Source organism: Pseudonaja textilis, chromosome 5 (assembly GCF_049901715.1).
Source record: "Pseudonaja textilis isolate UNSWEBS1 chromosome 5, rPseTex1.2, whole genome shotgun sequence".
Taxonomy (NCBI): Eukaryota; Metazoa; Chordata; class Lepidosauria; order Squamata; family Elapidae; genus Pseudonaja; species Pseudonaja textilis.
Window position 1 is genome coordinate 73,935,530 of NC_141994.1, and position 68,863 is coordinate 74,004,392.

Genomic DNA, 68,863 nt, shown 5'->3' on the forward strand with positions numbered 1-68,863 from the left:
AACTCTGGCATCCTAGTTGCTTTCTGAACTTGGGTTTTTTTTTGCAGACATTTCATGACTCAACTAGGGAACATCATCAGTGTTAGGAGTGGGATTTGAGGAGGAGGAGGAGGAGGAGGAGATGAGAATGACAATTGTGGGTCCTTGGTGTTCCCTCTGCTGGATTATTTTCATGCAGACATTTCATGACCCAACTAAGTAACATCATCAGCTGTAAAAAGGAGTGGATATATTTCATATAACAAGCTCCTGCTCACACTGATGATGTTCCCTAGCTGGGTAACGAAACGTCTGCAAGCAAACAACCCAAGGAACTCACCATTTGGGAAGAGCATCTGATAACCACCCTTGCCACATACACACACACACACACCCCTCAACCGGGTGCCTAAAAGACAGAAGCAAACCATGGTGCCAGCCTGGTTAATTTTGTAACCAGCTAGCAAAAGAGAGTAGAACAGCAATTTGGAATCTCTCCGGGATGAAGAAATAAACGGAGATAACACCTTGATATGGGATAAATTGTATACTAAATCCGCCCTCCCGCTGTTCCCTTCCCACGAACAGTGTCTTCCAACTCCTCTTCGCAGCTTATGAAATGTCAAGGAAAGCTGGAGAATAAATTTGAGTCCCAGGAATGAAATGGGTTTAAAAAATAAAATAAAATCAACCCATCTCTTGCTTTTTAAAAGAATGATACACTCCTGCATATCCTCCCCAAAATAATACAGAATCCCCCCAACAGCAATCTTCAGCCAGACAAGAGGTGAAAAAAGACCGTCCAAATGGACCCCTGAATTTTTGATCTTTTCCAGGGTCTCTTCCAAGAGACAAATAATCATCAAAATAAACGTGGGACCACCCTTTCCATGGAATTTTAATCTCCTTTTTTCTTTCCATGGAGAAAATGGGGTCAAAAAGACCCCTGCCCCCTTGGTACACCCCGAATCTTACTTAAGATTCCTTTGGTGAGAATATTTTCCGCAGGAAAGGGGGGGGGCGCCTGGGAACCCCCTTTTCTGACCATACACCCCCATACACACACCAATTCCCATTGAAAAGCCTCAACTTTGCCTTCAGGCAGCTGAATGCCTGCATTCCCCCCAACGGTGCCAGCTTTCGGCAGCCAAGGCTCTCCTGGTCAGAGGAAGCCCCTCCCTCCCATTTCCAGGCATGGGACGAGGAGACCTGTGGCTCCCGGAAGCCGGCGCCCTTGGGGAGAAATTGGAGGTGGGGGGGGGCAAAAAAAGAGGGGGATTAAAACGCATTATTCTTCTTTTCTTTTCTTTTCTTTTGCAAGTCATGTGGGGACAGGGGGTGTTTCGGCTCGGCGTCTCCCGGGACCGAAGAGCCGCTTCCGGGCGTCTCCCGGCTCGGGTAACTCGAGCGAGGCTCCCCCGCGTTTAGGCCGGGCCGCGGGCCTCGGATGATGGGCGATGGAGTGCGGGCCTGAGGCCTAGCGCGGCCTGGTCTGGTCTTGGCCTGGCCTGGCCGGGCGGGCGGCCCAGGCGGGAGGGCGGGGTGGGGGGGGTTGAGGGGGGGGTTGCGCGCGCGGCGGGCGAGCGGGGGCGGGCGGGCGAGGCGGCGCGGGGGCCCCCGCCTTGCTGCGGCTGCGCCGGGTCTGGCGCGCGGCGAGTGAGGAGCTGCTGGGAGATTGCGCGGTAGGACACTCACCTCAGAGCGGCTGCGCTGCAGCGGGCCTGCGCCGTGGAGCCGCCGCCAGCCAGCTAGCTAGGCGAGGCAGGCAGGCAGGAAGACGAGGCAAGCGGGGGCGGCCGAAGAGGAAGACGGGGGGCGGCGGCGGCGACGACGACGACGACGGCCGCGAAGGAGTGAGCGGGCGGGCGGGCGGGCAGGAGGAGGAGGAGGCAGCGCGGGCGCGCGCCCGCTGGCCGGCTCGCTCGAGATGGAGTGTCGGCCGCGCGCGCGAGGCCGGGCCTGCCTCGATGCGTCGCTGAGGAGAAAACCACACACACAAACGCACACACCACTACCACCACGGCTACTCGAGGCGAGGCTCGGGCCTAACCGCGGGCGGGAGACGACTCCTGCGGTGGCGGGAACGGCATAGCAGGCCTGAGGGGAGGGGAAGGGAGGGAGGAGGAGGAGGAGGAGGACGGTGGTGGGGGGCCGCAGGGCGTGAGCGGAGGCCTAGCGCCGCCATGATGGGAAGGTCGTGAAGGGAGGGATAAGGGGGAGGGGAAGACGTCGCGCTCGTCCGGTATGGGCCCGGAGGGGGAGGAGGCCGCGGGGTTTTTAAGGGAGGGGAAACGAAGATGGGGGGTTTTTTAGGGGGGTGGCGACCCGTGGAACGGCCTCGTAAGGCGAGAGGTAGTGGGTGGCCATCTTGGGAAGGTGAGAGGCGGGCTTCCTGTGGCGACGGCCATCTTGGGAGTGTCAGTAGCGGGCTGCGTATGTCTGGTGGCGGCCATCTTTGAGCCAATGGCGGACTGCGTATACCTGTGGCGGCGGCCATATTGGGAGGCTTAGTGGCGGGCTATATCTTCCTGTGGCGGAGGCCGCCATATTGGGAGGGTCGGCTGGCGGAAGCGTCGCCATGTTGGGGAGGGCTTGGGCGGAAATCGCCGGTCCTTCCCGGGCAGCCATATACGGAAGGTCCGCTCTGGCCTTAAGGTTGGGAGGAAGAAGAGGGGAGGGGAAAAGAGGCGCGAAGGATGACGAGCCATCATCCTGAGCCACCCTGGAACTAAAACCGCATTAGTTCTTAGGGGAGGGAGATTCGGTACTGCTCCCCTGCAGACGGGTCTTCCGCAATATAGGTAGACCTCGACTTACAACAGTTCGTTTAGTGACCGGAGTGAACGGCGCTGAAAGAAGTGACTTTAGACCGTTTTTCCACCCTTAACGACCGTTGCAGCATCCCTGCGGTCACGTGATCAAAATCCAGATGCTTGACAGCCGACTCACATTTATGACGGTCACTGACTCGTCTTTATGACCTCCAATAAGCAAAAGTTGATGGGAAAACGATATTCGCTTAACCATGTGACTGATTTAACAACTGCAGTGATTCACTCAACAAATGTGGGCAAGAAAGGTTGTAAAATGGGGCAAGATTCACTTAGCAATGGAAATTCTGGGCTCAGTTGCGGTTGTAAGTCGAGGACTGCCCTCAGGTGAAAGCTGTTGGGTTCACACAAGGTGCTAATCCACCAAAGCCAACCCAGGTTAAAGTGCTGTGTGAATGCAGCCCTCCCAACCCACCTGGAGTTGAGTCAGTACCCAGAATCCGCCCAAAGCTTCCTCCGTTGCTGGGTTTTTATGTAGAGAACCGTTTGATGTCTTAATAAATACCTGTTGATGCGTTTATTCTCACCGTGTTCTTTTGTCGCTGTTTAATTGGTTATTGTATTATTTTACTTCCGTTTACATATTTTTCATCTTTCATTTTTGTCGTGGTAAACCCATCTAGAGCAGGGGTCCCCAAACTTGGCCACTTTTAAGATTTCTGGACTTCAATTCCCAGAATTCTCCAGCCAGCTAGGCTGGGAGTTGAAATCCACAAGTCTTAAACGTGGCCAAGTTTGGAGAGCTCTGATCTAGAGTAACCCCAGAGGCAGCAAATATATTTAATAAACGCAGTCAGTAAATAAACCTACCCAAAGTTCTTCACTATCTTCTGCAGACTCTCAACTCCTTAAAACATCTTAATGGTCTTTGCAGTGACCTGATTTGAGTCATGAGAAAGATGCTTTTATTTTTCCACCATGGCTTTTCATTTCACCAAAACCGGCCACATTTTGTGCTAAACATTTCAGTAAATCTGACCGGATATTTTCACCTTGAAAAATGATCTTCCCTGGTCCCACCATCCCCAGCCAAAATCCCAACTGGAATTTGTGAAAACAACTTTGAGGCTGTGGGAATCAAGCAAGTCACAGCTTCCCTTACAGAAACGTTGAGGCAGGCATTATGGCCAGCAAACATCAGCAATTCTGATTTCTGGAGGTGCCTAAACAGCAGATTAAGCAGCCCAACCAAAATACTTGTCTGTTGGCCGTAGCCCAGTCAAGCTAATGGCTGGGGGGACCATTATTAGTGGTTTCCTCAAAGTACAGGTAGTCCTTGACTTACAACAGTTCATTTAGAGGCTGGAAAAAAATGACTTGTGACTGTTTTTCACGCTTAATGACCATTGTAGCATCCCCTTGGTTGCGTGATCAAAATCCAGATGCTTGTCAACTGGCTCACGTTTATGACGGCCCCAGGGTCATGTGGTCCCCTTTTGCAACCTTCTGACAAGCAAAAGCAATGGGGGAAGCCAGATTCACTTAACAACTGTGTTACTAATTTAACAATTGCAGTGATTCATTTAACAACTGTGTTGAGGTAAAATGGCAAAACTCGCTTCACCGTCTTGCTTGGCAACAATTGTTGTAAGTCGAGGACTACTGAATAAATACAAATTCTTGTTTACCAAAACAAGTCGATATTTTTATAGGTAAGGATCACCTTCTAACATGCTGTGCTTACAAATACATCTGGTGTAAGGTTCCTTTTTTCTTTAAAAAATAAAGCCAATCGGGTCGTCAGAAGTACAGTTCCTAATTGTTGGGTTTCTGTCTTGAAGCATCAAATGATCTAATAAAATGTTAATAGTGCACTTCCACTTTCTGTTATGTGTGTGTGTCTCTTGTGTATTAATCAGAGCCCAGGTTTATGGTTACTAGGATAGGCTAGTGCAGAGATCTCCAAACTTGGCAACTTTAAGAGTTGTGGACTTCAACTCCCAGAATTCTCCAGCCAATTATGCTTTGCTGGCTGGAGAATTTTGGGAGTTGAAGTCGACAAGTCTTCAAGTTGCCAAGTTTGAGGACCCCTGTGCTAGTTACAGGACAGCCCTTGACCAGAAATAACTTCTGGTGCCCGTCCACCCCTGTCTCCATTAGCTGGACACATAAGACGCTGCCGTAGTCTGCCCCAAAAGCCTTGAAAAGCATTCAAACTCCTGTATTAACGAATCAACACTGGCTGAAGTTTTATTACCTCCAAACATTTTTTACATGTAAAAAAAATACAATTAGGAAATTAAATTAACAATGAATAATACCTTAAATATTTTGCTATCAACTTCTGTATTTTATACTTCTTAAAAGTTAGCCTGTTCCCAGTTCAGGAATAGCACCACACCCTTATAGGAGAAATCTCAAAGCAAAAACACTTCGCACCGGGGCCAATGCAGAATAAATAAACCACCTGCAACTGGTGGCCCTTAACAATAAAAAACAATTTTTTATGTGTGTCTTAGAGAAACCCTGCAAAAGTCTGGTTCTGGGGTTTAAAGCAGGCAAAAGGGCAACAACCACGTCGGCACCGGAAGCCTCTTGATCCAAAATAGCGAGTTTGGGGTTGTGGTTACCTTGATAACATCTGCAAAGAAGGCCCTGCCAAATAAAAGTTTCTTCAGAGCGTGGGAAAACCTGTCTATTTTCCATTTTAGCTGCTGAATAAAGAAAGCAACAGGGCTGCCAGAGTATCCAGGAATGGTGTCAATCAACTCGTTTAAGTTCAGTCTCCCTGGGTTAGTTTTCAGAGACGCCCAACACTTCAGGACAGTGCAAGTCAGATACTTGACTGGCCCTTAAAAGGCCACCTGTTTCCTGACCTTTTTAGACCACTGGGATAATCTTGTCTATCTCCAAGTCACCATTTTTTGTCCCAATCTGCTAGCTTCCACTTTCTTCTCCAGGGTCTTTCGTGGGGCATCTTCTTAAACTCCCCCCCGCCCCCCCACCCAAACTCCAGCCTCACTTGCTCCGAAATGCTTGCAAAAAATGGTACTGATCAAACAGACAAGAAATTCTATAGTTTTTTCATATTAACGTTTGGGGATTCTGTGCAGTAATAGCTTATCTTTTTACTGGAAGCAATTATGATACAGAATCCCCGAACATGAATACGAAAATGAGAAAAAAAATTCTTTTTAAAAACTTTGGGATAACCCACAACACAAAACAAAATACGCCGTTCGGCTTTTGAACGAAGACAGAACAATCAGAAATAAGCGCGGATGGGGGCGCCATAGTGATAACACGGACACAAACCAGCAGATATTGGCTTCAACCATATCTCACTGCATTGTGTGTAGAAGGAACGCAATACAAGTAATATGACACAGGTCAAAAGCAGATCCGGGGAAGTAGTTACACAGGCCTCTCAACGCCACATTTTTCTCGCTAGGAAAGCACAAATCGAACTGCAAAATTAGCAGGCGATGCACCAGCCCAAAATGGAGGACTGTGAGCAAGGCAGGGGCCTTAAAGCGTGTGAAGTTGGGCACTGCAACCATCGCCCTTGGATGCCTCAGCAGTTGCGCTGACATTGTGACACCCCGCACCCTTTTGTGGTTCCCCAGGGAGCCTGTCTCTGAACCGGCCAAGGCTCACCTGGTCTTGTCAACCCATCTGCTCACCAACCGGTTGGGAGAATGAGGCTCTTACGCACCAGCTGGACTTTGCAAGAGTGGGGAAACATCTGGACTGGACAATCCCCCCACATGACACCCACTGATGGAGTTGCGCACACAACATCATTTCTTTCTTCTGTCCCAGTAATAAATGGAGGCCAGGCCTTTCACGTGGCCACTGAGCAACAGCCTAAGATGGGAGGAGGATGTGACTTCTACTTAAGCCAAGATCTAGCCAGGACCGGTGCCAAAGGACAGAGATCCCTGCTGCAGAACCCTCTTGACAATTTTGCAGAGGGTTCAGGAACCTTCTCTGCAACGGACCACACCTCTTCTGGCTACCTGAGAAGAGAGGGGGGCTAGGGACTCCTCAGCAGCCAGGATGCTCGATGGAAACTTGCTGACAAGCCTCCACGTGGAATCGTGGCTTACGGAGGAACCCCGGTTGAAAAGAACGGTATCCCAGCAGCCCTGCAGCTCCCACGGGCGACCAGTGGGAAACCCCACCCGGCCCGGGATGCGTGCCCTGAGTCACAACCGCCAAGCGATGACAACGTGGAAGGAAGACGTCTCCAAGCCTCTGCAGGAAGGCGTCGCGCGATGTCTTGGGCGCCGGTGCTTGGCGCAGAGACGGCCCCTCGCACACAGGATTCAGACCCGGTGGCAGTGGGGGCCGTGGGGAAGGTTTTCCGCGGGAAACACCACGCCGGGTGCCACGGCGGTAGCTCAAAGTGAGGTTTACTTTGTCAGGACCGCAAGCGCCACGGCAAACCCGAGACAATCCGCTTAAGGTCCTCCTGCCCCTGACGGGACCTCTGCCGCGTGACCCCCGGTGGGGGTCTTCCATCTTGCCCCCGCGGGGCTGCTACTTCTTCTTCTTGCCTTTCTTCTTCAGAGAGCCCGGCCACGGGAAGCCACGGAACTCCAGGCAGGCGGCGGCATTGTGGGCGATGTAGTAGAGGTTCAGCATGGCCGCTGGGCTCAGAATATCCACCTCCATGACGGCCTTCTTGGATTTCTTGCCACCCTTGCCTTTGCCTTTCCCTGAGCCCTTCCCTTTGCTCTTGCCTCCCTGTGGGGCACAAAAACACACAACCACACAAAAAACCCATTTTGTAGGGCAGGACGAAGGGGCCTGATAATTGAGAGCCAGTTTTCTGAAGGGGTCAAGGAGCTGGCTTAGAAACTAGGAGACAAGGAGTTCTAGTCCCGCCTCAGGCAGGAAAGCTGACTGGGTGACTTTGGGGCAATCACCAGGAGACAAGGAGTTCTAGTTCTGCCTCAGGCAGGAAAGCTGACTGGGTAACTTTGGGCCAGTCACCAGGAGACAGTGAGTTCTAGTTCCGCCTCAGGCAGGAAAGCTGACTGGGTAACTTTGGGCCAATCACCAGGAGACAGTGAGTTCTAGTTCCGTCTTAGGCAGGAAAGCTGACTGGGTGACTTTGGGCCAATCACCAGGAGACAAGGAGTTCTAGTTCCGCCTCAGGCAGGAAAGCTGACTGGGTAACTTTGGGCCAGTCACCAGGAGACAGTGAGTTCTAGTTCCGCCTCAGGCAGGAAAGCTGACTGGGTAACTTTGGGCCAATCACCAGGAGACAAGGAGTTCTAGTTCTGCCTTAGGCAGGAAAGCTGACTGGGTGACTTTGGGCCAGTCACCAGGAGACAGTGAGTTCTAGTTCCGCCTCAGGCAGGAAAGCTGACTGGGTAACTTTGGGCCAATCACCAGGAGACAAGGAGTTCTAGTTCTGCCTCAGGCAGGAAAGCTGACTGGGTAACTTTGGGCCAATCACCAGGAGACAAGGAGTTCTAGTTCCGCCTTAGGCAGGAAAGCTGACTGGGTGACTTTGGGCCAGTCACCAGGAGACAGTGAGTTCTAGTTCCGCCTCAGGCAGGAAAGCTGGCTGGGTGACTTTGGGCCAATCACCAGGAGGCTGTGAGTTCTAGTTCCGCCTTAGGCATGAGAGCCAATGAGAAACTTTCAGCCAATCATCAGGAGACAATGAGTTCTAGTCCTGCCGTAGCTATGGAATTTGGCTGGGTGACTTTGGGCCAATCACCAGGAGACGGTGAATTCTAGTTCTGCCTTAGGCATGAGAGCCAATGGGGGAACTTTGGGCCAATCAGGAGATGACGAGTTCTAGATCTGCCTTAGAGATGAAAGCTGGTGGGTTTACTTTGGGCCAGTCCCTCTCAACCCAGCCCACCTCACAGGGTTGTTGTGGGTTAAATAGGAAGGAGGAGGACTCTTCTGTATGCTCGCTGCCTCAAGTTCTAAAGTAATGAAGGCCGGATCACAATCAAATAAATAAAAGTACATAACCCCTTTTGCGACCTTCCAGCAAGCCAGATTCACTTAACAACTGTGTGACTCACTTAACAACGGCAGTCATTCCCTTAACTGTGGCAAGGAAGGTCGTAAACATGGGACAAAACTCACTTAACGATTGTCTCGCTTAGGCACAGAAATTTCGGGCCTCAGCTGTGGTCTTAAGTTAAGGACTACCTGCAGGCTGGGCTCTCCCTCCCTCTGTGGCCAGAAAGGGCAAATCTGATCTACCTGTTCCACAGGTGAAGCTCGGGGAGGTATACGTTACCATGGTGTCATCCTTTTATGCAGGTGACCTGAGGAGCATCGTGTCCCCTTTCAAACCAAGATCCCTGGAGCGGATTCCAAACTCAAGTTTATCTCTCTTATTCTGTTAAGGAAAACACATACACACAAAAGAAAGCCGGTTAAGGCTCTTTACACGGTAGAAAATTAAAGTATAGAGAATTAAAGTATTAAATTTCTGATAAAGAGATAAACTGCAGGCTGCATCCGGCACAACATCATTTGTTTTCTGCAGAATAATGGGCCGTCAATCAAATCTTTATTATAAGGCCAGGAGTGTAACAAGGGAAACACACAAACAATCATTTCAAAAGCTAAAATGCACAAAAGTAAAAAACAAACAAACCACCATTTGAAAAGCCTAAACCAGGGCTCCCCAAAAACTTGGCTGCTTTAAGACTGGTGGACTTCAACTGCCAGAATTCCTCATATGGTCTAACTTGGTCGCTTTTAAGATTGGTGGACTTCAACTCCCAGAATTCCTCAGATGGTCTAACTTGGTCGCTTTTAAGACTGGTGGACTTCAACTCCCAGAATTCCTCAGATGGTCTAACTTGGTCGCTTTTAAGACTGGTGGACTTCAACTCCCAGAATTCCTCAGATGGTCTAACTTGGTCCTTTTAAGACTGGTGGACTTCAACTCCCAGAATTCCTCAGATGGTCTAACTTGGTCACTTTAAGACTGGTGGACTTCAACTCCCAGAATTCCTCAGATGGTCTAACTTGGCCGCTTTAAGACTGGTGGACTCCAACTCCCAGAATTCCTCAGATGGTCTAACTTGGTTGCTTTTAAGACTGGTGGACTTCAACTCCCACTGGGAATTCTGGGAGTTGAAGTCCACAAGTCTTAAAACAGCCAAATTTGGGGACCCCTGGACTAAATTGTACAGATAGGGGCAATCCTCCACTTACGACCACAACTGAGCCTCAACATTTTCATCGCTAAGTGAAACAGTTGAAGTTTGTCTCATTTTACAACCTCGCTGGCCACCATCGTTAAGCAGAGCTCTGCGATTATTCCGTAAGCAACATGGTCATTAAGTGACTCTGCCTTTCCCCACCCCCTGTTGCCAGGTCGCCAAAGGGGGATCACGTGACCCCAGGGACGCTGCAATGGTCATGGGTGCGAAAAACACTCCTAGCTCACTATTTTCAATGCTGTTGTAACTTTGGTCACTAAACAGACTGTTGTAAGTCGAGGACTACTGTATGCAAATGGGACAGCTTCAAGCAATTAGAGAGCAATGTAAAGCCCTATGTAAGTCTAAAGGTGATCCCAAAGGATCCCGGAAGTGGGGGGCGGGGGGGATAGATCCAGTCCCAGACATAAAACAGCTGCAGGGAGGAAGCAGTAATAATTACTGTTCAATTGGAGTTTTGTCCCTTGGTAGAATTTTACCGTATTGTTTCTAATTTAAACTCCCACCACCACCACCACCAAAGTTTAAAGAGGAGGCCCAGTTGGACTTACTGCTTAAGGCAGAAAACCTGGGAGATGGTGAGCAAGTCCCGCCTTAGGCATGAAAGTCAACTGGGTGGCCAATCACTCTTTTTCAGCCAAATCTACCTCACAGGGTTGTTGTGGAGGGGGAAGGAGTAGTTAAAGGCAGAGGGAAGGAGGGAGGGAATGCAACAAAAGGAAGGAAGGAAGGAAAGAAGAGAGGAAAGGACAGAGGAGAGGAGGGAGGGAGGAAAGGAAGGAAAGAAAATTGGAAAGGAAGGGAGAAAAAGAAAGGAAATAGGGAGTGAAGAAAGGAAACAAGGGAAAGGAAAAAAGGAGGAAAGGAAGGAAATAGGGAGTGAAGGAAGGAAATAGGGAGTGAAGGAAGAAATGAGGAAGAAAGGAAGGAGGGAAAGGAAGAGAGGAAATAGGAAGCAAAGGAAGGAAACGAGGGAAAGAAGGAAAAGGAAGGAAACATAGGGAAGGAAGGAAAAGGAAGGAAGGAGGTAGTGAGTGAAGGAAGGAAACGAGGGAAAAGGAGAAGGAAGGAAATAGGGAGTGAAGAAAGCAAACAAGAAGGAAAGAAAGGAAAGAAATAGGGAAGGGAGAAAGGAAAGAAAAGGGGAAGGAACGAAATGAGAAACTGAAGGAAAGATAATTGGAAAGGAGGGGAGGAAAAGATGAAAGGAAGGAAAAATAGGGAAGGAAAGAAGGAAAAGAGGAAAGGAAGGAAGGAAATAGGGAATGAAGGAAGGAAAAATGAGGGAAAGAAGGAAAAAATGGACGAAATGAGGGTAGGAAGGAAAAAGAACGAAGGAAACGAGGAAAGGAAGGAAGGAAATAGGGAGTGAAGGAAGGAAAGAAAAGGGGAAGGAAGGAAACGAGGGACGGAAGGAAGGATAATTGGAAAGGAGGGGAGGAAAAGATGGAAGGAAGGAAGGAAATAAGGAGTGAAGGAAGGAAATGAGGGAAAGAAGGAATGAAACAAGGAAGGAAGGGACGAGGGAGTGAAGGAAATGAGGGAAAAGGAAGGAAACGAAAGGAAGGAAATAGGGAGTGAAGGGAGGAAACGAGGAAAGAAGGAAAAGAGAAACGAAAGAGGAAAGGAAGGAAACAGGGAAGGAAGGAAAAGCGGGAGGGAAGGAGAACCCCCGAAATCAAATTCTCCGCGTTCAGACAACACGCCAAACCCAGTGCCTGAATTCAGCCAGGCCAAACACCCCGGCTGAGCCGCGTTTGGTGGGAAGAGCACCGGGGCGACTGGCCTCTCTCCCCTGGACCCCTCCCGCTCGGCCCCCTAACCTGCTCGGGGCGACCGCCAACCCGCAGCCCGCCCGTCCCCACGTGCTGCGCCGGACACGCGTCTCGCCCGCCGCCTCCCAAAGCGCCGCAACTGCCGCAACGACCGCCCTCCGTGGGCGGGGTTTCTGTTTGTCCCGCGGCTGCTCCGGTTGCCATGGGGAAGGGGAGGGACCGACTGCCGGTGGCTAGGCAACGGGCCTCCCTACTCGGGAGGGAGTGGGGAAAAGACAAGGCCTGCGCCTGCGTCGTCAACATAATTGTGGGACGATTTCTTGGCGGTCTTTTTTTTTAAACCAAATGGGCCCAATCTTAGTCACGTGAAGATTTGTGGACTTCAGCTCCCAGAATTCCTCTTCCAGTCATGGCACCTGGGGAATTCTGGGAGTTGAAGTCCCCAAGTCTTAACGCTGTCACATTTGAAGACTCTTGGTTTATATCAAGGTTTACATACCACCATCCATACAGAACATTCCTATGAACACTGACAGGGCAAGTTGTGTGTGCACACACCACCCACCCACACATATACACACAAGCACACATGCTCTTGTGTTTAAAACAGCAAACCCTACCTCCCTGTAACACTGATGATGTTAGCTAGTTTGGTAATGAAACGTCCTGCAAGAAAACAACCAAGCTCAGAGAGCACCCAGGACCCCACAGTTCAACCCTCAGCTACAAACACAATAACGACCACAACTGAGCCCGAAATTTCTGTTGTGAAGTGAATTTTACCCCATTTTACGACCTTTCTCACCACAGCTCTGAGGTGAATGACTGCCGTTGTTAAGCCAGTAACACAGTGGTGAAGTGAATCAGGCATCCCCGTTGACCTTGCTTGTCCGAAGGTCGCAAAAGAAGATCACGTAACCCAGGGACACAGTGACCGTCATAAATATGAGTCAGTTGCCAAGCGGTGGAATTTTGGTCTCATGACCCTGGAGATGCTGGAATGATCATAAGTGTGAAACACAGTCATAAATCACTTTTTTCAGTGATCACTTGAGACTTTCAAGAAGAGATTGGACTCCCATTTGTCAGAAATGGTGTAGGGTCTCCTGCTTGGGCGGGGAGGAGTTGGACTAGATGACCTACAAGGTCCCTTCCAACTCTAATTATCTGTGATGTAACTTTGAACAGCCACTAAATGAACTTTAAATGAAGTAGAGGATTACCTGTATTCTCATTTTCCTTCCTTTCTGTGTGATATTCCAGAAACTCACATGCTGGCTTATGATGGGGCGGTCAGAACTGGACATATTGCATGCATAGAGATGAAGGCTAAATCTTTTCTTAGCCTTTTCTTCTGAAAAGTTTTTTACAAATTCCTAGTACTCCTCAGGAGTAATTTAAAAATAACATTTTTTAAAAATGCGGCTTGTTATACACATGATCCTATCTCCTAAACATAATAATTTTCCTGAAGGTTAATGGCTTTTTAAAGATAACGTGGTCCTTATTTCATTAAAAACCACATTTACACAGGCTGGGCAAAGGAAGGAGGTTTGGATGATCTGATAATCCGAATTTCAACATGGTTTAGCTGCCTTATGCTGAGAGAGTTGCCATCTGGCACATTAATTTTATAGCTTTTTAAAAACCTATGTTAAGGCAGAAGGGAAAAGAAGAATTTGAGAAAGGAAGGAAGAGAGGGAAGGAAGGAAGAGAAGGAAGGAAGGAAGGAAGGAAGGAAGGAAGGAAGGAAGGAAGGAAGGAAGGAAGGAAGGAAGGAAGGAAGGAAGGAAGAAAAAATGAATTTCTTCATTTATTTTTTACTAAAAAATGCACTTGCGCTGCAAGTAGTAGTAACTCTTGAGGTTAATGCTTTACAGTATAATACATCCCTGTTTTAGATCCATTTAATTTCACAGTACATTAAATCAACATTTCAAACTTGTCCAGAAAGCTTTTCCTGTAGTTTATAAAGTGCTCTCCCATTTTTACAGTGAAAATACTGGTTCTCTAGGTGTGCATAGCAAATATTTAAATATCATTAAATAATCTAAAGAAGAAAACTGTTTTAAGAATTAAATTTTTATTCTGACTTACAACCTCGTGCTTAGGATAATACACACGCTTCCTTAAAAAATAATTTGTGAATGCAATTAGGGAATCAACATTTTCACTCTGCAGGAATAACAGAGAACCGAGGAATTTGAACGCGTTCCCATTAAGCCACTATCAACACAATTATTGCGCGGTGCCACACAGCAAATATTTCGCATGCCGCTACAATTTTTAAAATCACATATTTTTCATTTCCGAAACAAGGTAAGGGCAATTCCTTAAATGTTTGTTCTGGACTAGGATTGCAAACAAAATGATGTGTGATTTTTTTTGTTTTTTGGGGGACTTTATGCAAACCCTTTAACAGAATGAATAAAGTGCCACATCAAGTCATTTTGGTGAACTGGGAAATTTTAAGGCCACATATTTACCCGGTTGCCAAATATACGCATCACTGCATTTGCCCGCTTCTTTAAATAGGATGTTGCATATATGATGGTCTTTCTTTCTTTTTTTTGTGCCTGGAAAATGCAGTCTGGAAAATACGTCCAGCTTTTGGACAAAATGCACTTTCTGATGAGCCAGAATGAAAAAAAAAAAAACCTAAAATCCTCTTAGTTGTATTTCAGAGAGAAATCTGTGCCATATTACTAACGCTGCCGATAAAAGTCTCACACACATATAACTACACGTAGCCATACAATCAAGCATGTCAGAATACAAGCGTGTTTAACTCTCGTCTTGTGCTCATCAACCAAGCTTTGCTTAGTGCAATACCCTTCTGCTCCTTGTTGCTACCCGTGTTCATGGCAGAAACACACACACACACACACACACACACACACACACACACAAAGCATAAAGCTGTTCATGGGGAACCCGTGTTATTGCCGCTGGCAAAAGAGGTTTTAGGACATGCAAAATAGCCTTGATGCGTGAACAAGCAAGCAACAGAGCCAGCATGCTTCAAATATTGTCAGTAAAAGAGAGAACATCTGTATGGAAGGATCTGAATGCATTCCTGATAAGCCACTATCAACACAATGATCGTGTGGTGCCCTATAGTAAATATTTTGCATGCCGCTACAATTTTCAACGCCATGGGCGCTTTCATTTCCAAACCAGGTAAGAGTAGTTCCTGAACGCCTGATGCATTTTTCATTCAAAAATTGCAGCAAACCTTCTGCAAACGTCAGTTTAAAATAAATACTGCATTGCAACACTTGGGAAAAATTCTTTAAAATATATGCACCATGAATAAAAGAGGGAAGAAAATTGCACAGTGCTTTTACATATTTTTGGTATATGATTTGCATCTGTCCAATATATTTTTATTTATCGGAGACAGGCAAATGCCCCCTAATTCATCCTTACATCCTGAAAAATTATTCTACAAATACCGCTTGCTAGTTAGAGATTATCCTCATAGGTTGGTTATGAAATATAATTGGATGATATTTTGCTGATGTTTGATGGAATCAGCAATAGATTGTCTGTAGTGAGAGAAATGATTTAGGATGTCACCTGGCTTACAGGTATCTGTTTGCCCAGGTATCTATTCACAGAAAATATTGATAATAGCAACCAAAATCTTGGAGATATATATGATGTACAGCAGGGGTGTCCAATCTTGGTCCCTTTAAGACTTGTGGACTTCAAATCTCAGAATTCTCCCCCTCCCAGGATTCTCCAGCTGAACTGGGAATCTTGGAAATTGAAGTCCACAGATCTCAAAGTGGCCAAAGCTGCACATTGCTGATGTACAGAATCCCCTTCATTCAAAGCCACCATTACAGGATCTTTAAATATAGATCATGTCACCTGGATCAGGCAAAACCATGGGGAATAATAACAATCATAAAATTTCTCTTTGCTTACAGGCCCGTAACATTGAGGGGAAAGGAGAAAACGCTTGGAAAAGTCAGAATTCCTTTTTTTACAACCTCTAGCAGTTAATTCCCTGCAGAAAGACATCCACAGACCCCAAACCTCCCCCTTCCTCTCCCCTCCACCCCAAATGTAGCACTTTTCGGTTGAAGCGCCGAGTTCGAATCCCATTCCCCATCACTGATAGCACAGCAGTTCTTCCCAGTGAATGGGCTGGGAAAATACTTCTCTCTCGAGCCAGAGTTCGTACGAGTAGCAGAAATCTTCGGGCAGTTCTAATTGTTGCCCCAGCACGCTTTGAAGGCAGTTGTCGACCGGAGAAAATTCAGCGTCCCGGATCTTGTCGTACCTCCGGCTATTAAAGGACTCGATGTGGGCTCGTAAACTGCATTCTTCGGCTTGGAAGTCCCAAGGGCGAGCGTCGATATCTAGGTGCCCAAAACACACAGGGGGAAAGTGAGGCAGGATTTTGTGGATTAAACAGTGACCACAGAGCCTGAAACCCTGGGCATCACAGAAGCTGAAGGATAGCAGGTTGGGCCTAGTGGTTAAGGTGCCAGGCTGAAGAGCAGGAGACAGTGAGTTCTAGTACAGGCATTAAAGCCAGCTGGGAGACTTTGGGCCAATCACCAGGAGATGGTGAAATGTAGTTTTTCTTTAGGTATTAAAGCCAGCTGGGTGACTTTGAGCCAATCACCAGGAGAAGGTGAGTTCTAGTTTTTCTTTAGGTATTAAAGCCGGCTGGGTGACTTTGAGCCAATCACCAGGAGAAGGTGAGTTCTAGTTTTTCTTTAGGTATTAAAGCTGGCTGGGCGACTTTGGGCCAATCACCAGGAGAAGGTGAGTTCTAGTTTTTCTTTAGGTATTAAAGCCAGCTGGGTGACTATCAGCCAATCACCAGGAAAAGGTGAGTTCTAGTTTTCTTTAGGTATTAAAGCCAATTGGGTGACTTTGGGCCAATCACCAGGAGAAGGTGAGTTCTAGTTCTAGTTTTCCTTATTTCCACCTACAGACTCTCCAAAACCAAATGTTTAGAAAGTACACCGTTCCAAATTTCAGAGTACTACAGGTAGTCCTCAAGTTATGACCACAAGGAGACCATCTACCGTTCCAAACAAATAGTTGTCCAGTCTCTTCTTAAAAACCTCCAGTGTTGAAGCACTCACAACTTCCGGAGGAAAGTCTTTTCCACTGGTTAATCGTTCTCACGGTCAGGAAATTTCCTCCTCCTATCCAGGTTGCTTCTCTCCTGGCTTAAGTTTCCGTCCGTTGTTTCTTGTCTTGTCCCCTCTGGGGCTTTGGGAAAGAAATTGACCCCGTCTTCTTTGGGGCAGCCCCTCAAACACTGGAAGATTGCTAACATGCCCCCCAACCTAGTCCTCATTTAAACTGGGCCTTCCCAATTCCTGCAACCGTTCTTCGTATGTGCAAGTTAACCGCAGTGGAGCCTCAGTCAAGATTTACCCTTTGAGGGGTGTGATGACCCCACGGGGCGTGGCACAAAGGCAACACAGTCACATAAGTAAGAAAAGTCCCTTTAATACCTCCAACTTTGACCCCAATGTCCAGGTTACCTTCAGCTGGAGAAAAAACTCTCCCAAGAACAGGCTTTAAGTGGAGGATATTCAGTCCGAAAACAAAATACATACAAACTGTAAATAAAAATCCACACAAACCATGCTGCAGCAATTAGCTGGACAGTGCAGAAGAAGAATTTCAGACTTGAAAGGCCGGCAAAACACACACGGTTGAGAAGACGCCAGGTACCCAGATAAGCCTCGATAATACCAGATAATTCACAATTTGCTCCCAACAACTTGCTGCGTGCAACCTCTCTTTTTAAACAGGGTTCCCAGCTGCAGCTAATGAAGGGAATCAGGGCCCTTTCCTCCCCCGTAAGCCAGACAACCCACGTTGCTCCCTTTTCCGTTCCTCCCTGCGTGCCCTAGGATGAAGAGGGGGCGAACTCCCTCTGCCTCGCTCTACCTCTCCCCTCCTCTGCCCGGTCGGGACTTTGCCCTTCCCCATTTTTTTCCACCACCAACAGACTCCCACTCCCTGTCAGCTGCTCAGCCTCCCCCTCAGAATCAGATTCCAACAGGGGCATGAGAAGGACTCTGGGAGGGGGCACTTGTGTGTAACACTCACCGTTGCCGTAAGCCCAGTCATCGTTCATGCGGTGACGGACCTTCTGATAGATGGCCGACATGGTTTTCATGTTGCTCTTCCTCCACTGGCGTCCGAGGTACTTGGTCTGGATCTTCAGTAGCTTCAGAACATAGAGCTGCATCATGGCTTGTTTGACCTTCAGGGCCCGCTTCAGGATCGGAGCGGACTTGAAGACCACGAGCATCTATCCAGAGGACCAGGAGGGAAGAAATAAGATCAAGCTTGTTTCAATGAAAAAGGACATTTGTAGCTCGGGAGCTTTGATTGGAGGGGTCCATGGCGCTCTCTGAGCCAGGTGGTTTGCTTGTAGACGTTTCACGACCCAACTAGGGAACACCATCAGTGCTAGAAGGGAGTTGGGTTTGCAGGGAGGAGGAGGAGGAGGAGGAAGGAGGACTGTGGGGTCCTTGGTGCTCTCTGAGCTTGGGGGTTTCCTTGTGGACGTTTCACGACCCAACTAGGGAACATCATCTGTGCTAGAAGGGAGGGGCAGTTTGTGGAAAGGAGGGAGGAAGGAAGGAGAGGAAGGGAAGGAAAAAGAGGAAGTGGAGGAGGAGAAAAGGAGAAGGAGGCAGAGGAGCAGAAGGAGGACATTGGGGTCCCTGGTGCTCTCTGAGCTTGGTGGTTTCTTTGCAGACGTTTCATGACCCAACTAGGGAACATCGTCAGTGCTGGAAGGGAGGGGCGGTTTGTGAAAAGGAGGAGGAGGGGAAGAGGAAGAAGGAATGAAAGGGAGGAAGAGGAAGGACGAGGAGGGCTGTGGGGGTTCTGGGTGCTCTCTGAGCTGGGTGGTTTCCTTGTGGATGTTTCACGACCCAACTAGGGAACATCATCTGTGCTAGAAGGGAGTGGGATTCAGAGAGAGGAGGAGGAAGACATTGGGGTTCCTTGGTGCTCTCTGAGCTTGGCTTTCTTGAAGACATTTCACAATCTAGCTAAACTAGGTAACATCTACTCCCTTCTAGCACTGATGATGTTACCTAGCTGGGTCATGAAATGTCTGCAAGAAAACCATCAAGCTCGGAGAGCATCAAGGACCCCACAGCTCCTCCTCCTCCTCCTCCTCCTCTTCTTCTTCTTCTTCTTCTTCTTCTTCCCCTCCTCCTCCCCCTTCTTTTCCTCCTCCTCCTCCTTCTTCCTCCTCTTCTCCCTTCCACTTCTTCTCCTCCTCCTCCCCCCTCCCCTCCTCCTCCTCCTCCCCCCTTCCTGCTCTTCCTCCTCCTTAAAAATAAAATGCACTCATGCCGACATCTCCTGTCAAAACTGGGAAGGACAGACGACCCACCATTGTCCTCGAATGCTTCCACTTGGTTAGTTTGTTGAGCACCCTCAGGAGGTTGATGCAAGAGAAGAGATTCCTCCAGCAAAACGGATGGTTGTCTCCCGCCTCCTTCGCCCAAGGGGGGAAAAAAAATGACAAATTGCAGCCTTCCACCGGAACGGATGCCCCCCGCTTCCCCCAACCAATAAACAACTGCCTGAGAAGTGGGTTGGACTAGAAGACCTCCCAGGCCCCATCCAACTCTGTTATGCTGTTATTAACCAATCCCACCAATGTGATAAATAAGGAGGAGGTGATAAATAAACGGTGACTTACAAGACTTTCAGCATTGAGTTCCGGCAACTCCTGGATGGTGCTGGACGGATAATCCAAGGCAGAAACACTACAGGGAAATTAAAGGGAAGAGCGAGAAAGTGAGGAGAGAAAAAGAGAAGAGGAAGAGGAAGAAGGAGGGAGAAGAAGAGGAAGAAGAGGAGGAGAAGAGGAGGAAAAGGAAGAGGAAGAAAAAGAGGAGGAAGGAGACACAAGAAGAAGGGGAGGAAGAAGAAGAAGAAGAGGAAGGAGAGGAAGAAAAGGAAGAGGAAGAAGGAGGGACAAGAAGAGGAAGAGGAAGGAGGAGAAGAGGAGGAAAAGGAAGAGGAAGAAAAAGAGGACGAAGGAGACACAAGAAGAAGGGGAGGAAGAGGAAGAAGAGGAAAAGGAAGAAGAGGAAGGAGAGGAAGAAAAGGAAGAGGAAGAAGGAGGGAGAAGAAGAGGAAGAAGAGGAGGAGAAGAGGAGGAAAAGGAAGAGGAAGAAAAAGAGGAGGAAGGAGACACAAGAAGAGGGAGAGGAAGAGGAAAAAGAGGAAGAGGAAGGAGGAGGAGGAAGAAGAGGAGGAGGAGGAAGAGGAAGAAGAAGAGGAAGAAGGAGGGACAGGAAGAGGAGGAGGAGGAGGAGGAGGAGGAGGAGAGGAAGAGGAAGAAGAAGAAGAAGAAGAAGAAGAAGAAGAAGAAGAAGAAGAAGAAGAAGAAGAAGAGAAGAAGAAGAAGAAGAAGAAGAAGAAGAAATAATACTAATAAAAAGATGCTTCATTGAAATGGCCTCCTGGGTTTGGGGTGGGGGGTGCAGACACAGGAAGAGAGGGGTGGCCGCAGCCGGCACCTGTTTTTGGCGGTGATGTAGGAGAGGATATTCTGATTGAAGAACTTCAGAATCAACGGGATGCAGTTGGCGAAGACGAGGTGCTGGGCGACATACTCAAACTGGAGGAGAAGGAAAGGGGAAACGTTAACGGGGAGAAGGGATTTCAAAGAGGAGAATTTTGTGCTGCTCAGGGTTGAATTGTGGGGTCCTCGCTGCTCTCTGAGCTGGGTGGTTTCCTTGCAGACGTTTCATGACCCAACTAGCTAACATCATCAGTGTTGGAAGGGAGTGGGGACTGTGGAGTGGAGGAGGAAACGGAGGAGGAGGAGAGGAGGATGACAAGTATTGTAGGGTTCCTGGTGCTCTGTGAGATTTTTCTTGCAGACGTTTCATGACCCAACTAGGTAACATCATCAGTGTTGAAAGAGGGGTGAGCTTAAAAAAAATATTATTTTATTTTATTTATTAAGCTTATTGGCTGCCTAGCTTAAAATGCTAACTCTGGGCAGCTTACAACATTAAAAGGATAAAACTACCGTGGTACCTTGGTACTCCACTGCTTTGATACCCACTGAATTTTGTATTTAATGCATTTGCACGTGAAAATTTTGTTCCAATACTCCTCATTGGTTTGGTACTCAATGCAGCACTCAATATCAGCTGCCTTGTGACTCACTAGAGTACAGATAATCCTCAACTTACGACCACAACTGAGTCCAAAATTGATGTTGCTAAGTGAGACATTTGTTAAGTGAGTTTTGCTCTGTTTTACAACTTTCCTGCCCCAGGCATGAGTGATTTGGATCCCAGTTAAGAGGCAGATATTTCTCTTTCTGGGCACAATGAGAACCTATCTCCTGGGGAAAAAAAACTCCACAGTGGTGACAATAAAGGCATCCGGCCAGTAAACACTCAGCTGCATTCAGTTGCCCAGACTCCATCCACAAGGAATGGGGTCATTAAAAGAAAATGTTCAGGTATAAGATTTAACGCTTCCAGATGCTATAAGGCTGATGCAATGTAAGGCTGATGCAATGAGAATAAATCAGCACTGGTATTGCCCTTTTAAGATAAAGATTGGGTCCACAGAAGTCTTTACCTCTTTAAGAGGTATCTATATAAATGCAGCCATTAGAGGAGGGTGTTCTCTCTCCTTGTGTCCTATATCCATTGCAGAGTTCTCCATGTAGAGTTAAGAAGATTGATTGCTGGTCAGGTATTTGTATATTTCTCTATATGTCTTGCATATAAACCACGGTTAAACGTCAAAGTCTCTGTGTGCTGTGTTTTGCTCCTGGGTTGCCTCATAATAGTAATAGTCATGCTGCAAATGCTCCGACAGAAGGTGACTAAATGAACTGTTGTAAGTTGAGGACTCCCTGTATTTCTTCTGGGGAAAAAATGTGTTTGATACTTGTCAATGTTGGCACCTTTTGTGCATCCCAGAGCTAATCAATGATAAGTACCAAAGTACCGCTATATATAAAACCTATACACAAGGTGTGATTTGTAAAATTATACCTGTGAAAATATAAAGCAATGGTAACACCATCTTGAACCTTTGTGTTAACCTAAGATAATTTACTGGAATATTATGTAAGAATTCTCTGTTGTTTTGTATAAAGCTGATATATTTAGCAGGTCAAGCTGTCAAGTGTCATGTGAATGATGGAGACTATTGGAAATGGAAACGGGCAAACAGGACGAGGAAACAGATGTTACACCACAATAATAATAGGGGTGTTGCGTAGCTAGATACGTAGCTGGATAGATTGTGAACCTGGAAAGGGGCAGAGACTGTATATTTGAGCCTGTATATAAACCCCAGCCTTCCTAGGAAACTGGTCTTTTGCCCATGAGCCGAATTCCCTTTTGCAAAAAAGCTTCATAAGAAAGATCTTATCTATCGTTCACGCGTCTCCAGTTGTCTGAATACCTGAACGGTTGATTTTTTTAATCATACAATGTGAACAAAATACTCTTTAATTCGCACCTGATAAACATGGTTCAGCTTAAAATGTTTCAGGAGCAACAGCAACAAAGTGGAGATGCTCTTGACGATGATCTCTTTGTGTCGGTTCACGTCGATCCCCAACTTCATGCTCTGGAGGACGGTCACCCTGAAAAAACGGTGAAGATTTAAACCAGGGGTCTCCCCATCCCCCCAAAAAAAGGCCATTTAAAGACTTGTGGACTTCAACTCCCAGAATTTCCCCAGCCAGTATGGGGTTCTGGGAGTTAAAGGCCCCAAGTCTTAAAATGGCCAAGGTTGGACATTCCAACCCAATATTATCACCCTGGACAAAATGGCTGCCCTGTCTCTTCTTAAAAACCTCCAGTGTTGGAGCATTCACAACTTCTAGTGGCAAGCTGTTCCACTGGTTAATTGTCCTCCCTGTCAGGAAATTTCCATTGTCACTTAAAACAGTCACTAAATGAACTGTTGTAAGTCGAGGACCGCCTGTATTTAGATTATTTGTGAAGATTTTCAGGAAACCCAGGTGTGGCCTCCCGTGGAAGTAACAGGACTACAACTCCCAGGGTTCACGTAGATGCATAATGTCTTCCCCAGTTCTCCTGCCACATCAGAGCAGTTCCGTAGCTTTTTGTGGGCTGCCATCCACTTACGGCATTTCCTCCGGCAACACGTCTGCCAAGATGTTGATTGAGTCGGTTTTGGCTTTTGAAGTTGGGGCTGCAGCTAGCAGGATCTTCAACAGGGCTATCTGAAGCAGGGAAGGAGAACATCAGTGCAGAACTAGACTCTCGAAACATGGCCGCTTTAAGACTAGTGGACTTCAACTCCCAGAATTCCTCAGCTGGCCTAACTTGGCCGCTTTAAGACTTGTGGACTTCAACTCCCAGAATTCCTCAGCCGGCCTAACTTGTCCACTTTTAAGGCTGGTGGACTTCAACTCCCAGAATTCCTCAGAATTCATATATATATATTCATCGCTCACACTGTGTGTTTTTAAAATAATTTGTTGCTCCAGCGTGCATAAGCGCACCAACGTGCCTCCCACCCTTGTCCTATTGTTTCTTTTTCTTTTTCTCATATGCATCTATTTCATGTATTCATAACTATGTTTATACTTACACCTATTATCTTGTAATAACAACAAATCAAATCAATCAATCAATCAATAACGTTTTGGCACACGTTTTCTAGATTGCTTCTGTGAAGTTTATGCCCTAAGGCCGCATTTTGCTCCGTGACGCGAAATGAAATGAAATAAAATAAATAAAACAGGCGGAGGTCCAACACTCACCATGTACTGAGGCAGGTTGTACAGCATGGCCCGATAAAGGATCTCACATGGCGTCTCCTGCACTTCCTCTTCCCCCTGAAGAGATGCAAAACGATCAGGATAGGGCTGGAAGGAACTTTAGAGGTCTTCTAGTCCAACCCCCTGCTCAAGTAGGAGACCCTATGCCGTTCCAGACAGCTGTCCAATCTAAAAAATCCTCCATTGGTGAAACGACTGCAACCTTTGAAGGCAAATTCTGTTCCACTGGTTGATCGTTCTCAGTGTTAGGAAGTTTCCCCTTAATTCCAGCTTGCTTCTCTGCTTGGTTAGTTTCTACCCATTGCTTCTTCTCCTGCCTTCGGGGGCTTTGGAAAATAATTTTGTAACGAATAAGTAAATTCAAAAATAAAATGGTAGATAATATGCTTAAAAAGATTTCACAGAGGAGGGTTGGACTGGATGACCTCGCGGGATCCCTTCCAATGCTGTGAATCTGTTATCAAATGAAATATACCTCCCTGTGTCTACATGCTTTGCTTTTATACTTTTGACATGCTCCATTAAGCCTTTTCGTATTTTTATCTCATGCCTTTTATATTATTATTACATTTGGGGGGTTGTTGTTGTTATAATCTCTTTGGAAAAATGGTAGTCTGTGATGAGCTTTGAAAATTGTATCTTCAGAAGTTAGAAGGAGACCCTGATGAGGGGATGCTACGTTCCTTAACGCTAAGAAAAGATGCCACATGGGCAGCCAAACTAAGAGGTAGGTAGGGGTACAGGTGAGAACCTAGAGAGAATTTTCCCTGGAGACACCCTAGGATTAGCTGCAACACCTGACAGCAAATCCAATGAGTTTGAACGCGGGAGGGAATGAGTCTCAAAGAAAGAGGGAACTTGGGGCGACGGGATAAAACTGTACATAAAGTATGATTTGGAATTCAAAGGTGTGGCTTTGGATTTGGACCTGTTTGCTGTGGGTTTTTAAAGACCACCGGCGCTTTGCAAACCGCCTGTTATTCCTTTTTCATAAATCCTCTTCGTTTTCAACGATCCAGACTTTTGTTTTGGGTTGGCTTTGGGCTATTTCCAACAATTTGAACCCCCATCTCCTTTGTGGCAGCTCCTCAAATATCGGGAGACGGCTATCGCGTCCCCCGCTGGTCCTTCTTTTCACATTAAACTCTCATTAAAGTCGCCAAGGAGAAGACAGAACCAATTATCGTAGCAGAGCAAACGAGAAGATAAGGTAGTTTCCGGAGAGTGAAGAAGGTGCACCTTCACGGGAACATCCCAGGGAAATAACTTACCAAAGAGATGGGACACTTTTCCATTTCTTCCTCATTCTTCATCTGCACTTCGGCGACGGAGATATACTTGTGCTGAGGAAGGAGATGGGAACAACGGGATGGCTGTGGAAATTCTGGGAGCTGAAGTCCACCCAGCTGAGGAATGCTGGTTTGTTTGCAAAATGTCTGCCTTACCTCTTTCAGAGTCTTCACGCTTTCATGGATCGGGCACGGTAAGCCGACTAAGGTCTCCGTGTCTCTGGAAGGGTGATCAGAAGAGGCAGGAAGGGAGGAGAAGAAAAAAGACAAATTGAGGACGGAAGGCATCCTTTCTTCTTCTGGGTTTTGGGTGACATTTTTTTCGCAAGGCGTTTGTTTTTTTTTTGCAGGAACGATTTATCCAGCAATCTTTCCTTTCTGCTTTGACCGTCCTGCGTTTGACAAACAGACGCTGGAAAACCAGGAATCAGGAAAAGGGAACTGAGACCGTATTGTACATATAATAATAATAATAATAATAATAATAATAATAATAATAATAAATCTATATATATATAAAAGCAAAATATCACTCACACATCATCACAAAATCTCCAGAATCGTAGTCTACAAACTTGAAATTTGGCACCTATTTTCCTCTTGGCTTCTAGGGGCTCACTAAGAAAGGATTTTTCAAAATGACTATCAGAGCATTTAGAGTAATTCTTATATTATTATTATTATTATTATTATTATTATTATTATTATTATTAACACGCTGTGATGGTAAGGAGTTCTACTCCCCCTCCCCACCTGAAAAAGAGAAATCTCTTCCAAATGCAAAACAGAAGCAGAAGAGTTTTAGTTTCAGTCTCCATTTCAGAGCACCAGGCAGCTTTAGTACAGAACAGTTGAGCTAAGCCACGCCCAGGCTCCTTGCTGTCTCCTTCTTGCTCACACAGCAAATACTCTTTCAGTTTCCAAACAGCCCTCAACTCTCTCACACACTGACAGGACGCTAGCCAGGTGAATACCCGATGGGTGCTGGTACGCACAGGCAGAATTTCCCCTCCACTATTTTCCTCCCCCAAAACTAACCCCAATCACATAGTTTCGGAGCGAAGCACAGGGGTACAGAGCTAGTAGTTCATACGTGCTTAATGTGGGCTGTTCAATCATGCAATTTGAGTGCCCCGGATGGAGTTCTCTAGAAAACTTCCCCAATCTGGAGTTAGAGAAGGGTGTCAGAATTACAATATCTAGAACCGGAAGAGACCGCTGAGGTCAGTCCAAAAAGCGGAAAGAAGGACTGCAAGATATGAATACAGTCCGTGGCAGAAAGAGAAAGAGAGAGAAAGTGGGGAGGGGCTGATGTATCTTTGCAGAATTATTACTATAATGTGGTGGGGGGGCTCCCTGGGGCTCTCTGAGCTTGGTGGTTTTCTTGCAGACGTTTCATGACCCAACTAGGTAACATCATCAGTGCTGGAAGGGAGTGGGGTGTGTGGAGAGAGGAAGAGGAAGAAGAGGAGGAGGGACTGTGGGATCCTTGGTGACTAGGTAACTTCATCACCCCATACTCCTCCTCCTCCTCCTCTTCCATTCCACAACCCCACTCTCTCCCTTCTAGCACTGATGATGTTACCCAGTTGGGTCATGAGACTGTAAGAAAACCAACAAGCTCAGAGACCACCAAGGACCCCATGGTCCTCCTCCTCCTCCTCCTCCTCCTGCTGTTTCACTTCACAAACCCACTCACTCCCTTCTAGCACTGATGATGTTACCGAGCTGGGTGGATCAAACGTCTGGAAGAAAACCATCAAGCTCAGAGAGCACCAAGGACCCCTTCAAGACTCAGATTTTGCCATTTAGCCAGCCGTGCAATCAACACCCAGCACGTAAATTAAAGTTTGTGCTTAGAAGGTAAACATTAGCCTCCAAGGGCCACCCTCTACTCACTGCCCAAGTGTGAATCCAATGTATTTGTTCCTGCTGGTCTCCAGGAAATGTTCGATGTCTTTCTGTCTGGAAGACACAAAGTGGTTGCGTCACAGACAACGAGGCAGAGAGAGACAGAAGAAAACACACACAGAGAGATAAGTACAAATGTTGAGGAAAAACTTTGCAGTGCTTTTTTGGGCAGCTGCTGCACACGGCTGGCTCATATTTAAATGGTTTCCACTAGGACTCCGACTTCGCTCCCACGGTTACTACTATTGAGCAAGGAACAACCTAGCCACTGAATTTCATTTTGTGACATGGCATCCCGCGTTCAAGTCTGTCCAGATCCTTTTGGATTCTGTATATGAGCCAGCCGTGCGCGGCAGCAGCCAAAAACAAACCTAATACAAAACTTATATAAACAGAGGCATAGAATCAAAATCTCGGGAAGTATTAGCACCGCTTTACAAAGCTTTTAGGAACGCCACACCTGGAGTCCTGTGTCCAGTTCTGGTCTCGTTCCACTGCAAAAAAGAGGTTGAGTCTTTGGAAAAAGTTCAGAGGAGAGCAACTAAGATGATTCAAGGCCTGGAGGCTAAAACATACGAAGAACGGCTGCAGGAATTGGGTATGTCTAGTTTGATGAAGAGAAGGTCGAGGGGTGACATGACAGCAGTCTCCCAATATTTAAGGGGCTGTCCCAAAGAATAGAAAAGAAAAGAGGATAGAAAAGAGAATAGAACAGAAAATAGACTAGAATATAGACTAGAAAAGAGAATAGAATATAGAATAGAAAAGAGAATAGAATAGACTAGATAAGAGAACAGACTAGAAAATAGAATAGAATAGACAACAGAATAGAAAATAGACTAGAACAGAAATAGACTAGACTAGACTAGAATAGACTAGAATAGAGATAGACTAGAATAGAAATAGACTAGACTAGACTAGAATAAAACAGAACAGAACAGAATAAAAAAGAGAATAGAATAGAAAAAGAATAGAGAATAGAATATAGACTAGAAAAGAGAATAGAGAATAGAATAGAAAATAGACTAGAATAGAAAATAAAATAGACTAAAATAGACTAGAAAATAAAATAGAACTAGACTAGAATAGAATAGAACAGAACAGAATAGAATAGAAAAGAGAATAGAATAGAATAGAAATAGAATATAGAAAATAGAACAGACTAGAAAAAAGAATAGAATAGACAATAGAATAGAAAATAGACTAGAATAGAAAAGAAAATAGACTAGAATAGACTAGAAAATAAAATAGAAAATAGAATAGAAAAGAAAACAGACTTGAATAGACTAGAAAATAAAATAGAAAATAGACTAGACTAGAACAGAACAGAACAGAAACTAGAATAGGAATAACAGAGTTGGAAGGGGCCTTGGAGGTCTTCTAGTCCAACCCCCTGCCCAGCCAGGAAACCCTACAGCATTTCAGACAAATGGTTATCCAAAGCACCAGAAGGCAGAGCCAGAGACAACGGATGGGAACCCATCAAGGAGAGAAGCAACCTGGAATTAAGGAGAAACAGGGAGGACAATTCACCAGTGGAACAGCTGCCCACCAGAAGCTGTGGTTGCTCCATCCCTGGATGTTTTTGAGAAGAGGTTGGACAGCCCTTTGGGGTGGCAGAGGGTCTCCCGTTCGAGCAGGGGGCTGGACTAGATGAACCTCCGAGGTCCCTTCCAACTGCACTCTGATTCTGAAATCGCCACCATCTCATCCTCCACGGGAAGGTTCTTCAAGGCTAGGCGGGGACCGAAGGGGACACGCGATACCTGACTTTGGGGGCCCACGGAAGGCCCTTTGGGAAGGAGACCTTCTCCGCAGGCAGGCCCGGAACCGGCTCGGCTTGGACGACGGTGCCCCTTTCCAAGAGGTCCAGCTCGCTTTCCAGGCCACCCTCCAGGTCGTCAGGTTCCTCTTCCTCCCCCGCGGCCTCCTCGTTCTTGAAGGGGTCCCTCTCGTTGTAGATATCCAGGCTGTCCTGCTTCATCAGCGGCTGCAGCGAGGGAAGCAAGAGAAGGATGAACGCGGGAGCCACCTTCTCCTCTGCTCCAGGACTCCGGGCAACCGAAGGACCCACGGAGGCTTCCGGGGGAGAAGACGACCCGCCTAGAATACCGGAAAGTCGAGGGACGGAGGTCAGGCGATGTCGGAAGGGGGAGGAGGAGGAGGAACCACCTCACCCCAATGGGATGGGCCCACCCCATCTAGACCAGCAGAAGATGGAAGGGGGTTGGACTAGAAGACCTCTGAGGTCCCTTCCAGCCCTGTGAAGTGGGTTGGGCTGACAGAAAGGGACAGGCCCAAAGTCACCCAGCTGGCTTTCCTGCCTAAGGCGGGACTGGAACTCACTGTTTCCTGGTGATCGGCTCAAAGTCACCCAGCCATCTTTCACACCTAAGGCAGGACTAGAACTCACAGTCTCCTGGTGATTGGTCCAAAGTCACCCAGCAGGCTTTCTTGCCTATGGCAGAACTAGAACTCACTGTTTCCTGGTGATTGGCTCAAAGTCACCCAGCTGGCTTTCACACCTAAGGCAGGACTAGAACTCACCGTCTCCTGGTGATTGGCTCAAAGTCACTCAGCTGGCTTTCATACCTAAGGCGGAACTAGAACTCACCGTCTCCTGGTGATTGGCCCAAAGTCACCCAGCTGGCTTTCACACCTAAGGCAGGACTAGAACTCACCGTCTCCTGGTGATTGGCTCAAAGTCACCCAGCTGGCTTTCATACCTAAGGCAGGACTAGAACTCACCGTCTCCTGGTGATTGGCTCAAAGTCACCCAGACACTTTCATATCTAAGGCGGGACTAGAACTCACCGTCTCCTGGTGATTGGCTCAAAGTCAGCCAGACAACTTTCATACCTAAGGCAGGACTAGAACTCACTGTCTCCTGGTGATTGGCCCAAAGTCACCCAGACAACTTTCATACCTAAGGCGGGACTAGAACTCACTGTCTCCTGGTGATTGGCCCAAAGTCACCCAGACAACTTTCATACCTAAGGCAGGACTAGAACTCACTGTCTCCTAGTGATTGGCCCAAAGTCACCCAGACAACTTTCATACCTAAGGCGGGACTAGAACTCACTGTCTCCTGGTGATTGGCTCAACGTCACCCAGCCGGCTTTCTTGCCTATCGCAGGACTAGAACTCACCGTCTCCTGGTGATTGACCCAAAGTCATCTAGTTGGCTCTCATTGCTAAGGCGGGACTAGAACTCACCATCTCCTGCTTTCTAACCTGGTGCTTTAACCACCAGGCCAAACTGCACCTTGTGTACATGGAAAGAACGGGACAGACAAGATTGTCTTGACAGCATAAAACTCCCAGGCCCTGCAAGGGGAGACCCTTGGAGACATACCCTTGCAATCTTCACGGCGGCTAAAAACCACACCCATCTCAGCCCTCGTCTAAAATTGACCCCGAATTTACTGATAGCCAATCATGATTGTCCCACGCCTGCAAAACAAGGTGGACCGGGAAGTCGACTTATCAATCAAAACAGGAAGGGAAGGAAAATGTAGGATTCCCTGCATTTCTGACTCCGGAGAAAGCAAAAATTTCTCCTACCCTTCGACTCCGATGTCCACGTTTCTGCACCGGCGGCTGCAGCTGCTCCCCCAACTCGGCGGTGTAGGTGGGAGGGGAGGCTGCCCGCATGTTACGCATGACCTGGATGCTGTCTTCGGGCAGTGGGGGCAGACCCAAATCCTCGCGCTTCTTCACCTTCGTCGCTTGGAGGGTATCGAAGCCACCCAGCGTGAACTGCAAAAGGGAAGAGATGTAGACACCAGCGACTCTCTTTAGCTCAGGGGTCCTCGGCGCTCTCTGAATTTGACTATCTTCTTGCAGATGTTTCATGATCCAACTAGGGAACATCATCAGTGCCGGAAGGGAGTGTTCCGACCTAGGCCTTCTCCCAAAACACGAAGCCGACTCCTCGTCTCGATAAAATCCCCTTTTATTTAGGTTCAAGGGAATTCCTCTCCAGCAAAGTCCCGGCCAACAAGTCTTTCAAGAGATTGCACAACGACGGACCTCTATCAGACCGGGAGAGATGCCAGATCAATAGCTTCCAAACGCCACACTGTAGTAGCAATGACTTGGCAAGAAGTCAGAAACAGATCTTCATACTAATTAAACGAACTAATGGTCTCCTGCAAACCCCACTTCCCTTTTGCTCCTCTTTTAATCCCTATCAGAGAGGCCATTCCCCCCGTCCACCTGCGCTTTCACTCCCAAGTCAACCCTTGTTCCTTAGCTGTTCCCTTCTTCTGGCAGCTCTGTGCATGTGCACACTGGGAACAGGCTCCAGCTGTTTTTCTTCCCTACTGATGTCCGACTCTGAAGGCAGTTGATAACTGTCGGACGGCCCTGGCCCCATCTCTGCCTCCGATGCGCTCTGTTAAACTACTGACAAGAAAATCCACACTGACAGGGCACGGCACACTGGCAGGGCACGGCACTTGTACATAAACCGAGAGCAAACCCCGACCTCCTTTTGGCACTGATGTTCCCTAGTTGGATCATAAAACGGCTGCAAGAAACCCAAGCTCATAGAGGACCCTACAGTCCTCCTCCTCCTCCTCTTCCTCCTCCTCCTCAGCCTACTCCTCATCCACCACTGATGATGTTCCCTCGCTGGGTCCTGAAACGTCGGCTCTGCGGTCCCCTCTTTCCCACCGTAGCCTCCCCGGGGAAAGAGAGAGAGAGAGAAGCTCACACACCACAAGGACCTTCCAGAGGAGGAGCAGGACTTTCTTCATGGGGAAATGTGGAGAATGCTCGCTGCAGAATTTGGTCACCATCGTAAACAGCAGGAGCCCAAAGGGTTCTTCGCTGTGGATCGGATAACCTGTGGATCGGATAAGTCGGGAAGGGTGGGGGAATAGGAAGAGAAGCTGAGCCGGGAGGCGGGCGGGTGGGACATCCTCAGCCTGGCTAATCCCAGCTCTGGGTCTACCTAAGAGCAACCCAGAGGTTGTTTTTTTTTTTAAAAAAATGAAACAGAATTATTTGGCGGGGGGTGTCCATCAAAAGAGAGCGATTCCCAATTATTGCATGTGCCAGCGGACTTTGCAAAGGGCTAAGAACAAAGAGGGAATGTGTGCGTGTGTGTGAGAGAGACAGAGAAAAAAAGAGAGAAGAGAAAGAGAAGAGAGAGAGGAGAGAAAGATAGAAAGTGGGAGAAGAGAGAGAGAAGATAGAAGAAAGAGAGAAAGAGAAAATGAAAGAGAGGAGAAAGAGAAAGAGAGAAGACAAAGAAGAGAAAGAAAGAAGAGAGAGAGAAAAGAGAGGAGAGAGAGAAGAGAGAGGAGAGAAAGAGAAAGAAAGAGAAGAGAGAGGAGAGAGAAGAAAGAGAGAGAGAGAGAAGATAGAATAAAGAGAGAGAGAAAGAAGAGAGAGAGAAAAGAGAGGAGAGAAAGAGAGGAGAAAGAGAAGAGAAAGAGAGGAGAGAAGATAGAGGAAAGAGAGAAGAAAGAGAAAAAGAAAGAGAAAGAGAGGAGAAAGAGAAAGAAGAGAGAGAGAAAGAGAGGAGAGAGGAGAAAGAAGAGAGGAGAGAGAGAGGAGAGAGGAGAAAGACAGAAGAGAAAGAGAGAAAAGAGAAAGAAGAGAGAGATAGAAGATAGAGGAGAGAGAGAAGAAAGAGAAAAAGAGAAAGAGAGAGGAGAAAGAAGAGAGCGAAAGATAGAAGAGAAAGAGAGAGGAGAGAGAGAGAGAGAAGAGAGAGAGAAGAAAAAGAGAAAGAGAAGACAGTGAAGAGTGAAGAGTCAAACTCAAGACCTGTGGGCTGATCCGGCCCTCAAAGAAATCCAGTTTGACACCCTGATCTAGCTGCTCATTGTAGCACATAAATACCAAGTTTCCCCCAAAATAAGACCGTTTTATTTAATTATCTTTTGCCACCAAAAAAGGCACCAGGTCTTTATTTTCGTGGGACATCCTCCACCGACTAACCTCACTTGAGCGCATCGTCCCCAGCCTTCTTTTCACTGTCCGAGGCCTTCAGGAACTTCTTCTGCGGCCGGCAAGGCTTTCCTGAAGGCCTCTGCAGCCAATAACAGAACTCAGGATCGATCCAGAGCTTTGTTATCCGCTCCAGAGGCCTTCAGGAAAACCTGGCCAGCCTTGCTGGCTGCAGAAGAAATGGGCCGGCCAGGCAGGTGTCAGGGTGTGCGAGGCCTGGCTGCACCTGCCCAAAGGTAAGTAGTAGGGCAGTTCCACCCCACCACCACCACCTGAGCTTAATTTGTACCTGTCCACTCTGGAGTGGGTGGGATCTGAATTAGGGCTTATTTTGGGGGGTAGGGCTTATATTGGGCGCACGTATAAAAACCAAGCTAGGACTTACTTTCAGGGTAGGTCGTATTTTCAGGGAAACGGGGTATCATTTGAAAATAAATTCTATGCTGGACCAGACCAGGCATCTTTTCCTTGTAATTCCCAGAACTTTTTAAAAAAGCAAAAATTGATTCTAAACAGAGCAAGGACACCACCTTTGCCATGTTAGAGACATAGTGTGTGTTTGTGTGTGTGTGTGTATTTGTTTTTTTTGTGTTGCCGTGACCTACTCAGCTCAGCCCTGAACATCTCTCGGGACGCCGTCCATTTTGGAGGGTCAGTCTCCATTTCCAGCCGGACGTTTTCCACCATCAGGTACATGACGCTCAAAATCACCCTGGAAACAGATTCACCCCCAAAAGGTGCGGTTAGTTCCTGACTTATAACTGTTCCGTCTCAAGTTACAACGGTGCTGAAAAAAAAAAGGGGACTTAAGGCTGTGTTTCACCCTTACGACCATTGTAACATCCCCCGGGGGTCCCGTGATCGAAATTCAGCCGCTTGGCAACTGACTCGCAGTTATGACGGTTTCAGTGCCCCTCCGGGAAAATGTGATCCCCTTTAGGCACCTTCTGACAAGCAAAGTCTATGGGGAAGCTGGATTCGCTTAACAACCTTGTTGCTAACTGATTCACTTTACAACAGTGGCCAGAAAGTTTGTAAAATACGGCCAAACTCGCTTAACAACTAGCCTCGCTTAGCAATGGAAATTTTAGCCTCCACTGTCGTCATATGTCAAAGGACTACTTGTATTTTTATTGCAGAACTCGTTTAACAACTGCCTTGCTCAGCAATGGAAAAAAATTTTTTGGGGGGGGGCCTCCACCGTGGTCATAAATCGAAGACTACCAGTGAAGGAAAGAATCATGCTCGGACTAACTCACCTGAGTTCGGTGCTGTCTGCTAAAGAGATCGCCGGCTTTCTTAAGGCGCTGCTACGTGCCTCGGTGTTCCTAAAATAAAACGCAGGGCAAAACAGTCAGAAGTTGTGGGTCTCTTTATTTTGGAAATATCAGATGGGGGGGAAAAAGTTCAGTCAGAGCTGAGGAAGCTTCTTGGATGAGAAGCGAAACATTTTCTGGGGAATGGAAGGATTGATACTCCTTGCAGACAGCTGGTCATTTGCATCCTTTCAGAGAGCTGTTGAGGCCACTTGGAGGTTTGTCTGCGTCTTCAGGGTCACCTGAGAGGTGCAAATGGGTGTGGAATAAAAGGACTGTGCAATTCAAAAAAGGCTCCACACCTATTTGCACTACTCAGATGGACTTGAGGACACAGACAAACCTCCAAGTGGCCTCAACGACCCTCTAAAAGGGTGCAAATGACCAGCTGTCTGCAAGGAGTATCAATCCTTCCATTCCCCACCATCCAGTCAGAAGGCTCCACACCCATTTGCACCACTCAGGTGACCCCGAGGACACAGAGAAACCTCCAAGTGGCCTCAACAACCCTCTAAAAGGGTGCAAATGACCAGCTGTCTGCAAGGAGTATCAATCCCTTCATTCCCCACCATCCAGTCAGAAGGCTCCACACCCATTTGCACCACTCAGGTGTGACTGAGGACACAGGTAAACCTCCAAGTGGCCTCAACAACCCTCTAAAAGGGTGCAAATGACCAGCTGTCTGCAAGGAGTATCAATCCTTCCATTCCCCACCATCCAGTCAGAAGGCTCCACACCCATTTGCACTACTCAGATGGACTTGAGGACACAAACCTCCAAGTGGCCTCAACGACCCTCTAAAAGGGTGCAAATGACCAGCTGAATTAGGAATGAAAGCAATTCCCAGCCTTGCAATAAAATAGGTTTTCTTTTTAAAACAAATGTGTAAATAATGATGGTTTACCAAGCCTGGGTCAGAACAATGTAGAGGTTAGAAAAACAGTGTGTTTCTATTATTTGAGCCTCTCCCTAAATCAATCCATTCACCCAAACGAGATTGGCGATACGTTCTCCAGATCAGCGTTGATGTTTTTAAGAAATACAAGCTTTTTTAAAAAAATAAAATAAAATCTTGTTGTGTGTCGGAGTAAATTCAGCAGCAGGCCACGCCAGAAGACAAACGGGGCCAAAATGTCACTTACGCCACTTCCATGTTGAGCAGTTCCAGAAACGCCGTGAACGTCCCCATTTGGTACAGCAAAAAACTGTTGTGTCGCGCCCAGTACAGGACTTCCGCTTCCGTGTCACACTCTCCAAAGACACCTAAAAAAAAAAAAGCCATGCAAGGTGAGAGAAGAAAAAAGGAGAAAATTGAAAATCCTGACTAGCTTTTTCTTTTTTTTGCAGCGTTTCCCGTCCTTGGCTTAAGAGGTTTGGACTTCGACTCCCAGAAATCTCCCAGCCAATTCTGAGAGTCGAAGTCCAGGCACCTTAAAGTAGCCAAACGTGGGAAAATGGTTGAACAGCGAACAACAAAAAGAAAGCAAAACGAAATCACTGAGTTTTTCTAAGACTTGCAAGACTGTTAAAATAGGTAAAGGTGCCCCTTTGCACACACACACGCTCACTGTTTCCGGCTCTAGGGGATGGTGCTCCTCTCCACTGCAAAGCCGAAGAAGAGCCAGCGCTGTCCGGAGACGTCTCCGTGGTCATGTGGCCGGCATGACTCAACGCCGAAGGTGCACAGAACGCTGTAACCTTCCCGCCAAAGGGGGTCCCTATTTTTCTACTCGCATTTTTACGTGCTTTCGAACTGCTAGGTTGGTGGAAGCTGGGACAAGGAACGAAAGCTCACTCCGTTACGTCGCGCTGGGGATTCGAACCGCCGAACTGCTGACCTTTCTGATCGACAAGCTCAGCGTCTTAGCCACTCAGCCACAGCATCCCATTATCTGTTAACGTAGCCTTACAATAAGGTGGAATTAACTCATCTGGTTATGTTTGGTCTTGTCTACCTGGGAGGGCTGATCTATCAATCTTGGAGGTCTGAAAATACAAACCTCCCACCGTCTCTTTTGCAGACGGAGAATTAGAGAATTTCCTTTCTTTTTCCATCCATTTCCATCTCTCGGTTGCCTTTCTTGGCCTGCCTTTCAAGGTGTTGCTCGCAGGCCATTGTAGTTGCTTAAGTGTGCCCTTCCCATCCCATGTTCCGCTTAGCGTAGGATTTTGTAACCCTCCATAATTTCACGTTAAAAAAAAAAAAATGTTCGCAATATTAGCTGCTCCTTGCTCTAAATCATCTTTTTCATTCTCTACTTTAATAAGATATTGGCCAAAAATACGTATAAGATGGATAACTTCAGCCACATAAAATAAGGATTTCTAGTAACGTTGGTGTGTGTGTGTGTGTGTGTGAAAAAACACACTTCACACTAAAGGTTGGTCTCTTGGTTCCAGGCACCAAGCTAGAAAGCTGGAGATGGTGAGTTCTAGTACCATCCTAGGTGTGAAACAGGTGGCTAGGTGACTTTGGGCCAATCACTAGAAAACTGCGAGTTCTAATCCCGCCTTAAGTATGAAAGCCAGCTGAGTGACTTTGGGCCAATCACAGGGAGACGATGAGTTCTAGTCCCGCCTTAAGCATGAAAGCCAGCTGAGTGACTTTGGGCCAATCACAGGGAGACGATGAGTTCTAGTCCCGCCTTAGGCATGAAGGCCAGCTGGGTGAGTGGGCCAATCACAGGGAGACGGTGAGTTCTAGTCCCGCCTTAAGCATGTAAGCCAGCTGGGTGATTGGGCCAATCACAGGGAGATGGTGAGTTCTAGTCCCGCCTTAAGCATGAAAGCCAGCTGGGGTGACTTTGCAAAATAGTTTGGGCCGGTGGTGTGGGCCAATCACAGGGAGACGATGAGTTCTAGTCCCGCCTTAGGCATGAAGGCCAGCTGGGTGAGTGGGCCAATCACAGGGAGACGGTGAGTTCTAGTCCCGCCAACTGGGTAACTGGGCCAATCGCTCTGTCTCCCTCAGCCCAACCCACCTCACAGGGTTGTTGTTGTGTCGAAAATAGAAGGAGGAAGCAGGATTTGTCGGTCACCTTGCGTTATTTGTGAGAATAATAAAGGCAGGATGCAAATCAATTAATCGATTGACCGGGAACTCCCGCAAGGAGCCTGTTTGGGCCTCGCCTGGTGCCGTTACCTTGTGCCAAATAGAGAACGGCCCGAGCGACTTTCAGCCTTTGGTCCCTGCTGACCACCTCCAGCCCATCCAGGAGCCGCATCACGTAGGTCTTCTGCTGGGTCAGGTCCAGCTCTGACCACCGCTGGCCCTTTGCTGCAGGAAAGGAGAGACCGGCTGAGTTTAAAGGGTTCTTTAAAGAAATAGGATTCCAGACCACGCAAGGACAAAAAAGAAAGAGAAGGTCGAGAGACAGAAAGCAGAGAAGGATGGAGGGACGACATCAAAGGACAAAGAACGAAGGTTGAGGCCTAAAGAAGCGCAAGAAGCAGGCGTTTCTATCTCCCTCAACACACGACGTAGTAAAAGAGGGAGAGAGTTGGAGGAGGAAGGAAGGAAAGAAGGAAGGAAGGAAGGAAGGAAGGAAGGAAGGAAGGAAGGAAGGAAGGAAGGAAGGAAGGAAGGAAGGAAGGAAAGATTATAAGTCAAAGACTACAAGTGGAGGAGGATTGGGGGAGGTGATGGAGGAGGAAGAGGAAGGAAGAAAGAAAAAAAGAAAGAGAAGAAAAGAAGAGGAGGAAGAAGGGAAGAGTTCATAAGTCAAGGACTACAAGTAGAGGAGAAGGAGGAGGAGAAAGAAGAGGAAGGAAGGAAGGAAGGAGGAAGGAAGGAAGGAAGGAAGGAAGGGAGGAAGGAAGGAAGGAAGGAAGGAAGGAAGGAAGGAAGGAAGGAAGGCAGAAAGAAAGAAAGAAAGAAAGAAAGAAAGAAAGAAAGAAAGAAAGAAAGAAAGAAAGAAAGAGAAGGAAAGGAAGGAAGGAAGGAAGGAAGGAAGGAAGGAAGGAAGGAAGGAAGGAAGGAAGGAAGGAAAGATTGTAAGTCAAAGACTACAAGTGGAGGAGGACTGGGGGAGGTGATGGAGGAGGAAGAGGAAGGAAGAAAAAAAAAGGAAAGAGAAGAAAAGAAGAAGAGGAAGAAGGGAAGAGGTCATAAGTCAAGGACTACAAGTGGAGGAGGAGGAGGAGAAAGAAGAGGAAGGAAGGAAGGAAGGAAGGAAGGAAGGAAGGAAGGAAGGAAGGAAGGAAGGAAGGGAGGAAGGAAGGAAGGAAGGAAGGAGGAAGAAAGAAAGAAAGAAAGAAAGAAAGAAAGAAAGAAAGAAAGAAAGGGAAAGATAGAAAGAAAAAGAAGGGAAGGAAGGAAGGAAGGAAGGAAGGAAGGAAGGAAAGATTGTAAGTCAAAGACTACAAGTGGAGGAGGATAGGGGGAGGTGATGGAGGAGGAAGAGGAAGGAAGAAAGAAAAAAGGAAAGAGAAGAAAAGAAGAAGAGGTAGAAGAAGGGAAGAGGTCATAAGTCAAGGACTATAAGTAGAGAAGGAGGAGAAGAAAGAAGAGGAAGGAAGGAAGGAAGGCAGAAAGAAAGAAAGATAGAAAGAAAAAGAAGGAAAGGAAAGGAAAGGAAAGGGAAGGGAAGGGAAGGGAAGGGAAGGAAGGGAAGGAAGGAAGGAAGGAAGGAAGGAAGGAAGGAAGGAAGGAAGGAAGGAAGGAAGGAAAGATTGTAAGTCAAAGACTACAAGTGGAAGAGGATAGGGGAGGTGATGGAGGAGGAAGAGGAAGGAAGAAAGAAAAAGGAAAGAGAAGAAAAGAAGAAGAGGAAGAAGGGAAGAGGTCATAAGTCAAGGACTACAAGTGGAGGAGGAGGAGGAGAAAGAAGAGGAAGGAAGGAAGGAAGGAAGGAAGGAAGGAAGGAAGGAAGGAAGGAAGGCAGAAAGAAAGAAAGAAAGAAAGAAAGAAAGAAAGGGAAAGATAGAAAGAAAAAGAAGGGAAGGAAGGAAGGAAAGAAGGAAGGAAGGAAGAAAAGATTGTAAGTCAAAGACTACAAGTGGAGGAGGATTGGGGGAGGTGATGGAGGAGGAAGAGGAAGGAAGAAAAAAAAAAAAGAAAGAGAAGAAAAGAAGAAGAAGAGGAAGAAGGGAAGAGTTCATAAGTCAAGGACTACAAGTAGAGGAGGAGGAGGAGGAGAAAGAAGAAAGGAAGGAAGGAAGGAAGGAAGGAAGGAAGGAAGGAAGGAAGGCAGAAAGAAAGAAAAAAGAAAGAAAGAAAGGGAAAAGATAGAAAGAAAAAGAAGGAGGAAGGAAGGAAGGAAGGAAGGAAGGAAGAAAAGATTGTAAGTCAAAGACTACAAGTGGAGGAGGATTGGGGGAGGTGATGGAGGAGGAAGAGGAAGGAAGGAAGAAAAAAGGAAAGAGAAGAAAAGAAGAAGAGGAGGAAGGGAAGAGGTCATAAGTCAAGGACTACAAGTGGAGGAGGAGGAGGAGAAAGAAGAGGAAGGAAGGAAAGAAAGAAAGAAAGAAAGAAAGAAAGAAAGAAAGAAAGAAAGATAGAAAAAGAAGGAAAGGAAGGAAGAGGAAGGAAAAATAAAAAAAGGAAAGGAAAAAGAAAGAAGGAAGAGAAGGGAAGAAAGGAAAGAAAAAGAAAGGAAAGAAAGAAAGAAAGAAGGAAAGAAAAAGAAAGATAGAAAAGGAAAAGAAAGAAAGGAAGGAAGGAAAGGAAAGAAACGAAGGAAGGAAAGAAAGGAAGAACCAACCTGCAGGGTGTCCCAATCTGATCAGCGTGACTCTGGGCCCCTCAGAGATATAAACAACAACCCACCCACCCCCGAAAGAAAGAAAGAAAGAAAGAGAGAGAGAGAGAGAGAGGGAGGGAACTGGATGGATTGCACGGATGGGAACCTCAGGAGGAGGAGGAGGAAGAACGTCCCACCTTGCACCTGGAAGTCTTCCTCAAAGCATTTCCTGTTGAGGGCAAATTCGGCTCCTTCCGTGTAGCTGTAGAGTTCTGTCCAAAGAAAGAATATTCCCGCCACCCCCCCAAGCAGAGAGAACGAATCAGCTGCCCTCCAAGGGTGCCACCCCACAGCGGCCACCTCCCCAGGCCTGGCCTGAGGTAGCAGCAGCAGCAGCAGCCAAGCTTAGGCCCCGGGTTCAAATCCCTCCCGCTTCCCAATCCCCCCCTCCTTTTGCTCAAGCAAACTCCTCTCGCAGGTGCTAAAGCGTACAGGGAAGTCCTCGACCTACGACCACAATGGGGGAAACCAGGGGTGGGATTCAAAAAATTTTTTTGACAACCGGTTCTGTGGGCGTGGCTTAGTTGGTGGGTGTGGCTTGGTGGTCGTGTTATTGGCTGGGCGTGGCCAACTCAACATCACTCACATTGTGGCATGCATCTCCTCGCCTGGCCTCTCGTGACTGTGGGGATGCTGCAACAGTCGTAAGTGTGAAAAAGGGTCATAAGTCACTTTTTTCAGTGCCACTGTAACTTTGAATAGTCACTCCACACAAGCAAAGTACCAGCAAAGGGAAAAAAAACTCCAGAGAGGTTCCTGAGACAGGAAGTCTAGTCCTGCCAAGAATGTAATAAGGGTTAAGGGAGAGGCAGTTTCTGTAAGCAACACCAGAATGTTTCCTTCCTGCCTTCCTTACAGGATTAGCCCTGTAATTTCTTCTGACAACCGGCTCTCCAAACTGCTTAGAATGTTAACAACCGGTTCTGGCAAATAGGTGAGAACTGGTAGAATCTCACCCCTGGGGGAAACAAAATATCTGTGGTTCAGCAGGGTGGACGTTAAGTGAGTTGTCCCCTGCCTGCACTTGATTTCGCAACCTATTTTTTTTGGTAATGGGCGTTAAATGAATCCGGCTTGCCCCTCCATTGACTTTGCTTGCCTGAAGCAAGCTGGGAAAATTGTGGAGACAGTGTGACCTTGAGATCGTAAACACAAACCCCCAAATTGCAAATGCAGATAGTCTTATGACCACCGAGGCCAAAATTGGTTGCTAAGCAAGACATTTCGCCCCATGTTAGGACCTTTCTTGCCACCGTTGTTAAGTGAATCCCTTCAATGGCTAAGGTAGCCACACGGTCGTTAAGTGAATCTGGTTTCCCCTGTTGACTTTGCTTGTCAAAAGGTCGCAAAAGGGAATCATCTGGGAGACGCTGCGACCGTCATAAATGTGAGTCAGTTGCCAAGCAATTCTGATCACGTGACCACTTGGAATGCCGAAATGGTCATGTGAAAATTGGTCATAAAGTCACTTTTTATGGTGCAGTTGTCCCTTCAAACTTTATAAATGAGCCATCGTAAGTCAAGGACTTCCTATACCTGACTGTGGGGAACCTGTGGCAGTTGTAAATGTAAGTCCCTTTTTCCAACTCTGTTGTAATTTTGGATGGTCACTAAACAAATGGTGGTTTAGTCGAGAACTATCTGTGTAGACTGAAAGTCTCATGAAAAGCAGGCAAGGATTTCCAGTGGAATTTGAAGTTTTGCTAAATAAAGACATTGATTGATTGACTGACTGATTGACTGGACTTCTATAGCAGCCCAGAATTAGTTGTTCACTGAGATAGGTGGTTATAGAAATCAAGTCAAGTCAAGGAATGAATGAATGAATAAAGTCAAGTCAAGGAATGAATGAATGAATTCAAGTCAAGTCAAGTCAAGTCAAGTCAAGTCAAATCAAATCAAATCAAGTCAAGTCAAGGAATGAATGAATGAATGAATGAATGAATGAATGAAGTCAAGTCAAACCAAATAAAGTCAAGTCAAGGAATGAATGAATGAATGATCAAGTCAAATCAAATCAAGTCAAGTCAAGGAATGAATGGATGAATGAAGTCAAGCCAAGAAGTCAAGGAATGAATGAATGAATGAATTCAAGTCAAATCAAATCAAATCAAGTCAAGGAATGAATGAATGAATGAAATCAAGTCAAGTCAAGGAATGAATGAATGAATGAAGTCAAGTCAAATCAAATCAAGTCAAGTCAAGTCAAGGAATGAATGAATGAATGAATGAAATCAAGTCAAGTCAAGGAATGAATGAATGAATGAATGAAGTCAAGTCAAATCAAATCAAGGAATGAATGAATGGATGAATGAATGAGTGAAGTCAAGTCAAGGAATGAATTAATGAATGAAGTCAAGTCAAATCAAGTCAAGTCAAGTCAAGTCAAGTCAAGTCAAGGAATGAATGAATGAATGAATGAAATCAAGTAAAATCAAATCAAGTCAAAGAATGAATGAATGAATGAATGAGTGAAATCAAGTCACGTCAAGGAATGAATGAATGAATGAATGAATGAAGTCAAGTCAAATCAAATCAAGGAATGAATGAATGGATGAATGAATGAGTGAAATCAAGTCAAGTCAAGGAATGAATTAATGAATGAAGTCAAGTCAAGTCAAGTCAAGTCAAGTCAAGTCAAGGAATGAATGAATGAATGAATGAAATCAAGTCAAATCAAATCAAGTCAAAGAATGAATGAATGAATGAATGAGTGAAATCAAGTCAAGTCAAGGAATGAATTAATGAATGAAGTCAAGTCAAGTCAAGTCAATGAATGAATGAATGAATGAAATCAAGTCAAATCAAATCAAGTCAAAGAATGAATGAATGAATGAATGAGTGAAATCAAGTCACGTCAAGGAATGAATGAATGAATGAATTCAAGTCAAGTCAAATCAAATCAAGTCAAGGAATGAATGAATGAATGAATGAAATCAAGTCAAGTCAAGGAATGAATGAATGAATGAATGAATTCAAGTCAAATCAAGTCAAGTCAAATCAAGGAATGAATGAAGTCAAATCAAATCAAGTCAAGGAATGAATGAATGAAGTGAAGTCAAGGAATGAATGATTGAATGAAGTCAAGAAGTCAAGGAATGAATGAATGAATTCAAGTCAAATCAAATCAAGTCAAGGAATGAATGAATGAATGAATGAATGAATGAAGTCAAGCCAAGTCAAGTCAAGGAATGAATGAAGTCAAGTGAAGTGAAGTGAAGGAATGAATGAATGAAGTCAAGTGAAGTGAAGTCAAGGAATGAATGAATGAAGTGAAGTCAAGGAATGAATGATTGAATGAAGTCAAGAAGTCAAGGAATGAATGAATGAATTCAAGTCAAATCAAATCAAGTCAAGGAATGAATGAATGAATGAATGAATGAATGAATGAAGTCAAGTCAAGTCAAGGAATGAATGAAGTCAAGTGAAGTGAAGTGAAGGAATGAATGAATGAAGTCAAGTGAAGTGAAGTCAAGGAATGAATGAATGAAGTGAAGTCAAGGAATGAATGATTGAATGAAGTCAAGAAGTCAAAGAATGAATGAATGAAGTTAAATCAAATCAAATCAAGTTAAGGAATGAATGAATGAAGTCAAATCAAGTCAAGTCAAGGAATGAATGAAGTCAAGTGAAGTGAAGTCAAGGAATTAATGAATGAAGTCAAGTGAAGTCAAGGAATGAATGAAGTCAAGTGAAGTCAAGGAATGAAGGAAGTGAAGTCAAGAAGTCAAGGAATGAATGATTGAACGAAGTCAAGTCAAGTAATGAATGAATGAAGTTAAATCAAATCAAGTCAAGGAATGAATGAATGAAGTCAAGTCAAGTCAAGTCAAGTCATGAATCAGTCAATTCGAGTCTTCCTAAAGATTGGAATAGACTAGGAGACCCTGTGGGTCTGGATCTACCTTCTTCAACCTCTTCCTTGAGCTGCAAGCTGGAGGCGCCATATCTGGTGGGCAGGTGGATCGCAAGAACGTTCCTTGCTCTGCTATTTGTCCCCCCAAGTGACCTCTAAGTGTAAATCCCCTTGCTTGCAAAATACCTGGGAGTTTTCAGGCAGTGTCCACAAAACCACGAAAGCTGGTGGCCTTCTTTTCAACCCACGGAGAGAACATGGATCCTTCCAGATTTTCTTACCTGCCAGCTCAGCCGCGTGGCTGTCAGCATCTCCATACTCAAAATCCAGGTTGGGACAATCCATGGATCCCTGCGGGAGAAGGTCCACCTTGAGGGAGGGTGGCAGATACACCAGGGAGTAACCTGAATCTTGATTCTGTGCCACTCACTAGAGCAGGGCTCTCCACCCTTGGCCACTTTTAAGACTTTGTGGACTTCAACTCCCAGAATTCCTCAGCCAGCAGACGTTGAGATGGGTGGACTTCAACTCCCAGAATTCTTCAAAGCTGGCTGAGGAATTCTGGGAGTTGAAGTCCACAAGTCTTAAAGTGGCCAAGGTTGGAGACCCCCGCCCTAGAGAACGCTGCAGACCTCTATCTACAGGAAGCCCATTTTGATGGCTCCACCCACCATTTACCTTTTACAAAGCAACCCCCCCCCCTCCCGGTGCACCGTACAGGAAGGCTTCCAGGTACAACCATAATGGAACCCAGTCATTAACTTGGGATGGTCATAAACCGGTAAGTCACCTGACCACATCCTTCTTTGTGGGGGTGGGGGGGTGATCCTTAAGCAAACGTGGCAGTCATAGAATCAATATCACGGTCATTAAGTGGGCCAACAGGAGAATTTTGCTGCAAAATGGGAGGAAACTGGCAACAGCCATAAAGGCCGTCCAGTTACCAAGAGTCAGCAGCCTGGTCGCCATGTGACTGTGGGTTTGTCAGTGTGTGAGAGAGAAAGAGAGGAGAGAGAGAGAGGAGAGAGAGAGAGGAGAGAGAGAGAGGAGAGAGAAAAGGGAGAGAAGAGAGAGGGAGGAAAGAAGAGAGAGGGAGAGAGAAGAGAGACAGAAGAGATAAGAAAGAGAGGAAACAGGAGAAAGGAGAGAGATGACAGAGAAGAAAGAAGAGAGAGAGGAGAGAGCCAAGAGAGAGAGAGAGAGAGGAGAGAGAGAAGGGAGAGGGAGAGAGAGAGAGAGAGAGGGAGGAAAGAGGAGAGGGAGAGAGAAGAGAGAGAAAAGAGTGAAACAGAGAAGAGAAACAGAGGAGAGAGAAAAGAGACCACAGGAAAGAGAAAGGGAGAGGAGAGAGAGAGAAGAAAGAGAAGAAAGAGAGAGAAGAGAGAGAGAGAAACAGAGAGAAGAGAGACAGGAGACAGGAGAGATAAAAGAGAGAGAGTAGAGAAAGAGGAGAGAGAGAGAAGAGAGACAGAAGAGACAGGAGAGAGAGAGAGAAAAGAGACAGAGAGAGAAGAGAGAGAGTGAAACAGAGAGAAGAGAGAAGAGACAAAAGAGAGTGGGAAGAAAGAGATAAAAGAGAGGGAGGGAGACCATTGCAACTTCAGATCCATAATTTATTCCGCCATAAGCCTGCTCTCAACCGTAACGTAAAAAAAAAAACCCACCACCACCAATTCAAGATGGGGGACTTGGCTTGAAGGAGCAACAGCAGAGCCAGGAAGCCACAAATCCTCTCATTCTCTTTCCTTCCCTCCCGCTGAGGAAGGAATGGCTGGAGCCCAGCGGGCCGTGAAAGGTTCAAATCCCCCCAGTGGATGCCAACTCCTGCCTGGCATTCTGTTGCCCGCCTCCAGGCCTGGTGGGGGGGGCTAGCGATCTTGAGTGTCCCCGTCCCCCCCAAGCTGGCTAAGAACCTGGTGGGAGGAAAGCAGCTGGTACAAAACTTGACAGCTTGAGATCAAGAAGCCATTCCGGGTCTTCGGAGCAAGAGAGGACAGAAATTATTCCCAACGTGCGCGGAGTTTAACTTTGGCTGCTTTAAGACTTGGGGGGGATGGGGGGGGGGACACTTCAACTCCCAGGGAATTCTGGGAGTTGAAGTCCACTGCTCTTCAAATGGCCAAGGTTGTTGGCCATTCCTGTTCTAAAGCAGAGGTCTCCAAACTTGGCCACTTTAGGACTTGTGGACTTCAACTCCCAGAATTCTCCATCCATCTATCCATCCATCCATCATCTTCTATCTATCTATCTATCTATCTATCTATCTATCTATCTATCTATCTATCTATCTACCTATCTCTATCTATCTACCTACCTACCTAATCTACCTACTCTATCTATCTATCTATCTATCTATCTACCTACCCTATCTACCTACTCTATCTATCTATCTATCTATCTATCTACCTACCTACCTATCTATCTATCTATCTATCTATCTATCTATCTATCTCTATCATCTTTCATCTATCTATCTATCTATCTATCTATCTATCTATCTATCTATCTATCTATCTATCTATCTATCTATCTCTATCATCTTTCATCTATCTATCTATCTATCTATCTATCTATCTATCTATCTATCTATCTATCTATCTATCTATCTATCTATCTATCTATCTATCTCATCTTCTCTCTCTCTCTCCCTCCCTCTCTCTCTCTCCTTAGTAAGGCCACACCTTGTGTACTGCATCCAGTTTTGGTCACACTATAAAAAAGATGTTGAAAAAGTACAGAGAAGAGCAAGCAGGATGATGAGGGAACTGGAGACTAAAACATATGATGAACGGTTGCAGGAACTGGGCCTGGCTAGTCTAGGGAAGAGAAGGACCAGGGGAGACAGGAGAGCATCTTCCAATATTTGAGGGGCTGCCCCAGGGAGGAGGAGGAAGGGGGTGTCAAGCTATTTCCCAAGGCACCTGAAGGCCAGACAAGGAATGATGGATGGAAACTGAACAAGGAGAGATTCAACCTGGAAATAAGGAGAAACTTTCTGACAGGGAGAACAATCAACCCATGGAACAGAAGTTGCCCTCGGAAGTTGTGGGAGCTTCATCCCTGGAGGCTTTCAAGAAAAGATTGGACTGCCATCTGTCAGAAATGGTGTAGGGTCTCCTGCTTGGGCAGGGGGTTGGACTAGATGACCTACAGGCTCCCTTCCAACTCTCTTCTTCTGTTGTTTTAGGGTCCCCATCTGGCTCAGGTGAAATTAAGAACTCAAATATAAATAAGTGTGTGTCATCCGGGCAACTTAACAAAAAGCAGAATTCTGGAGACAAATTCCTTTTGTGTCTAATCATAGTTGGCCAAATAAAGCATTTTTCTTTTCTTTCCTTCCTTCCTTCCTCCTTCCTTCCTTCCTCTTTCTTTCTTTTCTTTCTCTTTTCCTCCTTCCTTCCTTCCTTCCTTTTCTTTCTCTCTTCTTCCTCCTTCCTTCCTTCCTTTTTCTTTCTTTTCTTTCTCTTTCCTCCTTCCTTCCTTCCTTTTCTTCTCTCTTCTTCCTCCTTCCTTCCTCCCTCCCTTCCTTCCTCTTTCTTTCTTTTCTCTTTCTCTTTCCTCCTTCCTTCCTTCCTTCCTTCCTTCCTTTTCTTTCTCTCTTCTTCCTCCTTCCTTCCTTCCTTCCTTCCTTTCCTTCCTGCTTTCTTTCCTTCCTTTATCTCTTCCTCCTTCCTTCCTTCATTTTCTTTCTCTCTCTCTTCTTCCTCCTTCCTTCTTTCCTTCCTTCCTGCTTTCTTTCCTCCCTTTATCTCTTCCTCCTCCCTTCCTTTCTGCTTTCATTCTTTCATTTCTTTCTTTCGACTTTCTTTTCCTTCCCCCTCCCTCCTTCCCTCCCTTCCATCCACTCACTCAGGTCCTGCCCTCCATAACAGTCCCCCTTTTTTTCATGCGGCCCCTTGGGGAAATCAATGCCCCCCCCCCCACCCCCACCCCTGCCCTTGACCAAGGCTATCTTAGAAGCCCACCCCCCCTCCAAAAAAAAACAAAAAACCCCAACCCAGCTGCAACGCCCAGAAGTCTCACACGGAGGCAGCCGAGGCGCATGGCTGGAAGGAGCACCAGCCCTTCTCTGGCAAGGAGGCGAGTCCTCCAAGCGCATGGAGCTGCCTTGACCCACCGCTGACCCACCGGCTGCTCTCTAGGTCTGGGCCAGGATGACCGCCCAATTTTGGCTCCAATGGGTAACTCTCCCTCCCCTGGGGAAATAAGGGGGAGGAGTGAATTTATCAGTGGGGAGGGGGTCATTTTTCTGCCCTTCCATGGGGCAGCTGCGGCGGTGGGGAGGGCAGGACCAGCCCCTGGCATCAGCAGAGAGAAACCCCCCTAGGCAGGCATCACCAGAGACCATCCAAACGGACCCCCGGAATGCTTCCAATGGAGCCCTTTGCAAGGGGGGGGGAGGGGAAGAGGTGGGGGGGAAGGGTCCATCAAGGGAGCAGAAACGCCAGCGAGGGGCTGCAGCAAACCGCCCCCCCCACTCACCCTTCTAACTACTCAGCCTGTGCTGGCTGCAGAGGAAGGTGGCGGGGGGGTGTCCCTTTCCCTTTCCCCTTCTCCGCTTAGAGGCATTTCCAGAAGCCCCCCCCACCCCACACCCCCCTACCCCCAAGCCCGGCTCAGAGGGGGCCAAAGCAGGGAAATGTCCCCCCGCTCCCCCGTGGCTCCCCTGCACGGGGAGGGGGCTTGCATCGAGAACTGCAATGGGGGCCGCTCCCCCCACCCATGCATTTGGGATGCCCTCCCCCCACTCCCTGCAAGACCCCCCGCCCACCCATCCTCTCTGTCCCCCCTAAAAAAAGGTAGGTTTTCCCTTCCCGGGGGTCCCGGCCGCCCCCAGACCCCCAGAGCTGCGATCTCCCCCCAGCCCAGCCCCGGCCCCTCCACCTCGGCTTCCCTCCTCGTGCTGGCCAGCAGCCCCCTGCCCGGGGCTCCGTCGCCCTCCTCCATTCCGCCCGGCCGAGGACACGTGGGGGCAGCGCGGCGTTTCCCTAGCCGGGTCTTCCCTCTCTACTCCGAGCCCCTTCCCTCCGCGCTGCCACGCCCCCCCGAGCCCTCATTGGCCCAGCGGCGCCGGTAGGCGGGTCCCGGAGCGCACACCCCCTCGCAGCGATTGGGCGAGCCGGGGGCCGGGGGGAGGAGGGGAGGGGAGACCCCGCCCCTCCCCTTGTGAGAGAGCTGTAACCAGGGCAGGTGGAGAAAAGGGGCGGGGCCAGCGCTCCAGCGGGTGGGAGTGGTGGGGGGGGCGAAAGAAGGAGAGAGCGCCTCTGAGCATGGGCAGAGCGGAGGCGGTGGGTTTTGTGTGTCTGTGCATCAGCTGCGTGGAGTCCCCGACTTATGACCACAAGGGAGCACCCACCACCATCATGTGGCTAAGCGAGAGGGTTGTTAAGGGAGTTTTGGCCCGTTTGATGACCTTTGGGGCCGCCGTCGTTAAGTGAATCCCCCCCTTCCCCGTCCATAAGTTAAGTGAATCCAGGCTTCCCCCCATTTTTGACGTGGCTGGTTGGAAAGTTGCAAAAGGGACGGGGGTGGTGGTGGAAATCGTGTGATCCTCGGGAGGCAGCAACGGGTCATAAGTGTGAAGCGGTGGCCCCAAGTCTGAATTTTGGACGATGGTGGTGAACGGTGGTGGTGGTGGTGGGGAAAAATGATCCCAAGCCGCTTTTGTCCTGGCCGTTGGAACCTGGAATGGTCGTGAAACGAACTGGTGTGTCGTTCCACCTGTTCTGTGGCGACTCCGAGGTTGCTCATCCACAGCCCACGGTTGCTCATCCCCCCCTCCCCCGGGGCAATGCAAGGGGGGGGGGTGTCCCCGAGTGACAGCCCTGCACGGCTGGCCGAGAGGAGCATGGTTTCCGTGGGAAAGCATTCCAAGCATCGTGTCCAGACTAACTCCGGATCCCATGCTGGCCCTTCTCTTCCCATCCCTTTGCTCCGGAGAGCAGCAGTCCAGGATCTCTGCTTTCACAGCCAGGCGGGAATCGGGGAAAGCCACCCCCCCCAATGCCCCCCTCCAGCCCTGGGTGGGACCTCTGGCCCCATCCTCCACAGCCGGGAAGAAGACCCCCCCCTCAGAGATGCTCCTGGCCGAGAGGGACAAGGGCTGAAAGCCCCTGATCCAGACTCAGTCAGGCATGCGAGCGATAGAGTGTGCATACACACACACACACACACACACACACACACACACACACAGACGGCATTAACCCCAATTCTTAAAGCAACCAAGTTTGGCCGGCTGGGGAATTCTGGGAGTTGAAGTCCACCAGTCTTAAAGCAACCAAGTTTGGCCGGCTGGGGAATTCTGGGAGTTGAAGTCCACCAGTCTTAAAGCGGCCAAGTTTGGCCAGCTGGGGAATTCTGGGAGTTGAAGTCCACCAGTCTTAAAGCAACCAAGTTTGGCGGCTGGGAATTCTGGGAGTTGAAGTCCACCAGTCTTAAAGTGGTCAAGTTTGGCCGGCGGGGGAATTCTGGGAGTTGAAGTCCACCAGGCTTAAAGCGGTCAAGTTTGGGGACTTCTGGTTTAGTAGCTGAACTGGCAAAATTCTGCTTTTCGATTCGTTCAGCTCTCAAAGGGGGTGGGAATCTGTTATTCTATACCTGGGCGGGCCGTCCTCAGTTTATGTCCAAAAGGGAGCCCCGAATTTCCGTTGTTAAGCGAGATCACCGTGAAGTGAATTTTACCCCGTGTTTTTTTTTACCACCTTCCTTGCCAATGGTTATTAAGTGAAACACGGATGAGTTGACGAGTTGGTAACCCTGTTTGTGAAAGCCAATCCGGCTTCCCCCGTTGAACATCGCTGGTGGGGTGGTCGCTAAAAGGAACACCACCCTTCAGGATGCTGCAATGGTCGTAAATAGGAGGCTGGTGGGCAAGAGGCCCAATTTTAAAAGTGCAGATACAGCAGCGTGACAAAAGGTCGTAGGTCATTTTTTTCAAATTACAGATTATAATCGGAGTTGAAAGGGACCTTGTAGATCATCTAGTCCAACCCCCTGTCCAAGCAGGAGACCCTACACCAGTGGCCCCCAACCTTTTTTGAACCAGGGACCGGTTTCACGATTATTTATTCTTTCACGGACCGGTACCTGAGTAACCCGAGACTCCACCGCCATTGGGACGGCTCTTCGTTCGAAGCCATCCCCCGCCATCTTTGACGAAACTAAGGCGCGAACACCCAAACGCCGCTTTCCAACTGAAAACCCGGAAGCGCCGTCGAAACAAGATGGCGGCGCCCAAGCTTTGCGGCCTGGTAAAAAATGATTCACGGACCGGTACCGGTCCAGGGACCAGTGGTTGGGGACCCCTGCTCTACACCATTTCTGACAAATAGTAGTCCAATCTCTTCTTAAAAGGCTCCAGTGATGACACTCCCACAACTTCCTGTCACGCCTGTTGGAGTCTGGCTCCGAGGGGGAGAAGGAACAGCCGACAGGAAGTAGGAGTGTGGCTCCGGATGTTGTGGAGGATACTGGGGAAGGGCACAGGCCAGCTGGGCATTCAGAGGAAGACCCAGGCCCATCCCCTCTTCATCCTAGGGTATGCAAGGAGGAACAGATAAGGGAGAAACGCGAGTGGGTGGTCTATGGGGGAGGAAGGGGCCCTGATCCCCTTCATTGGCTGCTCCTGGGAGGACCTTTTCAAAGGACAAACTGCGCATGGCAAAGTTGCTGGAAGCAAAGCTTGCGTTATTCTTGTCAAAGCTTATCTGTGTTTTGGCTTCCTCCCAACTGTGGTTGCTGGTAGAAGTCTGCAATTCATCATCCTTGCCTGCTGTAGTAATTCCTTCAGTGTGGTTTGTGTTGGTTTTTTTTAAAATTTCGAATTAACTTTACTTTGGGTGCGGACTGCATTTACACCCTCCGTAAACTGTTTTCTTTAAGGGTTTGATATCCAGCGGAGGATAATCGAACATTGGGGCCAAGTTGGAGGCATGAAAGGGACTTTCTTCTATTTTTGTGACTTGGGTTATTTTTGGGGTCACATCCTTTTGGGTCATCACACTTCCGTTCCATTGGTTGATTGTTAAAAGTCACTTCAAACCATCACTAATGAGCAGTTAGTGCCTTATTGCTTCGGTCACTAAACGAATGGTTGTAAGTCTAGGGTTACCTGGACTTCCCCAGATCAGTGGGGTTGGAAGGAAAAGCGGGGCGCTGGCCCCCCCACTTAGAAGCAGTAGGATAAAACCAGCGACTTTTCATTCAATGAAACTTTCCAGAAATGCCCGCGAGATGCCCATCCAATCTGGCTTTTGCAGGTTTGTCCTCGACTTATGACCAGAATTTAGCATTGGTTATCCAAGAAATTTTTAATAACCTTTCTGCAAAGTTCAGTCTGGATTTGACAAGATTTTATTGGTATTCTTGTGAGTACAGAGTTTTTATTGCTTGTCTAATACAATCACTCAAGACAGAAATATTGAAAATGTCTTTTGAAAATAGTTAATCCGTCTCAGACTTTCTACAGATTCTTCCTTATCGGAGAATGACGGTGTGAATTAAAAAATCTCTCTCTCTCTTCTCCCCTCTCTCCTCGGTTCTGAGTTTTCAAATATCGTTTCTTTATTTTATTTTCCTTACAAAGTTCTTTCTCGCTTTCTGATTTGGCTGGTGTTTTGTTTGTTTTTTTTAAATTCGCTTTCCTCATTGCAAAAAGCGTCAAGTTCGAAAAACAAAACGTTACAACCGTCTCGGTTTAAGGGATGATGATCACTGCGTGGCAATTGCCCAGGTGGATTAGAAAAATCAGAGCGAGCAAAAAGCAATGTACAGATTTCAAAAAGGCTGGCGGTTTTCAAAATTAATGGAGCCCAAATATTCAAAATTAATGTAATTAATATTACGCAGGATGCTTCCAACCTTCCCCCCGCCCCTCCTCCAGCTACGCCGCAGGTAAAAGGGGCCGGCATAAACTGAGTTACAGGTGAGGCAATCATTATGGTGCACCACTGATGAAAATCTGTTCATTTACAGCACTGGTATTTTTTTTCCTCTCCCCCAAAACTTGGCCACTTTAAGATGAATGGACTTCAACTCCCAGAATTCCCCAGGCCAGCAACGCAGGGAAATCCACCCATCTTAAACTGGCCGAGTTTGAGAAAGAAACGTCGCTGGACAATCTCTCTCTCTTTTACCCTCGATCCCACTTTTAAACGACACCGTTTTACAAGCTCTCTCGTTCTCTCTTAGGGGCCCCTTTCCCTAGCAGGGTGCAAACACACCAGTGGGATTACTCAGGGTAGCCATCACCGCTTAAGGCTCTAAGCGGTTTACAGAGTCAGCCTATCGATCCCCAATTGGTCCTCGTTTTACTGAACCTTGGAAGGACGGAAGGCTGAGTCGACCTTGAGACGGTCAGGATCAAACGCTTGGCAGTGGGCAGAGTTAGCCTGCAATACTGCACTGTAACCACTGCGCCGTCATCTTTCTCCGTCCTTCCCCCTTCTTTCTTCCTTCTTCTTCTCTTCTTCTTTCCTCCCTCCTCCTTCCTTTCTTTCCTTCCTTCTTTCTTCTTTCCTCCCTCCCTTCCTTCTCTTTCTTTCTCCCTCCCTCCTTCCTTCCCTTCTTTTCTTCCTTCTCTTTCTTCTTTCTCCCTCCCTCCCTCCCTTCCTTTCTTTCTCCCTCCTTCCTTCCTTCCTTCCCTCCCTTCTTTCCTTCCTTCTTTCTTCTTTCTCCCTCCCTCCCTTCCTTTTCTTTCTTTCTTCCTTCCTTCCCTCCCTTCTTTCCTTCCTTCTTTCTTCTTTCCCCTCCCTCCCTCCCTCCCTTCCTTCCTTCCTTCCCTCCCTTCTTTCCTTCCTTCTTTCTTCTTTCCCCTCCCTCCCTCCCCTTCCTTTCTTTCTTCTCCTCCCTCCCTCCCTCCCTTCCTTCCTTCCTTCCTTCCCTCCCTTCTTTCCTTCCTTCTTTCTTCTTTCCCCTTCCCTCCCTCCCTTCCTTTTCTTTCTTCTCCCTCCCTCCCTCCCTTCCTTCCTTCCTTCCTTCCTTCCTTCCTTCCTTCCTTCCCTCCCTTCTTTCCTTCCTTCTTTCTTCTTTCCCTCCCTCCCTCCCTTCCTTTTCTTTCTTCCTTCCTTCCTTCCTTCCCTTCTTTCCTTCTTCTTCTTTCTTCTTTCCTCCCTCCCTCCCTCCCTTCCTTCCTTCCTTCCTTCCTTCCCTCCCTTCTTTCCTTCCTTCTTTCTTCTTTCCCCTCCCTCCCTTCCTTTCTTTCTCCCTCCTTCCTTCCTTCCTTCCTTCCTTCCCTCCTTTCCTTCCTTCTTTCTTCTTTCCCCTCCCTCCCTCCTTTCCTTCTCTTTCTTCTCCCTCCCTCCCTTCCTTCCTAAGCGACAGCATGTAGACTTATATACCGCTTCACAGTACTTTCCATGGTGCCCTCTCTAAAGCAGTTTACAGAGTCAGCCTTTTGCCCCCAACCATCTGGGTCCTCATTTTACTGACCCCAGATGGACGGAAGGCTGAGTCGACCTTGAGCCAGTCAGGATCGAACTACCAAACTAACGGCAGTCGGCAGAGTTATCCGAGCAAGACTGCATTTTAACCACTGTGCCCCCACGGATGGTTTTTCTCTGCCTAAATGACATCCGTGCCCTTGACCCGAGACTCTGGCTCGCGTTCCCTCTTTCGGACGCCGATTTTCACAAAAAGGGGGGACCTCCTATCCTAACCCCATTATTTCCCCCATTAAAACCGCACCGATTTCTTCAGCCACATCACATGGCATTTTGGGGGAAAACTCGGATCAACCCAGGGCATCCTTCTTGGGTTGGCATCAACGCAACCCACACAAAAAAAAAACCCACCTCGAAAACGCAACCAAGATATTGTCGCTTTGAGCCAAGCGTCTCTGTCGGCTTCAAACTCTGAATATCACCAACTTAAAAAAGAGAGTTGACAAATCGAGGACGCCCCCGAAGCCAAGGAAGAACCTCGCCAAGCAGAAACGGGGTGGCATCGTTCGCCTGTCGAGGGTGAACTTACAAAGTTTCTTCCCCATTCCGAGGATTTGCTTGCGTGCAGCGGCCAGTTGGGGTGTGTGTCGAATTTTTCAACTTTTTCAATTTTTCACAAACATTAAGGGTGCTCAAGTCTTGGGGAGCGTCAAGATATTTTGGTTCTTTTTAACATAATTTAGATCGGTGGTTGCCAACCGGTGGTCCAGTGGGGTCCTGGCTACTCTCTGAGCTTGGTGGTTTTCTTTTGCAGACGTCTCATGACCCAACTAGGGAACGTTATCGGGGCTTTGTGGGGTTTGTGGAGAGGAGGAGGACAACTGTAGAGTCCTCGTGGGTCGTTTTCTTGCAGGTATTTCAAGACTAATAAGTCACCTTATCAGGGCTAGAGGGAAGTAGGGTTTGCTCACTCCCTTCTCGCACTGATGTTGTGTGTCACCTAGTTTGGTAATGAAACTTTTGCAAGAAAAGAGCCAAGCTCAGAGACCACCAAACACCCCACAGTCCTCCTCTTCCTCCTCCTCTCCACAAACCCCCTTCTACCTTCTAGCCCTGATGATGTTCCCTAGTTGGGTCATGAAATGTCTGCAAGGAAACCACCAAGCTCAGAGAGCAACGAGGATCCCGCCGTCCTCCTTCTCCTTCCCTCCTCTTCCTCCACTCCACAAACCACTCTTCCTAAACCTTACTCCCCTTCAGCCCTGATGATGTTACCTAGTTGGGTCATGAGACGTCTGCGAGAAAAGGACCCAGCTCAGGGGGCACCCAGGTCCCTACAGTTTCCTCCCAGTGACTCTTAAGAGGAACTGGGAGTCGTCCCACTGAAAGGCGGTGGGGCGGCTCTTAATTTCCACAGGAGGACGGCAGGGGCTTTGCAACCTCGGGAATTTGCACGAGGCGGAGGAAGCCTCGAGTTCAGCTCTCCACCCCTTCGACCCACCAAAATCCATTGGATTAACCCTAACGGTGGTGCGATTCGCCGGCAGCAGGTGGGGACGGCTGAGGTCTCGGAGAGCGAGGACTCGGATGAGGGGCCTGCCTGTGATGCAGGGATGGGGCCAGGACCATCAGGGAGCGGAGTGCTGCCTTCAGAGGTTGTGGAGGCTGGCAGCAGCGAGGAAGAGCACCCCGAGGAGCCTGCGCCAAGTGCATGTGCACAGAAGGAAAGAGCAGCCGCAGCAGCACGGGCGACTCGGGAGTAAGGCTGCAAGGTGATGGCCCCTCCCTTAAGGGATAAAAGCCAGCTGAGAAACCAGAGTTCTTTGCAGGAAGCAAAGACGTTTTTGCTCCACAAACCTTGTGGACGTTCGGATTATCTTGGTTGGTGTTTGGAGACTCTTTTGTGTTTGAAATATTCCTTGGCAACTTGATCCTGTGTTCTTGGCAGCCTTGCGCCACCTTGGCAAGGCTCGTTCTTATCCGAGACAATTGGTTTGAAGCAGCCTTTTCACCGGGAAGGAAGGGAATTCGCAGAGAACCATTAATAGGTTGTGCCGTTGCCTTTGTCTTGCCTTTTGCTTCCTTGGAACCAGGTTTGGGTCAGAACGACCTGTGAGAACGAAGCCCCTTCCACGCACCCCTGTCCCACCCAACCAAAACAACAACCGGTCCATCATCTCGGAGTCAAGAGGGCCGTTGGAAAGAACACCACGGGGGCATCGGTCGCAAGTACGGTATTCTAGTTTAATAAATAAATAACCTAACACACTGTGGACTAGGGCAGCCTGGTGCTGAGTTCAGAAGCTTGTGCTGGGTTCATCCTGCAAGGGAGCCAAGGTTTGTCTCGGGATCGAATCCTCCTCCCCTTCCTCCGGTGGGAGATTTAATACCTGTTGGATCAGAGAAGGGAAGGAGCAGACAGGTTTGAGTAAGAGGGTCTTTTGAAGGGCTGTTGGTTTGGGAAGGGGGAACTGGGAGGGAAACGCCATCTGGGAAGGGTTATGAATGTTCAAGGGACCGTGCAAATAAGTCCTCATTTTACGACCCCGTTTGGGAGTGGAATTTTCCCTTGAAAAGCAAGGCGATGGTTAAATGGACCCCATCCGATTTTGCAAATCTTTCTCTCTTTTTTTTTGCCGCCATTGCTAAGTGAATTATGACAGTTGTTAAGTGAATCTTGCAGGCATTAAATGAATCTGGTTCCCCCCCCCGCCCCCGTTTTGGTGGACGGTCACAAAGGGGGAATCCCATGATTCCGGACATTGTTAAATGTCATCCTAAATAGAGGCAGTTCTTGATTTACGACCACAATTGAGGCCAAGGTTAATGTTGTGTTAAGCGACCACATTTGTTCGGTGAGTTTTGCTCCTGTTTTACGACTTCCCTGCCCACATTTCGTTAAGGGAATCACTGCCATGGTCGCACGGTGGCGAAGGGAATCCTTGACTTTGCTGGCCAGCGGGTCGCAAATAGGGGACGACGTTGACCCTTGGAGCACGGAAAGCGTCATAAAGACAAGTCAGTTGCCAAGGATCGGAACGCTGATCCTGTGACTGGTGGGGGGAAGGCTGCGACGGCCGTTCAGGGTGAAAGAAACTGGGTCCGAAGTCACTTTGTTTGGGGCCGTTGTTAACGTGAAAGAGTCACTAAATGAACCATTGTAAGTCGAGGACTACCGGTATACGTCGTTTTGTTTTTTTAAATGTACGTGTCAACTCATAAAAAATTTCTGTGGTCTTTTTAGAGTTGCCAACAGAAAGGGAGCGGGGAGCAGTGCGGCAGCTTGCAAACCGAAAGTGAATTCTATAAATGTTTTCAAAGATTGTAACTAGGCGACTGAAGTTTCTGCCGTGCAAAATTCTAACTCAAGGGTCTTCCAACCTGGCAAGTTTGAGGCTTTGTGGGCTTCCAACTCCCAGAATTCCTGAGCTAACATGGCTGGAGGAGGAATTCTGGGAGTTGAAGTCCACAAGTCTTGAGGCTGTCGAGTTTGAAGACCCCTGGAATGAATAGATAGAGAAAGAGAGGTAGAATAGATAAAGAGAGAGAGATAGAATAGATAGAGGGAGAGGGACAGAAAGATAGAATAGATATAGATAGATAAAGAGGTGGAATAGAGAGAGAGAGAGAGAGAGAGAGAGAGAGTATAGATAGAGGAACAGAAAGATAGAATAGATATAGATAGATAAAGAGGTGGAATAGATAGAGAGAACAGATAGACAGAATAGATAAGGATCTTCAAACTTGGCAGCTCAAGATTTGTGGATCTTCAACCCCAGAATTCCTGAGCTAACATGGCTGGAGGAGGAGGAATTCTGGGAGTTGAAGTCCACAAGTCTTGAGGCTGTCGAGTTTGAAGACCCCTGGAATGAATAGATAGAGAAAGAGAGAGAGAGATAGAATAGAGGGAGAGGGACAGAAAGATAGAATAGATATAGATAGATAAAGAGGTGGAATAGATAGATAGAGAGAACAGATAGACAGAATAGATAAGGATCTTCAAACTTGGCAGCCTCAAGACTTGTGGACTTCAACTCCCAGAATTCCTGAGCTAACATGGCTGGAGGAAGAATTCTGGGAGTGGAAGTCCACAAGTCTGAAAGCTGCCGAGTTTGAAGACCCCTGTTCTAACTGGAGAGCCTGATGGATGACTCTGGGCTATGGACGTGTCCCATTGGAAGATATGAATTACGATACACCCAGGCGGTGAAGGGGAAAACCAGGGTCAAGGGTGACAGTGAATGATGTGTCTCAGAGTCGGCTACACCCAGGCAGTGCCGGCATGTTAACTCCCAATAAATCCTTTGGAAGGCTTGGAAGTTTGGCTCGAGACTCAGGATTTAAATGGGGGGGGGGTGTCACTGCCAGAATCCCGACAGGCCGCTTGTCAAAATCCACAAAAAGGACTCGGCCCACCCAAAGGAGGTTACCTGTAATAGTTTGGCTTAAAAGGCCCGTTTTTGTTCAGCCCCAAGTATTTCGCCTGCTCGTCCGACAGTTCGGTCAGGTGGGCGTCGAAGGTGGGCAGGTGGAGGCTTGCCACGTACTCGTCTGCAAGAGAGGAAGGGGGGGCAGTGAGACCTGAAAGGGGGGGAGGGGGAGCAACCTAAACCCCAACCAAGCTGCTTGTCTGTCTGTCTGTCTGTCTGTCTGTCTCTTTCTCTCTCTCTCTCTCACACACACACACACAGATGATGGATGGATGGATGGATGGATAGATAGACCAAGGTCCCTTCCAACTCTGTTAGTCTGCTATCCTTCCTTCCTTCCTTCCTTCCTTCCTTCCTTCCTTCCTTCCTTCCTTCCTTCCTTCCCTTCCTCCTCCCTTCCCTTCCTTTCCCTTATTTTAAGTTTAAGACTTTGTGGGCTTCCAACTCCCAGAATTCCTGAGCTAACCTGACTGGAGGAGGAATTCTGGGAGCTGAAGTCCACCAGGCTTAAAGCTGCCAGGTTTGAAGACCCCTGGAATGGATAGAGAAAGAGAGGTAGAATAGGTAGATAGAGAGAAAGAGAGATAGATAGAGGGAGAGGGACAGAAAGATAGAATAGATATAGAAAGAACTGATAGATAGATAAAGAGGTGGAATAGATATATATACAGAGAGAGGAGAGATAGATAGGCAGACACAGACAGACAGAATAAATCAAGGGTCTTCAAACTTGACTTGTGGACTTCAACTCCCAGAATGCCTGAGCTAACCTGACGGGAGCAGGAATTCTGGGAGCTGAAGTCCACCAGGCTTAAAGCTGCCAAGTTTGAAGACCCCTGGACTAGAGAAAGAGAGGTAGAATAGGTGGATAGAGAGAAAGAGAGATAGATAGAATAGATAGAGGGAGAGGGACAGAAAGATAGAATAGATATAGATAGAATGATAGAGAGATAAAGAGGTGGAATAGATATATATACAAAGAGAGGAGAGATAGATAGGCAGACACAGACAAACAGAATAAATCAAGGGTCTTCAAACTTGACTTGTGGACTTCAACTCCCAGAATTCCTGAGCTAGCATGACTGGAGGAGGAATTCTGGGAATTGAAGTCCACAAGGCTTAAAGCTGCCAAGTTTGAGGACCCCTGGACCAGATCATTTCAAAAAGAGACTGGCCTGAAATGGTGTAGGGTCTCCTGCATCGGACAGCCGCCTGTCTGAAATGGCATAGGGCGGTGATGGTGAACCTACGGCACACGTGCCACAGGTGGCGTGCAGAGCCATTTGTGCGGGCACCTGAGCCCCAGCCAAACTTACCTGCACTGCGCATGCGCACGCCTCCCAGCTGATTTCCGGCCCGTTTGAGGCAGTTTTCGCCCTCCTGGAGGTTCGAGGGAAGCCTCTGCAGCCTCGGGAGGCCGAAAAACGGGCCTGCTTTTGGCACTTCCGGTATTTCCGGAAATACCAGAAGTGCCAAAACGGGCCTGTTTTTCGGCCTCCTGAGGCTGCAGAGGCTTCCCTCGAACCTCCAGGAGGGCAAAAAAATCAGCTGGGAGGAGCGCGCATGCACAGTCCAGGCAAGGGTGTGTGTGTTGTGTGTGTGTGTGTGTTGCGCACACATGCGCAGGGGGCGTGGGGTGCATTGCCTTCTGGGTGCTGCCATGCGAGCACCCATTTTCGGCACGGGAGCCCCAAAAGGTTAGCCACCACTGGTATAGGGCCTACTTCAGCAAGGGGTTGGACTAGAAGACCTCCAAGGTCCCTTCCAACTCTATGATTATTCTATGTTCTTCGGCCAGCAGAGGACAGAGATGGGGTGCCTTCCGAGAGGAAGGGGGAGACCCATGCCCACCTCTCCACTTACCCATTTTCTTCGGCAGGAGGTACACGTCCTGCTTGTAACGGCCCTCGGGGGCGTTGTACAGCTCTATCAAGGCCAGCGCCTGCAAACCAGAAAGAAGATAACAGATAATCAGAGTTGGAAGGGACCTTGTAGGTCATCTAGTCAAACCCCCGCCCAAGCAGGAGATCCTGCACCATTTCTGAGAAATGGCAGTCCAATCTCTTCTTGAAAGTCTCAAGTGATGATGCTCCCACAACTTCTGAAGGCAACTTCTGTTCCATCGGTTGATTGTTCTGCCAGAAAGTTTCTCCTTATTTCCAGGTTGAATCTGTCCTTGTTCAGTTTCCATCCATTATTCCTTGTCTGGCCTTTGGGTGCCTTGGAAAATAGCTTGACCCCTTCCTCCTCCTCTCTAGGGCAGCCCCTCAAATATTGGAAGATGCTCTCCTGTCTCCCCTGGTCCTTCTCTTCCCTAGACTAGCCAGGCCCAGTTCCTGCAACCATCCATCGTATGTTTCAGCCTCCAGTCCCCTCATCATCCTGCTTGCTCTTCTCTGTACTTTTTCTAGAGTCAAATATCTTTTTTATAATGTGACCAAACCTGGATGCAGGACTCTAGCTGTGGCCTTACTAAGGCTTTACACAGTGGGATTAGTACCTCCCTTGATCTGGATTGTATCCCTCTGTTAATGCAATTTAGGATTGCATTGGCTTTTTGGGCTGCTGCTGCACACGGCTGGCTCCTATTTAGCTGTTTACCCACTAAGATCCCTCTCAGTTCGTGCTATTCAACCTGGTTTCACCCAGTCTAAATGTGTCCTTTGGGTTTTCCTTGCCTAAGTGTAGGACTTTACTTTTCCCTCCATTGAATTTCATTTTGTTAGATACGGCCCAGGGTTCAAGTCTGTCAAGATCCATCTGGATCTTGAGTTGATCTTCTTGGGTGTTAGCTATTCCTGCCAGCTTAGTATCGTCTGCAAATTTGGTAAGTTCCCTTCTATCTTCAGCCTGTCTTCTTGGGTATTAGCTATTCCTAGGGACCCCCACAGCAAGAAAAGCAGAACGGGAACAAAGTAGAGAGTGGATCTCGCCCACGTCCAGGTTTGAAATAATGATAATAATAATAATTTCAAAAAAAGAACTGGACTGTAAAAGCCAGAAGGCAACCAGGCCTGACAGGCAATGTCCTGGACATCGGATCCCCCGCTGAGAACAAGTCCAGGACCTGCTGTTCCTTCTCCTCCTCCATCCCATCTGTTCTGCTTAGCGTCGAGCAAAGAGCCTCCCCTTTGATCCACGGACAATCAGTTGGCAGCCAGGATGAAACCGCTTGGGTTTCACAATACACGGACGGATTAGAGCAACTGGGAAACTCGGAGCATCCTAAACTAAGCCAGATTCAAAAGACAATAAACAAACCGGCCATCGACGGGCACATAGACACCAACAACATCTGCATACCATTCAAACAGACAATCAAAAAGCCAAAAAGGGAACAAAAAAGACCATAATGTATCTTCTCCAGTAGCCAATACCCGGATAAAACAGAGACGTTCCTGGTTCCTTCATTAGGCTGTTGTTTAATGGGTGATAGTTTGCCTGAATTGGTAGTTTCTCGATTGGGGAGGATGAAAACTCCTGAATTGCACAACCCAGGGACAGAGTGCACCATAGTTTCAACTGGAAAACTCAGAGCATCCTAAACCAAGCCAGGTTCCCCCCAGAAAAGAGAGAGTTCCTGGACGTTTGGCATTAAAACAAGTCGGCCATCAACGGGCACACAGAGATCAACAATGTCTACATACCATTCAAAAGAGACAATCAAAAAAAAATAAAACCCAAACCAAAAGACCAAAACATCTTCTCCAGTAGCCACTACTCAGATAAACTGAGATGTTCTTGGTTCCTTTATCAGGCTGTGATTTACTTTTTGTTTGTCTCAGTTGGTGGTTGGGGTGCTGTTTTCTCCTTGATTGTTTGGTGTGGGGCTGTGAGGGTGAACCTCTGGCACGCGTGCCAGAGGTGGCACGCAGAGCCTTCTCTGTGGGCACGCAAGGCACTGCCTTAAGTTCAGCTCCGGATGCGCCCATGCACCTTCCGCTGGCCGGATGGTTTTCATATCTCTGCTGTAGATGCAGGGGGGAGCGCATGCAGAGCAGGGTGCAAGCACGGGGGATGCACGCGCATGCACAGGGCGGCACATGCACGGGGATGCACGCTTTTTTTTGCATTTTGGGGGATGCATGCACGCACGCTTTGGGCACTCGGTGTCAAAAAGGTAAGCCATCCCCGGAGTAGGGTTCATTCTCGGTGTTAACCCCTGCATATCTGGAGGTTCATTAAGAGTGTGGAGGTCGTAGCTTTTTTGGGGGTTCCTTTTTGGCTTCTCTCCCTTCTAGCACTGATGACGTTATCTAGTGGGATCATGAAAGGCCTGCAAGAAAACAACCCAGCTCAGAGAGCCACAAGGACCCCACAGTCCTCCTCCTCCACTCCACAAACTTCACTTCCTTCTAGCCCTGATGATGTTCCCTAGTTGGGTTGCGAGAGGTCCGCAAGGAAACTTTCTTTCTTTTTTCTTTTTAGCCTTAACATATTTATTGATTTTCAATAATCTATTTCATATTCATTTTCTTACTCTTGTCGAACTCATTCGTTGATCGGTAACAAATATTATATTGTGCTTACGTATTTCAATTCCTTACTCTTCTATCTAGCCATTCATAAAACACACTCCAAATTTTATAATAATCTTTTTCCTCTTCTTCTCTAATTGCCATTGTCCATCATTTCAGCATATTCCATTGTTTTCTTAATTATTTCCTCATCCATCGGAATTGTCTCATTTTTCCAATTTTGTGCAAATACAATCCTAGCTGTTGTTAATACATTGATAATCAAGTACGTTAAGTCTACATTATAACCCTCAGGCAATATTTCCAAACTTCCAAGCTTGGAGAACATCAGGGACCCCAGAGTCCTTCTCCTTCTCCTCTCCACAAGCCCCACACCCTTCTAGCACTGATGGCGTCACCTAGCTGGACAATGAAACGTCTGCAAGGAAACAACCCAGCACAGAGAGCACCAAGGACCCCACAATTCTCCTCTCCACAAACTCCCATTCCTTTCTAGCACCGATGACGTTCCCTAGTTGGGTCGTGAAACGTCTGCAAGAAAACCTCCAAGCTCGGCGTGCCTCAAGAATCCCCCATGGTTCAATCCTGAGCAATATTCTCTTCGATAAAGTAAATAACGAAACAAACCACTCTTTACGATGAGTCCTGAGATGGGAGGGAGAATGACGTCCCATCCCCATGCCCAGAGCCAGGTGGACAGCTGGCAAAACCAGCCTCCCCCGTGTCAACTAAAAAGAGACTCCTTTGGTCCTTTTAGCTGCCAGAAAAAGGGACTGGAGGAAAAAACTGTGCATTCCTTAAGTGCCTAGAGAATCGTCCTGGCAGCCCAAAGTTGTCGGAGCGCAGGAATATTATTGGAGAGCATGATTGATGACTCTTGGCTATGGATGTGTCCCATTGGAGAATAGACCTCCACGGGGTAGGTGGGGGGAAGACCAAGGTCAAGGGGGAAATGAATGATGTATCGTATTATCGGCTGCATCCAGGTAATGCCAACATGGCCGCTCCTAATAAATCAATTTTCTTTTCGCTGAGATGCGGCTAGAGACTTATGATTTGAACGGGGGTGGGTGGGTTGGTTGGAGCCCTGACTCACCTGAGTGGTGGCTGTGATGGACAGCACAAAGGTTGGCACTGTGGAACAGCTGAGGTTCAAGAGGCGACCCTGGTGGGGAAACAAAAAAGGGAGCAATTCCCAGCACCCTGGATTCAGGGCTGGGATTCGGCCGGTTCGGGCTGGTTCGAGTGAACCGGCTGTTAAATTTGCATCTGGTTCGACGAACCGGTAGTTGAACCGACCGGATGGCCCTGCCCACCCTACTACCCTGCCCCTCCCCTCCCAGGAATCTCCACATGGCCTGTTTTGGATGCAGGTAAGTGCAGGATCTATGTGGAGGCTTGGCGGGGGGGCGAAAAATGGGCCAAATTGGAAGTTCTGAACGTCCGGAAACGGGCCTGTTTTTGGCTACCGGAGGCCCTCCGGAGCCTGGGGGAGGCCTTTTTCACCCTCCCAGAGGCCTGAGGGAAGCCTCCGGATTCTGGGGAAGTCAAAAAAACGCCCCCCCCGCAAGACGTTCTGGTAGGCCATGCCCACTATGGCCACGCCCACCCAGCCCGAGAACCAGCGCCTGGGATTTTTGACTCCCACCCCCTGCCCGGATGGACTCCCAACGCCCCACCTCAGGTCTTGAGCCTTCCCAAGCGGGCATCAGGAAAGGGTCCCCTTTGGCATCCCAGAAGCCCGCCCGCCCCTCAAACCAAGGTACCCCCCCTCAACCCCTCTGGCGCTGCGGAGCGGCTCACTTACTTCCGCCAGCAAGACGATTCTCTTCCCATCCGGCCAGATGACGTGGTCAACCTGTGACCTCACCCGCTCCCAAGTCAGCTCGGGGGTACGCAAGCTAGCCTGGAAGAGAGCAGCGGGGAGGGGGTCGAAGCCGCCCGGGCCGTGCAAGGACTCACAAGAGCAGCGGCCCAAATGTTCATCGCCTGGCCCCGATATCTGATTTGAGGTTGTTGTGCAAACTCTCGGGAGGAGTTCTTCTCGATTTCAGCCATTTTTCAGATGGGTGGACTTCAACTCCCAGAATTCCCCCAGCCAGGAAGTTGCCGAGGTTGAGAGACACAGGATTTAAGGAGTTTCCTGTCTGAGATAACACTGTGGGCCACTTGGGGAGGGGCCTCTCTTTGGAGGGAGGGAGGAATAGCTTTTACACTTATATACCGCTTCCCAGTGCTTCCCAGCCCTCTCTAAGGGGTTTGCAGAACTCCCAATAATCTAGGTCCTCCACCTTGGACGGACGAAAGGACAAGTCAACCTGGAGGCCGCTGTGGGCAGCGTTTGCCTGCAATACTGTGTTCTAACCCCTGTGGGCATTAAACGAGTCAAGGGAGGCAGGAAGGAAGGAAGGAAAGGAAAGGAGGAAAGGAAAGGAGGGAAGGAATAAGAGGTAGAAGGAAACTGGAAGGAAGAAGGGGGGGAGGGAAGGAAGGTGACAGGAAGGAGGAAGGAACCAAGAAAGAAAGGAAAAAGGAAGGAGGAGACAGAGGGAGAGGAAGGGATAGGAAGTAGAAGGAAACTGGAAGGAAGGGAGGAACAGGAAGGGAGGTGAGAGAGATGGAGGGAAGGAAGGAAGGGAACGAGGGAAGGAAGGAAGGAAGGAAGGAAGGAAGGAAGGAAGGAAGGAAGGAAGGAAGGAAGGAAGGAAAGCTACGTCTTACCACGTCGATTTCTGTGTTGGAATGTCCCATGTTGCACACAATACAACCGTTCTTCATCCGATCCAGATGTTCCCTCGTCACGACATTTTTGTTACCTATCCAACAAAATTGACAAGAGAATCGTCGACCGGGCTGTCAATCCCAACCCATGAAAGGGCAGCCTCTCCTCCCGGCTGCCTCCCCGCCCGGCAGCGGCCGCTGGGCTGGTCTCTTGCAGCTCCCCAATCCATCCACGGAGACCTGCCTCTCACCCCCTCCCCAATTTCCTGGGATCTCTTCCCCGGGAGTTACCTGTGCAGGTGATAACGATGTCGACTTGCCGATTCACTTCGTTGAGTTTCACGAGACGGAAGCCATCCATGCTGGGGGAAAACAACAACAACCTGAACCCTGAGATTTGTGGACGGGTTCCCCCGAAAAGTCACCCCAAATCTAAGAAACACCCCCTACCCCCAAAAATCCCAGGCAGCCCTTTGCCTCCCAGGGCCGGAAACCAGCAAGTTGTGGTTGTGTGTGAAGCTGAAATCACTGGGCACCCATAGTGACTTGCTTCTTTTTTTAATGGCTGCATCTGTCAGGATTCTGGCAATCGCCCTAATTAAGTGATGATTCTCGAGCCAAACTTCAAAAAAAAAAAACCTCAAAGGATTTATTAGGTGCATCATGTCGGCATTAACCTAAACGAAGCCAACTCTGTCATACGTCATTCACAGTCCCGTGACCCCATTTTCCCCCCGCCTTCCTCCTGGATGTGTCATAAATCAGATTCTCCAACTGAGCACCTTCACGGGCCGGGTGTCATCAATCACGTTCTCCACTTAAAGACATTCCCGGACAAAAGCTCCGGTAGTTTAGCTACAATCTTTTAAAGAGAAGAGTTGGAATGTACTTTCGCTTCCAAACTGCTGCACGGCTCTTCCAGATTCCTTTCCTCAGGTAAGTAAAAGGTAAGGTTTTTTCGGACAGCCGCTCACACGAGATCACCGAACCAGCTGTTCCGCCGGCAGCCTCCCACCACCGCCGAGGAACTCTGGGAGTTGAAGTCCACGAGACTTCAAGGGGCCACGGCTGGAGACCCCTGTTCTAGTCCAACCCTCCCTGCGAGGCAGGTTGTTGTTGTTTTTCCGCTCCTTACCAGGCCTGAAGAGCACAGATGGGGTCGATCTCAGTCACGTACACGATGGAGCCCATGGCCTTCAGGGCCGCGCAGCATCCTTTCCCCACCTGGGGCAGGAGAGGAGGAGGTCAGGAAGGAGGCTTGGAGAGAGGGGAGGGGTGGGGGGGGGGACCGAAATCTGTAACCTGAAGGCAAGCAGACCCTGCCTGGGAATCCGCCAGCCCTTTGCAGCCCCGCGGGAGCCTGCCTCTCTCTCTCTCTCTCTCTTTCTCTGCCTCTGTCTCTCTTCCTTCTCTCTCTCTGTCTCTCTCTCTGTCTCTTTGCCTGTCTGTCTCTGTCTCTCTTTTTCTCCATCTTTCTCTCCATCTTTCTCTCCCTCTTTCTCTGTCTTTCTCTTTCTTCCTTCTCTCTCTCTCTCTCTGTCTCCTTCTCTATCTCTGCCTCTGTCTCTCTTCCTTCTCTCTCTCTGTCTCTCTCTCTTCCTTCTCTGTCTGTCTCTCTCTTCCTTCTCTGTCTGTCTGTCTCTCTCTTTTCTCTCTCCCTCTTCCTTCTCTATCTTTGTGTCTCTGTTTCTCTGTCTCTCTCTTCCTTGTCTGTCTGTCTCTCTCTTCTCTGTCTCTGTTTCTCTGTCTCTCGCTTCCTTCTCTCTCTCTGCCTCTGTCTTTCTATCTGTCTCTCTGCCTTCTTTCTGTCTCACTCTGTCTTTCTGTCTCTCTCTCTCACCTCTGTGTGTCTGTGTGTGTCTCTCTCTCTCTTCCTTCTCTTTCTATCTGTCTCTCTATCTCTGCCTCTGTCTCTCTTCCTTCTCTCTCTCTCTCTCTCATCTCCTAGAGAGCCTGGGAGGGTCCAGGCAGGGCAGCAATAGTTGCTGACAAAGATTGACAAAGATCCCCACAGCGGGGAGGGGAACCTTGTAAGTGTTGCTGCAGAAAAGGTTAAAACAAATGGTTGGGGTTTTTTTGGTGTGGGAGGCGGAAAGAGAAGCCAGATGAGTTAGAGCAGAGTTTTGGAGAAATCACCAAGAGATGGCCCATCCCGGGCCACTTTTAAGGTATGTGGACTTCAATTCCCATAATTCCCCAGGCAGGATGATGGGGGAGGGAGGGAGGGAGGGAGGGAGGGGAAAGACAGAGGGCAGAGGAGAAGAGAAGGGAGAGAGGAAGGAAGGAAGGAGAAAGAGGGAAGGAGAGGGAGGAAGGTGAAAGAGAGAAGGTGGGAGGAAAAAAGGAAGGGAAGAAGGAAGAAAAGGAGGGATGAAGGAAGGGAGAGGGAGGGAGGGAGAGAAGGACAGAGGAGAGAAAGAAAGAAAGAAAGAAAGAAAGAAAGAAAGAAAGAAAGAAAGAAAGAAAGAAAGAAAAAAGGAGAAGGGAGGGAGGAAGAAGAGAAAATGAAGAAAGCTAAGAAAGGAAGAGGAAGGAAGGGAGAGGGAGGGAAGAAAAAGAAAGAAAGGGAGAGGGAGGAAGAAAGGAAGAGAGGGAGGAAGAAAAAATGAAGAAAGCGAAGAAAGGAGGGAGGGAGGAAGGGAGGGAGGGAGAGAAAGAAGGAAAGGGAGGGAGGAAGGAGAGGGAAAGAGGGAGGGAAGAAAAGGAGAGGGAGGAAGGAAGGAAGGAAGAGGGGAGGAAGAAACAAATGAAGAAAGAGAAGAAAGGAGGGAGGAAGGAAGGAGGGAGGAGAGGGAGGAAGAAAAGAAAGGGAGAGGGAGGGAGGAAGGAAGGAAGAGGGGAGGAAGAAACAAATGAAGAAAGAGAAGAAATAAGGAGGGAGGAAGGAAGGGAGAGGGAGGGAAAGAAAGGGAGGGAGGAAGGAAGGAGAGGGAGAGAGGGAGGGAAGAAAAAGAAAGAAAAGGAGAGGGAGGAAGAGAAAAATGAAGAAAGTGAAGAAAGGAGGAGGGAGGAAGGGGAGGGAGGAGGGAGGGAGAGAAAGAGAAAGGGAGGGTGGAAGGAAGGAGAAGGAGAGGGAGACGGAGGGAGGGAGGAAAAAGAAAGGTGGAGGGAGGAAGGAAGGAAGGGATGGAGGAAGAAAAAAATGAAGAAAGCGAAGAAAGAAGGGAAGGAAGGCAGAGGGAGGGAGGGAGGGAAAGAAAGAAAGAGAAAGGCAGGGTGGAAGGAAGAATTCTGGGAGTCGG

General features: G+C 47.9%; 4 protein-coding genes across 7 annotated transcripts in view; all 4 read right to left on the reverse strand.

Annotated features, from left to right (window-relative positions):
• Positions 1-2,282, reverse strand: part of NRF1 (nuclear respiratory factor 1) — a 37,789-nt gene extending 35,507 nt beyond the window's left edge. The window contains exon 1 of the mRNA XM_087935372.1: positions 1,675-2,282. The gene's annotated coding sequence lies outside the window, so the exon portion shown is untranslated. The remainder of the gene's footprint in view (positions 1-1,674) is intronic.
• A 2,144-nt stretch (positions 2,283-4,426) lies between these two features.
• On the reverse strand, positions 4,427-9,429 carry SMKR1 (small lysine rich protein 1). Its single transcript, XM_026722329.2, has 2 exons — positions 9,022-9,429; positions 4,427-7,499 (listed from the first exon to the last, which is right to left on the reverse strand). The coding sequence occupies exons 1-2, from the start codon at positions 9,022-9,024 to the stop codon at positions 7,293-7,295; spliced, it is 210 nt and encodes a 69-aa protein (XP_026578114.1). The 5' UTR covers positions 9,025-9,429; the 3' UTR covers positions 4,427-7,292.
• Positions 9,430-14,130: 4,701 nt separating this feature from the next.
• Positions 14,131-48,625, reverse strand: STRIP2 (striatin interacting protein 2). 3 transcript variants are annotated; one of them, XM_087935377.1, is made up of 21 exons: positions 48,495-48,625; positions 43,892-43,961; positions 39,892-39,966; positions 37,156-37,290; positions 35,156-35,276; positions 33,957-34,025; positions 33,303-33,409; positions 31,458-31,585; positions 30,301-30,495; positions 28,503-28,726; positions 26,725-26,790; positions 24,982-25,045; positions 24,808-24,879; positions 23,519-23,593; positions 22,878-22,975; positions 22,243-22,369; positions 20,268-20,368; positions 19,442-19,508; positions 19,130-19,234; positions 17,824-18,028; positions 14,131-16,103 (listed from the first exon to the last, which is right to left on the reverse strand). In XM_087935377.1, exons 1-21 carry the CDS (start codon positions 48,555-48,557, stop codon positions 15,853-15,855), a joined length of 2,418 nt encoding a protein of 805 aa, XP_087791503.1. In that variant the 5' UTR covers positions 48,558-48,625; the 3' UTR covers positions 14,131-15,852. The 3 variants fall into 3 exon arrangements, with proteins under 3 accessions (XP_087791503.1, XP_087791505.1, XP_087791504.1); XM_087935378.1 differs by having other exon boundaries at positions 15,770-16,103; positions 19,130-19,231; XM_087935379.1 differs by lacking the exons at positions 43,892-43,961; positions 48,495-48,625 and having other exon boundaries at positions 15,089-16,103; positions 39,892-40,015.
• Positions 48,626-56,215: 7,590 nt separating this feature from the next.
• AHCYL2 (adenosylhomocysteinase like 2) overlaps positions 56,216-68,863 on the reverse strand; it is a 91,623-nt gene continuing 78,975 nt past the window's right edge. For both annotated transcript variants that reach the window (XM_087935380.1, XM_087935381.1), the window contains exons 10-17: positions 66,757-66,845; positions 65,913-65,983; positions 65,622-65,716; positions 64,708-64,806; positions 63,997-64,065; positions 60,286-60,364; positions 58,423-58,543; positions 56,216-56,382 (exon numbers count right to left, since the gene is read on the reverse strand). In XM_087935380.1, the coding sequence (XP_087791506.1) occupies positions 56,376-56,382; positions 58,423-58,543; positions 60,286-60,364; positions 63,997-64,065; positions 64,708-64,806; positions 65,622-65,716; positions 65,913-65,983; positions 66,757-66,845 (630 nt within the window). In that variant the 3' untranslated portion in view covers positions 56,216-56,375. The remainder of the gene's footprint in view (positions 56,383-58,422; positions 58,544-60,285; positions 60,365-63,996; positions 64,066-64,707; positions 64,807-65,621; positions 65,717-65,912; positions 65,984-66,756; positions 66,846-68,863) is intronic.

Coding starts and splice junctions, on each gene's coding strand:
- STRIP2 (XM_087935377.1), bottom strand. CDS start 48,557: ATGGAGGAGGGCGACGGAGCCCCGGGCAGGGGGCTGCTGGCCAGCACG. Junction 19,235..19,441: donor AACTCAATGCTGAAAGTCTT/GTAAGTCACCGT, acceptor CCTTGGGCGAAG/GAGGCGGGAGACAACCATCC. Junction 18,029..19,129: donor GGAAGCATTCGAGGACAATG/GTGGGTCGTCTG, acceptor TCCTCTGGATAG/ATGCTCGTGGTCTTCAAGTC.